Source organism: Notechis scutatus, chromosome 4, assembly GCF_049901735.1.
Source record: "Notechis scutatus isolate UNSWTSFEM ecotype Mainland chromosome 4, rNotScu1.2, whole genome shotgun sequence".
Taxonomy (NCBI): domain Eukaryota; kingdom Metazoa; phylum Chordata; class Lepidosauria; order Squamata; family Elapidae; genus Notechis; species Notechis scutatus.
In genome coordinates this window covers 118,418,744-118,490,832 of record NC_142012.1, presented here as the reverse complement: position 1 = coordinate 118,490,832, position 72,089 = coordinate 118,418,744, and the positions used below count along the sequence as shown (strand labels likewise).

The following is a 72,089-nucleotide window of genomic DNA, read 5'->3' as shown; positions in this document are numbered from 1 at the left end:
TCTAAACGGTCATGTGCAGGCTAGGGAAGTAAATCTGAAGATATGTGCAATGTTCTAATGTACAGACATTATAGTTAAATGTGTGGCAGAAAGTGGACTATGGGTGTGTTTTTCCAAACGCAGTGAGGTTGAATGTATATAGTTTTAGAAGAGCTCTGTGTGTGTGTGTGTGTGTGTGTGTGTGTGTACATACACATACAGTATATATAGTAGATAATGTATCTTTTTGTGTGCCTTTACACACACTATACTACTGTACATAATATGTATATGTATATGTAACACATGGCATATATACATAGGATTAAATAGTGTATTTTGATTGTTCAATAATAGTAAATAAATAGAGAGGGAAATTGTATCTCTTTGAGGCCAGTAAAGGCACCCCTTGATGTGAGTGATGTCAAATTAACCACGCCCACCGAGTCACATGACCACCAAGCCATGCCACACAGTCACATGATCAAGCCACGCCCACCCAGTCACATGACCACCAAGCCACACCCACCAAATAAGCCACGCCCACAGAACTGGTAGTTAAAAAATTTGAATCTCACCACTGCTATTAAGGCATATCTTGAGGCAGTAAATATTTGTGTCCACAAATAGCCATCTTGCACTCTTGTTTCAGATAAACCAAGCTCTTCTGGGCAAAGGGAACCAGATATCCACTTTCAAGGTCAGAAGAAGAATTTTCTGTCAGTCAGTCAGACATAAAACATGATTAGTTAAGTTAATTCTACTGGATCGTAAGGATATATTAACAAAATCTTACAAGTCTGAAAGTACAAGTCTCTGTCACCACTTTTAACCACCATATCAATTATAATGACTGCTAGGTTTCTTCCTCTGACCATTAAGCCACTGTGGGCTTTTCCACTCCCTTCTATGATTGTTTCCTAGATAGCATCTCTTCCCCTGATCCCTCGAGATTGTTCTCACATTGCATAATATTTTGAACTTTAAAACTGTACATGGCTTGGGGCTAGGTTGTCTGAGAGACTGCTTTTTGCCACTTTTATCTACCAGTACCATCAGGACTGGTAGGAGAGGCGTGCTGCAGGACTTATGTGAAAAGAGTCCCATCTGAAAGAGGTGAAGCTTTTTCTGCTGCAATTCTTGCTTTCTGGAAGATCATTCCTGCCAAGGTATGGTTAGCTCCAATCCTTGTGACTTCCTAGAAAGTCCTTTTTCAGAAAGCCAGGAGATCCCCTAGTAATGGGGAGTCCACACACTGACTGCATTATATGTAATATCTTCCTGCTCATGGTCTTATTTTAGCCATATTTATGATTTTAGTTGATTTTGCAGAATGTTTTAATTACTAGTTATATTGTATGCTGCCCAGAATCATTTCCTATAAGATAGGCAGTATTAAAAGTTTGACAAATAACGTTTTCTTCAGCAACATTTTCTGCAACCATTATTTAATTAATGCACCATCCGCAATATAATATTGCCCAGTTCAATTTAAACCCAGCTATTGCTGTTTAGTGAAATCAAGAACAAATATTCAACAGCCTAAGTATTGTTTAAAACCATCCCTCTTTGTGCCAAGGACTGTGCTCCCCTCTATCCAAGCACTCCTACCAGATCTTCTTCAGGGTTCTCTTTTGCTTTACAGGACCCCATCTCTGATGTCAACCCAACACCCCCTCTTCCTCCAATGAGATCATCTTCTTATGAGAAACAAAAAGTATTTGTTTAGTGATATGGTGGAACTGTGACCAGGGAGCCATTATTGATATGTATTTTACATATCATAAAAGAGCCGTGGTGGTGCAGTGGTTAGAATGCAGTACTGCAGGCTACTTCTTCTGACCACTGGCTGCCTGCAGTCGGCAGTTCAATTCTCATGAGGCTCAAGATAGACTCAGCCTTCCATCCTTCTGAGATGGGTAAAATGGGGGTAATATGCCGATTCTGTAAACCACTTAGAGAGGGCTGTAAAAGCATTGTGAAGTGATATATAAGTCTAAGTGCTAGTGCTACGTGGTTGATATGTATTTTACTGTAGATAAAAAGCCACTAAAGCTTTTGTTTTCTCTCTAAGAAACTTGTACTGTCATTTATTCTCCTACCATCTACATAGCATTGTAAGAAATATCAATATAAATGTGCAAAACAAAGTACTGTAAATTACAAAATTGCTACACCTATAACCTATAACATTGATTTTCTAAAGCTTTTATTACTGTAGCAAGATTGAAGTTGAATCCACCGATGTTGATTTAAAATGTTGATTGATGGCAGCTCAAATTTGAAAACACACTGGAGTGTGTTTCTACTCCAGCATACTTTTGTAACAGTAAATATTTAAAAAGAGCTTTTCCCCTTGCATCTATGAGTGACAATTTATTTTTATTTATTTGTTTTATTTGTTTTGTCAATTGCTTACAAGATAATAGGTATAAGTAAAAACGACTGATGAGCTGTATTCGAGTATTGGTCTAGAAAGTGTTTTGTATGCTCTAGTTAGTAGTATAATATTACCAGAGAAAAAGCTACGTAAGATTAGGTTAACAACTCTTAATGCCTTTTTGGCTATGTAGTTACAGTGGGCTCTAGCACTTAGATCATTAGAGATGAGTTTGGATCATCAACAAGGTCTTGACTATTCAGCCTGTATTTTATTTTCTGATTATTATTTTTTTGGCAATATGTAAGACAGAGCATTTGTTTGTTGAGATTTGAAGTTGCCATTTGTTTGACCATTCGATTCTTTTTGAAGGGTAGCAGTATTGTCTCTGATGTTGAACAGCTTCACATTGTCAGCGAAGAGGACGCAGTTGCTCTTAATATGATCACAGAGGTCATTTATGTAGACTATGAAGAGAGTTGGTCCTAGAACACTGCCTTGGGGGACACTACTGTTGACAAGTACAGAATTTGATAGGACACTCCCAATTTTGACCATTTGTTGTCTATTTGACAGGAATGCTTCTATCCAGTTATGCAGGTGTTTAGAGATACCATAAGATTTAGTTTTAGGAGTAGTTTGTAGTGTACCACTGAATCAAAGGCTTTACAGAAGTCTATGTAGATTGCGTCTATTGCTTTGCCCTGATCGGGTTGTGTAGTCCATATGTTTTTGCAGTGTAAGAGTTGCAGATTGCCGGATAGTTTTTTTCTGAAACCAAATTGTTTATTAGAGAATAGGTTGTTTGTCTCTAAGTGGAGGATAATGGATTGGTTAATAATTGATTCCATGACTTTACAGGTGACGCAGCATAAGGAGATTGGTCTGTAATTTTCAACTAGGGTGGGGTCTCCCTTTTTGAAGATGGGGATGACTGTGGTTTGTGACCATAGTTTTGGAGGAACTGGTCCTGAAAGATTTTTCAAAGATTATGCTTAGAGGTTCAGCTATGGCAGTAGATAGCTTTTTTAAGAAGTAGGCACATATTCCGTCCAGTCCAATAGATAGAGATGGTTTTAGATTGCGTAGTGTTTTTTCAACATCGTCTTCTGTAAAATTGATATGTATTAGATCAATTTTATTGTAGTTGTCTGTGGTTCAACTAGGAAATACTGGGCATGATCCATTGCTGTTTACAAATACTGAGCCAAAGAATGTGTTAAAGAGGTTGGCTTTAATGGTGTCATCATTGCAGTCTTTACCATTAGGTCCTTTCAGGGGTGGGATGGACCTTGAGTCTTTTAGTTTGTTGTTTACAAAATTGTAGAAAGCGTGGATGGAACTGGTGCGTAGAAGGTTTTCCTCTTGTTTAATGTGATAATTGGTACATTCAGTCTTTATCTGGTGGCATAAATTTTGTATCGGCTTTTGAAGTTAGCAACGTGACCAGATTTGTTTTTCCACCAAAACCAAAGTGGTCTCTTTTTGGATTGAAGCTTCCTTATTGTTATGGGTAATCTGTTTTTTCTGGTTTTTGGAGTTGTTATTGGTACATATAGTTTGATGACTCTTTTGATTTCAAGTAAAAATATGTTGTAATGGTCTTCAACAGTGTTGCATCCAGTGAATAGAAATTGCCAATCAAGGGATGAGAGATCGTTGTCTATAAGATCATAGTTCCCTTTTTTGAAGTTTTAATTGGGGATCACATCATTGTGTTGATTTTTGTGTGGACGTATGTTGAAACAAAAGTCAATCATATTGTGGTCACTGTTGGAAAAGGGTTCTTTAATTTGTATTCCGTAAATTGAATTCAAACTATTGCAGAAGATGAGAACAAGGCAGTTGTTAAGTCTAGAATTGTTGGTTACTAGTTGTTCCAGTCCCAGGTTTGTTACAGCTTTGTAGGAGGTTGCATGTATGGGTTCAGTTTTACATTCATTTAGGGTCCAGTTAATGTGAGGTAGATTGAAGTCACCAAGAAAGATAAAAGTGTGTGGGCAGGATGTTGCCCATGTTCATAATGAATTTAGCTCGTTTACATGTTCGATGTCATAATCAGGATCTCTGTAACATAGTAAGAATTGAAATGTGATATTTAAGGACAGTTCACAGACAATGGTCTCAGGAAGAGCAAGTTCTTGGGTAACTTGGATGTTTTTTAGATGTAAGGACTTTTTGTAGAATATAGCAACACCACCTCCTCTATGGATTTCACAATCTGATCAGTAAACATGATAGTCTCTTACTGTGGTAATAGAGTCAGGGAGAGATGCATTGAGCCATGTTTCACAGACAAATATGATGTTGAATTTAGCCATATTTAGTAAGAGGAGAAATTCAGGTATTTTATTCATAAGGCTTCTTGCATTGAGTAGATTGCATTTAAGGTCAGTTGTAGTTGGAATTGAGGTAGTTAGGGGCATGCATGCCTAGTTTTGAGTGATGGTGGGTTGGATGAGGTAGGGTTGGATGTGGAGTTGTGGGTTGTGTGACTTACTTTTGATACAATCTGCATGGTAGTCAATGTAGAGATCCTTCTCTCCATTGTCTAGATGTCTTTTGAGTTCATTGCGGAGTTCACGGGAGCAAATTCTTTGCAGTATGGATAAGTCTGGTCTTGAGAGAAGTTTTTTGTGGTTGGGATTGGTTTTTGCAATGACGTTTATTGTATGAATGAATATTTGTGAAATGAAAATTTGTTTATACAATTAATTTACAGTATCAGCAACATATCTTCTCTGAAATTTTAATGATGCTCCCTTTGTTTCTGTTACATCAGTCTTTTCGCACTTGTCTTTCAACCTGTTAATTAATGAAATCTCTCTTAGTGGGCTGATTGGCTGCATATGGAATTATGTCGTTTCCATATGATCTGGGAGGGAGAGGCAAAAGTGAAGAACAAAGCATGTATAGCCTTAAACTTACCATATCTTGACTCTCCTGTTCTGGTATTTCTAGCCTTCTTTCTACCCTATGTTTGTTCCTGCTCCTTTTTCTATTTCTGGACACACTCCAACTTTGTTCTGATTTGCCCATTTAGAATACTGTTTCAAGTTTCTTTTAGTCTGTGTAATGTTTTTCTTTCTCAGCTTTGACAGTTTTCATCATCATAGCCCTCACTTTTGCTGGCTCACAAAAAGCTCCCAATAGGGGACTATAAATATCAGAACTCTCCATTACCACTATACATCTACCACAGTAGTGCTATAAACTGCTAGGGAGTTTATGAATGATCAAACTAAATTCTAACAAAGTAATATTTTACTTATGAAAATACAGCATTGGATTTCTTCAAAATAATAATTTAAATATTTCTGAAACTGGAACAAGACATCTATAGCAGGTTTTCAGTAGGACTGACCTACTCATCTCCATTTTGATGGCTAAATCTATTTCTTTATACTGGCCCACATATTGACTCAGACTGTCCACCTATAATTGATTATAAGGCACTAGATTGACCTGACCAACCACATTGCCCTGGTTGCAAAATGTTATCCTGCAGTTTTTCAAGCATAATGTATTTCTGTCCTATTTTATCTGTGAATTAGGAAACTTTTGGGTCAAACAAATGCTTTTTCAGAAAAAGCAACATACTGCAGCCTATGCTTCAAGGTATAGTCTCTGCTTTCATTTGAGAGTAATTTTGCTTTGTCTCACCTCCCGCTTCCTGGGTTCATATTGTAACAACATGCTAGAATAATTGGGATAAATTATCTCCAAAATTGTTTATATACCAGCATTGCCAGCCATGGAGGTTGAAGAAAAAGGGAAGTTTGCCTCTATTATTGGGAAGTTTTTCATTTATATATATTTGTTAAAATCTATAGCAGGGGTGTCAAACTCAAGGCCCAGGGCCCAGATCTAACCTGTGGGGTACTTAGATCTGGCTCGTGGTGCTGCCCTGGAAACAGCAAAGGACCTGTCCACAGTGCCTCAGCCAGCAAAAATAGAGGTCAGGGATACTGCACAAGGCCCACCTGGGCTCTGGTTTTGGATGTGACAGCCTCCTGCAGCCCTCTGCCAGCAAAAATGGAGGCCCAAAAATGGAGTCTGTGTGGTCCATTTTCACTGGCAGAGGGCTGAAGGAAGCCATCACAATCAAAAACAGAGGAAGATTAAAAACAAGACAAGAATTACAGCAACAAAATATAAAGATAGATTGGTGGCCATACATGCAAATTCAGGTGAGATATCAGAAGGACAAAGAACAATTTGGTTTCTGAATGGAAAAGCATCAATTAGATAAAATTCTACAAGTAATGGAAAATGATTTCAAGAATATTTAACTTTCTACTAGATTTTAAAATGGAAGAAGAGGTGGTCAAAGAGACGATGATGGTATGGGCAAAAAATTTTGGCCACAATATAGACCTGGAAAATTGGGAGAGAATGTGGGGATCAAATTACAAATTACATCCACAGCATACAAGGAAAATCAATGCAAAATGTTCTACAGATGGCACCTTCCTCCCGCTAGATTGGCAAAAATCAGACCCAAATTGTTGGAAATGTGGAAAAGGAAAAGGCACTTATTTTCATACCTGGTGGACATGCCAGGAAGTGAAAAAATATTGGAATACAATTAGACAATGGATAGAAGAAATCACAAATCAGAAAACTGAATTTAATCCGGAAACTTTTTTATTAGGTATAATAACACAAAAATGCAATAAAACAGATAGATATATTATGTTACATATATTAACAGCTGCAAGAATTTCATATGCACAACTCTGGAAGGAAAAAAGGGTTCCACCAGAAGGCATGGTTATAAAAAGAATAATAGATTGTTTAGAGATAGACAGGCTAATGGTGAAAATAAAAGACAGAGAAGATTCAATTTACCATAGGGCCTGGGATGCCTGGGATGAGTGGTTTAGAAATAAAAAGAAAATAAAATGGCAAATTAGGAAAAGAATGAAAGAATATGTAAATATGTAAATATACCATGGAGAAGATTGAGATGTAAGGATAAAAGATATTGATTTATAGTAAGAGTAAGATGTAATGGTAAAGGAATAAGTAAATACATATACTGAAAAATGTGAGGAGATGAAAAAGATGTCTTGATGTTGATAACAATGTATAAAGTTTTATTTTATGTTTTTAAAATTTGGAAACTTAATAAAATTTATTTTTTAAAAAACAGAGTCTCAATGAGTGACACTGAGCTGGCCATGCCCATCCTGGCCATGCCCACCCAGCCTCCGAGATCAAAGACAATCCTGATGTGGCCCTCAATGAAATCGTGTTTGACACCCCTGATCTATAGAAATAGAATTCTTTAGAATTAGAATTCTTTATTGGCCAAGTGTGCTTGGATACACACACAAGGAATGTGTTTGTTTGACAGCCTTCAGGCTGATTATGGATTTTTTTCCAAAACAAGATATTGGTCCATTTGAAATAATAGTAAACAGGTACTAATTGGTTAGCAGTTCTTTGTACTTAATGAATTGCAAGAAGGGCAAAGATCAGCTGATGCTTCTCTACAAGTCTAGATTTGCAAACATAGACTAACTCAGTGATTCTTAAAATATGCACAGATTTGTAAATTGTCAAGGTAACTGATATCAATCTTGGTTATATTTTAAACTAGACTGATTGGAAGATGGAAAGTCTGGATGCTTAGAAAGAGTCTTCAACCTAATAGCATTCCCATATATACAACATGACCATAACATATGTAGAAATAGAAATGCTACCAATCTCCCAAAGTGCTCTGTGTGTGTGTGTGTGTGATTAATTCACTTTTTTTTCTTTGTCATTCAGAAAATGACAAAGAATTGGAAACAAACTTGCAATGGCTGGAAAATCTACAAGCTGACACTGAGTTGAAGAATTCTGATACAATAGATTAACAGGAAATAAGGCAGGGTTTTCTAACATTTGCTTTAGGTATTAGAGAATAAGTCTGGAACTTTTTCACGCTACACATCTATTTGGGTTCTGACCTCTCTCTTTTCCTCTTCCTTCCCTATCTTTGTATCTTTAGTTTTCTGGTTGTGCATAATTCAGCATTATTTATAAGAGTATTTTGACTCTCATGTACTTACAGTGCCTCTCTGTTGTTCCACAAAGCAGCTCTTGCTTCTCACCAAACCTGGGGAGAAAAAACCAACCCTGGATGTGCTATAACAGGGGTCTCCAACCTTTTGGACCTGAGGGACCATCAAATTCATAATTTTAAATCCCTCGGACCACTAATATGAATCTAGCATGCTGCTCACTAAAGTGCCTGGACTTCCACTGATGGAATGGGGTCCTTCAGGCACTTAGCTTGACTGCCTGTTTCTGCAACATTAAATACTCAGAGTCATTTGGACCAGTTTCCCACAGAAAACAAAACACCAGGATCTCTCATCTCTCTTTCTCCCTTTCTCTTTCTGTCTCTGTCTCTGTGTCTTGTCTCCCTCTCTCTCTCTCTCTGTCCTGGGGGGGGGAAGGAACTCTGAACTGGTGCTGGGTGGTTTCTCCCTCTTTCTCTCTCTCTCTCTCTCTGTGTGTGTGTGTGTGTGTTCTCTCTCTCTCTCTCTTTCCCGGGGGGAGGAAAGGAACCACTGGTGCTGGATGGTGGGAATCTTATGTCTGGAAGCCAATGAGCCACATGCTGAAGACCAGATGGCTCGCGGGGAGGTGGGGCAATCCTTCATTCTCCCTAGAAAACTCATGTCATGGCTGCTGCCTCCTGCTTCTGTGCATTGAGGAGGCCGAGCAGCAGCGGGAAGAGCACAGACCTCCTGAGCAGCAGGAAGCAGCTGCCAGCAATGACCTCAGGTGAAGATGTTGCAAGGGGGAGGTTCGACCTCTCCCTTCAGGAGCCGCACAGTGCTCACCGCCCCTCTGGCACCTCCTTCCCACTGGCCGTGTAAGCACTTCTGGCGAGGAGGAAGAGAACACAGTGGGAGGAGGCTTGGCATCTGCCAGAGGGATGGCAAGCATTTTGCAGCTCTGAGGAGAGGGGCATGGGAGATCGTGCCCTCCCCTCACAGGCCAGGGAACACCCGGGAAGGGCTCCGATGCTGTGATCTTCCCCATGCTACCCTCCCCATGCACATCAGTCCATCCACCACCACTATCACCCCTGTTGCAGACACGGGTGTGCTGCGGACCACCAAAAAAAATTTCACGGACCATCAGTTGGCAACCTCTGTGGTATAAGAATTCAATGAACTTTTTAAAATATTTGACTTTTTCAAAGTCTGAGAGAAAAACCAGTGTGATGTAGTGTTAGAACTCCAGGTTCAGGGCTACCACCAGTCATGAAAGTCCATGTTTCTCCAATCATTGTCTCTCAATCCAACCTATAGAAAAAAATGGAAAGAGAAAGTGCTATGTATATGCACTTCAAGCTTCTGAAGAATGTTGAGATATAAATCGAACAAATGAATAGCAACCCATTCAAAGGCTGTCAGAGGCCTCCTTCTTACAGAAATCATCACGTTATACAAATTGCCAGTCATTGTGAGTGTACAAGAGTATGATATATGTTTCTTCTTAATACATTTTCCTCATTACTGCTTACTGCCATTAGCAGCTTATAGCAATGCTGGACTGCAAATTTTTTAACAACCGGTTCTCTGGCTGGGTAGGCATTGCCACTTGGTCATGTGACCAGGTGGTTGATGTCACTCATCACACCCAGCCCCACCTCCCGGCCACTCGCCTCAAAGGAAGAGGTAAGATTCAGCTGGTTGGGGCTAATACCACCACTGGCTGGCCCTGCCCCTGCCCGTTTTTCGGCCTGTTTATGGCTGTTTTCAAGCTGTTTTGGGGGCCATTTTAGGTAGTTTTTCAGGCCATTTTTTGGCCCATAAAACAGGCCAAAAAATGGACAGAGGCAGGGCCAGCCAATGGGGGGATTTGCTGGTTCACCAAACTGCACCTAATCTTAACTACAGGTCTGCCAGAGGCAATGCAAACCACCATCAGCCCACCTCTGGCTCATAGATTCCTTTGGAGGAAAAAACACTCTGTAGCTCATCACTTCCACCAAAAAATTAACTCTAAAAAAATGAATAGAGGAGTCCTGTCAAAAGCTTTCAAACAGTCTTTGTTTCCAAATATGCTTTAAGCACTACAGAAAATAACAAATCCTATGTAAGTATGAGCCTTTCTAGGAGGAAAATATTAAGGCTCTTAATCTTGCTTTCTATCATTTGTTCCTCAGATTTTAGACTTGTCTCTTGTTACAAGGACTCACTCATCATACTTGGTCTGGTAGTTTAAATTGATGTTTTCCTTGAAATTGCAGTCAAACACTTTCTCATGTTTGCTACTTAAGAAAGAAAGATGTAGTGGATCCATAGTGTAAAAAATAAAAGTAAGAAAATCCCAGCATAATCTTAAAAAGCATCTCCCAAGGTCTTCACTCTTTAGAAAGACATTTTTCAATGAACACTTGTACTCTCAAACAGCTCTCTTCTTGGTGAAAGCTCAGATCACCATGAAGTTTTCAATTAAATTATCAGTCATTTTCAGGATTTTGTCATCTTGGACCCCAGTATAACTTATTCCATCTCTTGACAGTTAAATTCAGACAAGTAATAATCTAGGCCTATGTTGCCATACCAACATTGGCAGGAAAAACTGATTGATTCCACTAATATTCATCTATAAGTGCTACTTAACATAGCTGGAGAGAACAAATTCTCTGGTCATAAATATCTGAAATTTATTAGATAGTCCAAAAATGCCTGAAGATCAACTATGTATCAAATTTGGCAGATAATTAAATGGACAGAATCTTGAGCATATAAACTATATTATTCCTTTTGTTACAGCAAAACCAAAACAAATTTACATTTATTTTATCTTCAATTCCCTGAATCTTGCAGGGTTGAGCAGATTATTGCATAGTTTTGGATGGAACAATCAGAATCCAGGATTCCACTCTATGGATTCCAGAATCCCAGCTGAGTTGGTAAATTTGATTGGCCTAATTATTGTGAATGACTGGTCAGGGCCTTTGATAAATAAAGTTAATATTGTTTAATTCATCTCAATGTTTCCTAAGTGGGCAATTTGCTTGCACCATCGGGACAGAGAGCAGTAGTTTGATTGAGCAATAATAGATTACCATGGGAATGGACGGAATGAGAGAAAGCTATAAATATACTATTGGAATTCAGGTAATAGCACAGAACGTTTTCCCAAATTATTGTAGGAAGGCTTCTGTCATATTCTGTGTTATTGTTTATTAGTGGTATTTTAAAAGTGTCAGCATTAACAGCAACATTGTCATTCAAGTGGAAACTTTAAAATTATATCTAATTTGAGATGTTGCTTTCAGATGTCTACACGCTCTGAAGCATGATTACTAAATAATGTTTGAAGCATGCACATCCCTACTGCTACTGCTATTGCTACTGAAATGTACCATTGGCATTCTGCTATATGTATGAATTAATAGGGGGAGAAGAAGCATTTCAGGCATGTTAGCCCAGTCACCCATAAAAAGAATTATTCAATAGTTTTTGGCATAAGGACCAAGATAATCACACAAAAGCCATGGTGGCGCAGTGGTTAAAATGCAGTACTGCAGCCTAAGTCTCTGCTCACTCCAGGAGTTCAATCCTGACTGGCTCATGGTTGACTCAGCCTTCCTTCCTTCCGAGTTCAGTAAAATGAGGACTCAGACTGTTGGGGACAATATGCTGACTGAGCTAACTGTTTAGAGAGGGCTCTAAAGCACTTTGAAGTAGTATATAAGTCTAAGTGCTTTGCTATTGCTATATAAGTCTAAGTACTAATGCCAAATAGGCAGTGCTGTGAACATAGCATAAACAAAGAAGGTAAAATACCAGTATTCTGAAGGACCCAGATGCCATTATGGATCAAGCATCATAACATCATCGAGTTGAAAGAGACCTAAGAAGTCATCAAGCCCAACTCCCTACACACTGCAGAATTCACTATGCCATCCCTGCAAGATGACTGTCCATCATCTTTAGATAATGAGACAAAAAGAAAATACTAAAGGGTTCCTAACTTGTTAACATTTTTATCTTTCAAGCATCCATTTAAGCATCTTGGTGGAACCTGGTTTTCTAATATTTCTGATAATTATTTTAATATTCTTTTAAAACATATAAAAATGACTTACTTCTGAGGCCACAATCTTTATCAAAGAAAGGGGGAATGGAAAGATGTTTGCATCTGTGTGTTTATCTGCCACCTTGCTTTGGACAACGAAATGACATTCTGGATAAGGAACTCATTATTCAATGTGACAGTTGACAAATTTTTTGTTTGCCTTGCCAGCCAGGATATACCATACAGGATAAAGAGGAAAAAACACACTGCAGGCCAAATGCAGCAGTAACCTCCTGAAAAATGTACTCAGCTTAACTTTAACCAGGTTCATAATTATGTAACTCATTTTCAGGTGTAAATAATTCAGTGGGACTGAAAGGCACGATTCAGGAGTGAGAGACCTGTCCTTTTGCACCTCCTAATCATAAGATATGAGTCCATTAACCTTTGCAAATAGATATGGAGGGGAGAATCTCCCTCTGGGCCAACCATGCTTGCCCTTCATTCTATCTGACATTTGTTTTATTTTTAATCTAGGCATTTGTCTAATTAAAGAGATCGATTGGCAGCTTAATTTTCATATAAACTCTTTAACATCAGTGGGACTGCGTTCTGGAAACCAAAGTAAGATTTATTAAGGCAATAAAGCAGGCACTTCATAAAAATTTTAATGCCTACTCTGTTGTATCTTTTACATGGGTGGGAGACGAAAAGTGGATAAGGAAATCTCTTAAACAGAAAAAATAATAATAATAAAGCCCTATAGGATGCTCAAAGACTTTGCCGGCCTTGCAGCTTTATATATGTCTGCTTCCCCTTTTCCCTTGAGAATTCAGTAAGATTTCAAATTATGTGCCAGCTTTGCACCTTTTCATGAAAAGAGTGCAGTGGTACAAATTAATTAACTCATTTGCAAAGGCCTCAATGATGACAAAGAAGAAAGCAGATTAGATTCTCTCTCTTGTGCTGTATCATCTGTTTACAGCAATATATTAAATCAAAACCTGAAGAACTAAAGCATTTTTGGTCTGTGCTGCAGAAATAGCAAGAAAGCTTTAATTGACCCCTCAAGAAGCAGACACAAAAGACTTTTATTAGAAATATTGTGCCTTTTACACAGCAATATGGTTGTCTCTTCTAACCCTGAATAAAAAAAATGTTGTAGGCATCTTCATTATACTCTGTCCTGGTCCTTACCTAGGTCCTTAGTAAATAGAATAAACAATATCCTGTTGCACCCCATAAATTGCAATAATCCATGTTTATGAAAAAAAAATGTTTCATTGCCAAAGATAACTTCTAAATCCAAAGGTTTTTGTGAAATCACACTAATATATTCTGAGCCTCTTCTCTGTGATTAAACAACTGACTATAGCCTCACAAAAGAAAATTGTGTTGCAGTTCCCCTTTCACACCCATATTTTAATCTTTTTAAACAGTTGATGTTCTATAATGTACTTCAGGCACTTTTGTATGTGTGTGTTTGATTGGATTAGTTACAAAATGAGAAAAGATAGATTTTCATCATTAGTTCCAGAATCTTTAATTAACTAGTGAAGATATTTAAGCTGTATGAACATAACTTCTCATAGACAATACAATCTGTATGCTATCGTGTCATTGTCTGATTTTCAGGAACACTAGGTAAAATGGAAAGTCTAAATCAGTGTTTTTAAAACTTGATAACTTGAAGAAATGTGGACTTCAATTCCCAGAATTCCCCACCAACATGATGTTTTGGGAATTCTTCATCTGAAGTCCACACCTCTTAAAGTTGCCAAGTTTGAAAAACACATGTCTAGAGGAATGCTTTAAGTAACAGATATTACAATATATATCCAATTTTTAAAGATTTTTTTTAATCCTACCTTTATTATTTTTATACATAACTCAAGGCAGCGAACATTTTTAATACTCCTTCCTCCTTCTATTTTCCCTACAATAGCAACTCTGTGAAGTGAATTGGTCTGAAAGACAATGACTGGCCCAAAGTCACCAACTGGTTTTCATACCTAAAATGGGATTAGAATTCCCATTCTCCTGATTCCTAGTCTGGTGCCTTTAGCACTAGACCAAACTGTATCACTCCAAATATTAAAGAGGATATTTCATGACATTAATATTGATATCATGTTTTCTCCAATGCACAACATCTCTCCAAAGAAAAAAAAGCACCACCAACAAAGTTTCTCTTCTACAATGGTAAGGATTATAAATTTGCTACAGCTTTATGCTTAGGGCAAAATCATTCATTCTCATTAGAAAGAGATATTAATTATAACTGCTTATATCTAGTTTCAATCCCTATACTTTTCTAGAATTACTTCAGAAAGAATCTTTCTGAGTTTCTTATAAAAATAGAACATATTCTTATATAGCATTATAATTTGCCATAAATGTTAGGAAGGATAGGTCATGAAGCATTACTGTTTGATGATGACTTCCCTACTTTATGAGTTATGTTTTATTTTTTCTATTTTTCCCCCATGTCATTCCATTGATGTCCTTAAAATCACACATAAACCAACAGCAGATGAATCAATTCTCCTGCCCTTTCAGTTCAATCATCTTTTATCCCACAGACAGCTATACTTATCTCTTAAAAAACACATTTCTCCACACTTATCTTCATCAACATACCTGCCTTCAGTCAGTGAAAGATTGTAACAAAACTATTAAAAGCTAATGCAGAGTGGTGACAATTCTGCAGCTGAGGTCACAGAAGATGAAAGAATTAATACCAAGATAGCATCAAAGATTTGCTCAGATTTTTTTTAAAAAAAAATGCTTTTCAACCAAGAACTGAAAGAAAGCAAAAGAGCCAAAATAACAAAGCCCTGCCATGAAATTGATGGTCTTCTTCATAATTTCTTACTTAAATCACCAAATTTGTGTTAATTGTCAAGGCAGAATGAGTTGTTTTTAGAATCCATGGTTTGTTTTACTGATTTATTTGCTGAACAAATTTACATGGCTACACAACTTATGTACAGTGACTTAATGTACAATCCACAATGTAAAACTCATAAAACCCCACTCACTACCACTTCCTTTTTAATATTGGAGACAAATTTACAAAAGTCTAAGAAAATGCTTAGGGGAAAAAATTGATTGGATTTCTGTGTCAATCTCAAATGAGATTTTTCCATGTGTCAATTAACCATTACCACATATTCACTAAAGCTTCATCTGGGTGTATCAAAATATCTTTCTATGCAGTTGGTCAGCTACCTATCCAGTCTACACAGAAATCAAGTGATATATTTGTATAACAAAAAAAAGTTATTAATGGTAGTTTGATAAGGAAATATTAATGGTAGTTAGCTTAGGAAATAGAATGCCATAACATTGACTATTACTTAGTTCTGATCCTACATAGAAGAAGGAGCCTTGTGGAATGGATTGAATGTGACAAATTAGAGTCAACCATCCATCAGCGTTTCTCAATCTGCCATCCAGAGTACCTAATTTATTGCAGCAGCTTGTCAGCACTTTGGCTACTGGGTGTATTGGATACTTATTTGATTAGAAAACTTTTAGGATCATTTCCTAAAGTAAAATTGTTTTATAAAATAATGAATACATTTAATTTAAAGCAGAGATAAGCAGATCCAATTTTATTCTGATAATCTTTGTGGTAGTCTAATTGAAAGCGGTTTTAAATGTTTTAGCGTGTACAATTATAAAATGCAAAGGGAAGAATATCCTTTTCTTCTAATTTTTTAATTAAAAAAATGGTTGTTGTTTTTTCTTTTAAGATCTAAGATACCAGGTATATAAAAGTAGATATAGAATGAAAGGAAGAAGAAAAATATTAGTTTGCCTTCTGAAGTAACACTTGCTAATACAAAAATAGCATAAAACTGTTCAATTAAGAGTTTAAAATTCTAGCTTCACTTCTGTCTGTTGGTCTTAGCATTTATATGGTTTATGGCATCTTACAAAGTAATATATTCTAACTGTGGTGAACAACTGACATGACATATTTACCTCAGGCTGAAAAAGATAACAAGAGTCTGGACTTGTATGAATCGCATATCTTATGACATGGTAATAAATTTCAGCTTTTGGTGTTTTGAAAAATAAAAGTAGAAACAAATATAAAGAAAAAACAAAAGCCTCTTTCTGAAATAAAGCATGCTTTTCATTCTTTTTCCCTTTATTCTATTTTGCAATAAAACAAAATGGAGGTGATACCACCAAATGAAATTATAGTCAAGGTTTTTCAATAGTGATTATCACAACTGTGAGCAATCATGAAATTGCATTGTCTTCCAACTTAGATCCTTTTCAGTGCCAAGTACATGATGGGTAGAAATGTAAAATATCTACTAAACTTTAAATAATGCAAGGTTATTGCAAAATACAATAAATCATAGCAGAATACTTCATGTTTACTTTTAATAGTTATTATATTTAGCTTAGTCTAAGCGTTGGTATTAGTTCACAGAATAATATTTTTTTCTGTGATACTAGTTCTCCTACAACAGTTTGTGTCCAACATTATCAGCCATATGGGAAAAGTTTCAAATATAGCTTATCTGGAAGGCTTTTGGAATTTGACATATTTGTATTATTACATTTTGTTTTTATTATGAGCTATGTCTACAGTCTGTTTTGATTGTGTGACAGGAGAGAGAGAAGAGAGAGCAAGATTAGTTGAGTGCCTTAAAAGCTCCTAGAGATTCATGAAAATTATCAAGGTCACACTCCATGTCTCCCAAATAAGATAATCAATAACCATGGCAGTTTTGAAATTTGTTTATTTATTTATTAGTTTTTTATCTTGCCTTTATTACTTTATAAGTAACTAAAGTGGCAGGATAAAGCCAGTTAAAATGGATCTAAGCAATCTGAGTTATCCAAGTATTTTAGGTCACTATGAGATCCATATTTTGTCATAAAAAAGAGAAATGCTGTCTACTAAGAAATAATTGTCCAAAACAATGGGGTCCAAGAAGATATTTTTAAAAAACGATTCAACAATTTTTATGATAGATAGAAAGATAGAATTCTTTATTGGCTAAGTGTGATTGGACACACAAGGAATTTGTCTTGGTGTAAATGCTTTCAGAAAGAAAAGATACATTTGTCAAGAGTCAAGAATCATAAGGTACAACACTTAATAATAGTCATAGGGTACAATAAGCAATCAAATCATACTAGGAAACAGTCAATGTAAATCGTAAGGATACAACTGACAAAGTTGCAGTCATACAGTCACAAGTGGGACGGGATGGGCGATAAGAAGTGATGAGAAGATTAACAGTAATAGTAATGCAGACTTTGTAAATAGTTGGACAGTGTTGAGGGAATTATTTGTTTAGCAGAGTGATGGCGTTCAATAAAAAACTGTTCTTGTGTCTAGTTGTTGTGGTGTGCACTGCCTTATAGCATCGTTTTGAGGGTAGGAGTTGAAACAGTTTATGTCTGGGGTGTGAGGGGTCTGTAAATATTTTCACAGCCCTCTTTATCGAATCATTGGTATTCTTACTCTTGTACAGAGGCATTGAGCCCTGCCTGGTCCTGTATTATTATTAATCTCATCCACTAATTTTAGGTAACAATATGTAGCCTGGACATAAGTAGTGAGATCTTCAAATGTCTTTTTTACTTGTCAGGCTCAACAACTGAAAATGGATCAGACAGTTGCTTGGTGCCTGGTGTACTATTTAGAGCAAAACTGAACTATCATTACTACTCCAGTAGCAAAGAACTACTGAGTTTCATAGATGGCAGGTGTGCAGACAGTACAATGGATCTAGAAGAGCTATATATAGTTACCAACATGAGAGATGAGGAAAGTTTTGTTTTGTATTGTCAATTGTGACCTTTATAACAGATTGTTCCTATGATTTTAATCATAGAGGTGGAGCAAAATCTGAATATCGTATTTCACTGGTTTTTGACCTCAACAAAACACTTTTTTATTCATTTATCAAATTTGTATCTCACTCATTTCACTGTCTAAGTTACTCTGAATGGCTAATTAAGTTTTACCTACTTCCATATAACTTAATTGCATACCCACTCAATGCCCCCATAGATGAACTGCTTCCTTTGTATATGCTTAAAATTCAGATATTATTCTATTGAGTGAAATAAATGTAACATATGCGCATATCATATGTTGCACATATGTTTGTGTTTGTGTGTGTGTGTGTGTTTCCACTTTTGATCAGCAAATCTCAATCAAGATTAGGCAGACCTAGAGGTTATTCCAGTGAAATTATCTTAGCCTCAGTCATCCCTAAATGAATTCCATTACTCGTAGTTGAATCTGAAAGCATACATATTCATGCCAAATATGAAAGAGATCTTGTTATAAAGCTTTAATGTAGAATGTGGAGGGAATGGGGGATGAAGATGAATTTAGATTATTTTTGCCTCAACGGCTTTTGTTTTTTTAAGCAGATACTTGAAGAGTCATAGCAACTGATCCTCTGACAGATGGCAGTCTCCGTTGAAGTAAAATACTGAGGGGAAATCCAAGCTGTCTCACCAAATTAAGCTTTAACATGTTTTGTAGATGATGGAAATAGTTCAAATCGCAGCTAGGAGGTAGCGTTAATGGGGAGCGGATGTGTTCTTTTTAAAGATTTCAACATGAAGAGGTTTGCTTTAAAAAAAGATTTAAAATTGAAAGATCTGAATTTTGATTTTCTTCACACATACTTAGAATTTGTTTTACATGACCCAGTTTTAAAGGAAATGAAAACTTGGATAACTGTATATGAGATAGTGACTTTTTTTTATTCTTATGCTGGAGAAGCAGTACTAAAATTCCCCTATTATTTATCACTTAGAAAATGAATCTAATATTATCATAATTCTGGATAAATTAGTTATATCCCAAGAGTCTTGAAAATCAGCAAAGATGTACAGGAGACTATTATCCATTCTTTCAGAAGGATAATAATAATAGTTTAATAATGATGCCAGTCAATGATTTTATTATAAACATATCAAAGAACCTACTTCCAACCCAGTTCTTCATCCAGATATCCAAAAGTAGACGCAAAATCCAAAATGTCTTTTGAAAAGGATGTGGAGGAATTAGGTTCCAAAAAACTTACTTATGTAGCAAAAACATAGTAAGTTCAAAATTTAAGAAAAAAGTTAATGTTGTGCATTTCTGCTTTACTTTCTATATTTTCCAGCTGAATGATGTACCCAAATGTAAAGTATTCAGATTTTGAATAACCATTCTCTTATGTTATTTGAGAACCACGTGATATCATTTTTCTACCCAGCTCATTTCTCCCCAAAATATATATTGCAAAGTTCCACCAATAAAAGATTTTCCTTTCATTTTCCTACTTTCCCCAATTTGCTAACCTCCATATGGGTTGGAATATCAATCCCAAGGTAGGCAGAAGTTATCTGCTTTTGTGTTTGAACATAGTAGCTGTTTCTAACACCTATTAACAGTCATAATACCATGATTCTAATACCTTAACATCTGATACTATCGCATAAAAGGAGCAAAGACTTAATCACTGCTGCCCCAGATAGCAGGTTATGTCTTACAGTTTAATTATGAGTAGATTTCAGTGAACATTAGACACAGTATTTCCACAGTGAGAATACAGTAGTTCAATAATGAAACTAACGAGTACTTTCATACTTCTAATCTTCTGTTGGATATATTAGGGAATAGATAATTCATAGTGAAAATGAGTTGGATTATATTACCTACAAGGTCCATTCGGCATTATGATACTATGAACGCCATTAGTTATTATTTTATTTTTCACTTTTCCTAAGAAATCCTGAGAACTGAGACAGCAAAAGGATTTTTAACAGAAGTTTCTTGCCATTTTCATTAATGTATTGGTCTGGTACTACCTTTTCTTTAGACACAAACAAATGAAAGTGTTAGGGTTTGCATATCATTTTAAATAATTCTTTATTAACTATGGTTTACTGAGTGTACCATTATTGGTCAAAATTCATACATTATTGCAAGCCAAAATTGAACAAAAATACTGTAGCTTTGCAGGACTGTATGACCCTATTTTATTACTTCCTCTTGTCACTGCCATCAAAGTTTGTAATCTCTAGTAATTTGCCAGAGTTACTAGTGAGGTAGTACTTTACATAATATGTTCTCCTAGCAATGTTCCTATGCAATTCAGTTCTATGGGGGTGAAATAAAAAGGAAAAGTACATGTTCAGGCTTAACAATTAATAAAAGAGAAAATTTCACCAGCTTGAAAACAATGTCTTCTACAAACTAAATTACTAAAGACTATATTCTTATCTTCGTTTGCATTATCACTATTTATTGGGGGTTGGATTTGTAAATCAGACAAAGCAAGTTGCCATTTAGATATTCCCATTTTATGAGTTAAAAGAGTATTAAACAGTTCATAGGTATAGCCTAACCCTTTTCTTAAGATCATTACCGCAAATGAGATTTTTTTCCATTGGCTTGGAAATGGGTATTAATATGAAAATAATCCTAAAACGAACCCATATACCAACTAATGTATGTTATAATAAGTAATCAATAGCAAAAGAGGCATGGGGATGTAATTCCATCAATGTGATGCTTATTTGATTGAGATTGTCCATTTGACTGAGTTTGAATTTGTTTCTTCCCTATTGTTATCTTTTTGATGTAACTGTCTGGGATTTATTTACTGCAGACTTTGGGTTTCACTTCTAATCATTACATCCGTCACTCCAGGGGCATGAAAAGGCTCTTATAAGGAAGGTAAAACTGCTCATAGGCACTGAAGAGATAAAGATGCAAAGGAATGACTTAGAACTCTATAAATGAAAACAATAATTTATTTTATTTTATTTATTACTTTATTTTATTTTGTTTATTTTATTTTATTTTATTGAGGCTGAGCTTGTCTCATAGCTGGTGGGAATGTCTCATTACAGCTCTCATGCTGAGCAAACTAGCAGATTTTCAAACACACTTGATGGGCATTGCATGTAATGCTGTAGAAAAAGTACTGAATTTACAGCAAAGGAATGAAATGGACAATGATTTTTATTTTTATTCATTCTTTAAATGAAAGAAAAAAGAATGATTACTGTGTCTGATTCTCTTCTAGTGCTATCTTTGATTAAAAGACTTTTGCAGAAGGCTCATTTAGCAAAAGCCTTATTATACAAACACCAGCAAACAATTAACTTGATAAGATCTATCAAAAGCAAAGATAAACCGAACTGAACTCAAATCCCACTTGTTTTAAAACTCATTGTTTATGGTGAAACGCTTCCAAGATGAAATGTCTCCTAAACTTCTGAATAAAAGTTACATTGAGAATTATTTTAAAATTTCCTTTTATATGACTTTATAGTGCAGGCTAGTGTTCAGTTTTGATATACCCCACCACCAAGTTTTCTCTACATGTAGTGGACTACAACTGTCACAAATCTCAGATATATAATTATTCTTCAGATATAATTATGGGAGTTGCAGTTCCAGTACAACTGGAAATGCACCTAGTGGGGAAAAGCTGGGTTCAGCAGTCACAATGAATACAAAACACAAATATTTCATGCACCTGAATCCTGAAACATTTTGAGAGGCACCTCAAAATGAGAGAATAGTCTATAAAATGGCTTGACAGCATCTTCTGGATAGCCTGCTGCTAAGAAAGAAAGGAGTCCAAGAGAAAATGTAAACACGTAGTATACAGTACAACTCTATCAATGGAAAAATGACACTGTATTCAAAAATGACACACTGTATTCACTGACACTTATACTGTACAGTGTTATTCTTATTCGAGCTCATTCTGGAAATGGATTGCTTAGGATTTCATCTTGACAATACTAGCTCTACATTTTGATTCTCTCTTTTTAAAATTTTACTATTGTTTTTTATATTCATGCATTCTTGGATTGTGGAGGGTTTTTTGCTCCATGCCTTCTGTAAGTATAAAGATACTTTAAATATATTTTTAATAAATAAGACAGGTATTTCCTTTATACAGGGAACTTTAGGAGTGACAATTGTAGAGTGAAGATCGCTTTCATCCTGGCTGTCCTATCTGAACATAAAATTGAATATACTTCTGCATTCCTAAAATGTGTGGTATTATTTGCTTCTGTATCTTTCCCTACTCACTGATACATGCCGATATGTATATCAAAGTATGACAAAATTTTATGTATCAAATCTCTACATGTAAAATCTTGTAAGTTACTTTGTCTACTGAATGATACAAAAGTATAATTTTGAACATTTCTTTAAATTCACAGCTTAGTTCACATTTCAGCTATAGTTCTGATGATTTGTTTCTGTCTCAGTGTGATGTGTGAATTTATCCATTATATATCAGTTTTAGATCCTGAATTGCTGTTCTGTATAAGACACATCACTGTATGTTATAGTTTCCCTTAAATCAAGGCATGAAAACAAATCCAAAAAACCCCATTCTGAATGGGTATGCAATTAATATTTCATTAAGCAAGAATGAAAAATTAAGTGGATTGTGTCATGTCAATAAAGTGGTCCTCTTTATATATGGTTCCATGTATCTGTAGTTGACAAACAGATATATAAGCTAATTATACTGTGTATATCCTTGGTTTTGGCCTTGTGTCTTAGTGCTTTGAAGCATATGCAAAATAGCAAAATAGCTTTATGAATATATAATGTACCATATTTAAAAGATGGTGTTAGAACATCTGTACAATGTAGTTGCTTCTTGGTTATGGCATATGTTGCTTGGTCATGGACTACGTGTGACTTCCTTGTGGCAATTCTTCATCTTCAAAGTGATTTGGTTGGCTGATGATCATGGTTGATACTAATTTTTACATTCCACAGAGATCTTGATGGAAATGCCTCTTGACCATAATAGTACTTCTTGCCGACAACTTGCAGCTTGCTTGGTGACTCTTCAGTACTTTGATTGGCATAGTTTTCTTTCTTCTAAAACTCCTATCTACAGTGGTGATTCATCATCCTATTCCTACTAGGCTCAGAAAAAGCTCAGAAAAGAAAGGCTAAGAAAAAGCAAGAAAGAACAAGAGAAAAGAACTCTTGCTGGAATAGACCCTCACCTTAGTTTCTCTAGTTTCTTAGATTTCAATTGCTGGAAGAGACCTAGAGGATGTGAAAGAAAAAGGCAGGACTGGTTGCCACGGAAGCAGTTACAGCAGCTGGGATTATGTGAATGCCTTAGGGTTGCTAAGACTTCGTTTACATTGGGATGATAACAATCTAGATCTATCTGGATGCTGAGAATGAACAGTTGTAGGAGATCTAGTTGTGCTTCATCTGTGGCAGAGTAAAGCCCTTGTAGCAGTGGTGGTGGTGGGATTCAAAAACTTTTACCACTGGTTCAGTGGGTGTGACTTGGTGGGCACACTTTGCGTGCATGCAGAAGCATGCCAAAGACACACTTTGCACATGCGCAGAGGTGTTTGTGCAGGCGCAGAGGCATTCCAACTCACCTCCTGCAAGTCTGCACTCTCCCGGTCGCTTCAGCAGCTGCCACGCAGCACTCTTCTGTGCTGCGTAAAGCAGCTGCACTTCAAAAGCAGAAGATAAAGGTGAATATGGGAGCCTGAGCGGGAGGGTGGGCCCAACAGCAGTGCGATGGAGAGAACCGATTCGATCTCCACTGCTCATCACCATTACCAGCTCAGCAGAACCGGGCCGAACCAGTAGCATACCACCACTGCCTTATAGCACAGAGATTAGAATATAGTATTGCAAGCTAACTCTGCCCACAGTCTAGAGTTTGAATCTGCCAGGCTCAAGGTTGACTCAGCCTTCCATGCTTCCAAAGTTGGTAAAATGAGGACCCAGATTGTTGGGAACAATATGTTGACATTGTAAACCACCCAGAGAGTTCTGTGAAGCGCTATGGGGCAGTATATAAGTCTAAGTGCTATTGCTATTGCTATTTTAGAAAAAAAAAATTAACAAAAACTTACGAACTAGATCAAACCACAAGCTGAATAATCTGATGATCCTTTATTTCTTTTTCTCTGATTTTAAATAGAATATAACCAATATAACCAAAGTATAAAATATAACCAAATCCAATTGGGTGTCTTTCATAGTGTATTGTTTATCCCATCTCAGTCTCTAAGACGCCCCATTCTATGCAGCTACCAACTCCACCTTCCCTCAATTGTAAGCAGCATTTCTGCAATAGTTATCCCCTCCTCCTTGTGTTTGGCAGTGATCACTGCAGAAGTTACCCAATGCTCCACTCCCTTCCTTCATTTACAAAGTGATGGGTGGGAGAGCTGTAAAAAAAAAATCCAATTGATCTCCCCTTCAGTGTAAATGAACAATATTGAAGGATGGTTGCAGAATGTGAAGGTAACTGTCTATCTGGCAGGAAGTGGAGACAAGAGACAAAACAAAGCAAGAGAAACAAAGCAAGACTATCGGATAGAAGAGAAATTATTTCCAAGACACAAAGAATGTGTGCAAAGAATGTGTGCAAAATGGAAGGTTGTTTGGAAAAAGAAACAAGTCACCGAGAACTTATGGGGCTAGGATAAATATTCCTATAGACAAGTAGGCACAGAAAAAGAGGAAAAAGAAGGAATGAGAGATCTTCTTTTGTAGCCAGCAGTTGACATCTTAAAATACTCTCATGGAATATAGATAGATAGAAAACAGTGAGTCAGTCACTGGTAGAAGAGGGACACCTTGTGGTTTCCAAGAAAAAAATGAATTCAAACAGATACGTTGCTCCTAGAGTGAACAATATCTTTAAAGTAGAAACAGCAGCCTATTATTAACATGATTGTTATGCTAAATGTAGTTAACAGTATGGGTATGCTTTTTATTCATTTTTAAGAATGCTTAAGAATACTCTTTGCTTAAGACGAGTCTAAGAAGAGAGCCATGCAAACAGAACTATGAAATGTTCAACAGGTTTCAGTTTTGAGCTGATTATATGTGAGAAATTAAAAAATGTCCTAGGTTGAAATAATTGCAATAGTATTATTACTAAACAACTGCAATGTCAATATAATGTATAAACTGAATATGTGATTTCACTAATATTAAAATGAAAGGAAAATATGTGAAAATTAAATGTAACTTTCTATATTCTAGCTTGACTAACATTTTGCTATTCAGGTCTTTTGGGCATAAATTCAAATTATATTAATTTAGGGCAACCTATACTGGGGAAAAAAGGACTGGAAAAATCACAGAGATAAAATGGTCTGCCTTTTTTTGTACTTCCATAATAAAATCATCAAGCTTCTGCCTTTTAATAGCATGAATATGGTATTAAATATGTAATATCATTATAACATAGTGATGTTATAAGTATCATGTCATTATACAAATAACACAGTTTTATATGGTTTACAACATCAATCATGGTACCATGTCATGACACATGATATATGGTACAGAATCCACATCATTTGCATATTCATTATATCAGTACCCCCACTTGTTCTCTGCAGATATCAGTTTGCTAGACTTTCCAAAGAAAAGGCTGGTTCTAATGTTTCTACATTAAATGCATTTAGCATTTTCATTGGAACTATATTCCATGCTTCTTCAAACTTGAGAAGCTTAGCATATGCGAAAACAGTCTCCCAAACAAACTCTAATTGCTTTGGACCATATTAAAGCAAGCTTCCACATATGGTGGCATTGATAGAGAAATGGAAGTAAATGTACACTTCTTCACTCAAAAAAGAGGTTAGTTTAGCCTAAATACTCTTGAGTTCATTGTTGTTGTCCCCTTAACAATCAGAGTATTATCCTGATAACATGAACAAACTAGTGTTCTCTTTTTAATACCTTGTAATCAATTGCAATTAATTTGTAAACTGGTATACTTCTATCCTTTTCATTGTTTTCTTATAGATGCAATTCAAATTTTAATAGAGCTGTAGAGCAGCTCAAATCTGAATGAAAGATATTTTTTTTTCAATTGGCCCATTTTATGAATTGGGTTGGCATAATGTAACTCATTTTCAGCCAATGCTATTTCAGTTTTTTCTTTACCCGCTTCAGTTCCATTACCCAGATCTCAATGATGCCTGGCAAATCTGCCCTCCAACTTTGTTGTTCAGTTTGTTTCCAGCGAGAAAAGAATTGTAGATATAGCTATAGTGATTCCTTATTGTGTGTATATCATTGCCTGGTTTGGAATCAAACTTACTGGTGAATGAATATGTTGACTGGACTGTTACAGTACTCCATATATGATGGATTATGATGGATTATTGTTATTGTTAATATAACTGCCTAGGGTGATGCTTTACTCACAATCCCTGATCCATTATGACTATTTAAGAAAGTTGGCTGGTGAAAATTCTGTATACAATTAACTCTATTTTTCAGGATGAACTGCCAAAGATTTTAATGGGATATTGTTTTAAATGCACCAGTTACCACTCAATGTGGGATGCTAAGATTTAAACAGGCACTCTGCTGAGACCATTACACAAAGTACTAAATCAGTAATTCATCCTTCACAATTGGCTTTCATGAAAATGTTTCAAGCCTCAGGCACCATTAAACTTTTAATGGAGATATTAGCTTTATATGCTGACATACATAACACAGCTGTTTTGGCATCATTAGATGCAGAAAAATCATTAGAAGCAGATGGTAGATATCAAGTTTCTGGTGAAAATGATAAAGAACCTATAGAATTTTATTTCTTGGATTAAAATGTGTTATTACAATCCCTCTGTTTGTATAATTTGGAAAGGGAGTATTTCTCCTGGAATTAAAATGCAGCATGGAACACATCAAGCATGTATTTGAATTATTTTTCACTTGTTTTATTATTTCATTTGATGCTGGAATTCTGATACTATCCTAGGAATGCATGGACATTGTTACTATCTATATAAGAGACCACTTAAATAATTCTCAGAAAAGATTCTCTAAATTCATTTAGACTGTACAGTTTCAATGGGTATACAGTTTCCTGAAATAAGTCTAATATTATGTCCATTGGAAAAAACGTATCTAAGGATACAGATAATTACCAGGATATTTAGTGTCCAAAATACATGATACAATTCCTAGAAAACATCCTGCTAATTAAGCTGTATTAACCGAAATTAAAGGAACATTAAGAGATGGACAAAAATAACCATAGGTTTGTGGTGAAAAATAAACAGTTTATGATGTAAATGAACATTGTATCAAAATTAATATATATTTTGACCCCAAAATTAAGGATGGTGCCATTTTTTAAAAATACATTGATAAGCTATCATTTTTAATGGAAATAACCTATGGCTTTCAAGAGACAAAGTTAGGTTTAATTTTCCTAACTTAATTGTAAAGAATATCATATGTGTTAATTTCAGTAATGTATTAAAACAAAAAAGACATAATTCACCATTATGAGTTCAACTGAAGAGTTATTACTTGGTATCCTTAAAATGCTGGCAAGTTTTTAGTCCCAAATATAGTAGGAATTTACTACTATAATTTACAATAGCAACCTTTATTATTTTGGCACTGAACACAAGTTGATACACTAAAGCGCATTAAAAGGAAATTAATATTTGAATTTAACACGCATGAACAATTGATACTAAGGAATAATCTTGATTTTTAAAAAGTTGCAAAATTTGGGTGGAGGACTGAAAATAGGAGTAGTAATCTCAGTCAAGTTTTAAATAATGATAACTTAAAATATTTGAACCATTATCAAAGGTTATAACTTAATAAAGCTAAATGTTAAATTGGAATGTATTAGTATTGATAGCATTTGTCACTGACCTCTGAGATTCTGACAGCATTGGGCATATTTGTGAAGTCTTTAATAAGACCAAATTGACAGTTTGTTACTATCAAAATTTTAAAAAACTTCTTTTCTAATGTTCTGTTTTATTTTTCATTTTTGTCTATATTTTCCTTTTTTCAGTTAGTTTTCTTAGGTTTGTCCTTATATGCTATGAATTGTAATATCTTTGTAAAACTCAACAAAACTTTAAAAGGCAAGAACGAGAATAAAGATTGCATTGCAAAACAAATATATGAAATAATAATGAAGGGTGAAGCAGAAGACAAATACTGAGAAAATTATGGTTGGATGGAATTGAAGATGTCCTAAAATGAAAAAAAAAAAAAAAACATTTAAATAACAAAACACAATGTGTGAACCATGTTTGGTAAAAATAAAGATAGTTTGTGAGCATAGAAAGATACAAAGAGGTATTATGAATGTTTTATTATTAGCTAGATTTAGCCATGTTTCTTATTTCTTTTTTATCTCTTGACTTTAATTTTTATGGCTTAAAATTTCTTCCTCTTTTTCTTCTCTTTGAGTAATATTGCTTATGCCAAAAGTGCATTTTCAGTCCTAGCAACTTGAATATTTAAATTCTTGTATTAAATTTGTTTCTAAGTCATTAAAATAGCAAGTTAATTAAAATGTCAAAGAAGAGTTCCTTCCATTTCCTTTGAAATTTTCTAATGCATTTCCCTCTTACTGCTATTGTAATTTCAGCTATAACTGGAAATTTCAAAGATGTTGCACTTATTTAAAACTCTTCTCTGCTTATCAAAATGATTGGCCGTTTCTGGTCTCTGAGATACAGTACATGTAAGGTATTGCCACTGTGGAATAACCAATTCTTCTGACATGGAAATTACCCTATTTTTTACATTAAAAAGAATGACTCAAATCTATGGAAAGAAGTAGAAACTGTACATTTACAGATACAGTAAGGTGGGGATAACTTTTACCTCCAACCAAACCCTGGATTGAAATGCCCTGCATTTTGTTCACTTCTGTTTCCCCTCATAGGGATGTTTCCAACAAGAATTATTGTTATCATCAGTCTAATTATATCTTTCATACAATATGATTGAACTCCTCTAAGCAAGATATATTTACTCAGGTAACATTTGTTGCTTTCATACTCTAAAACAACTTCAGATTCTGTCATTCTCCTGTCTTGAAAAGTGATGCTTAATAAATCAATGTAGTCCCTTGCCAAACCGCTACAATGCCTTTCTGCTTAACATCATTCATATGCTATTTAATGATCCACTGGTAACATTAAGATGATCACCCAGAACAGGACTGGGACAAGATAAAGCAGAAATGACAGGCAGATTAGTCCCATTTCTGGTTTTGATTAATTATTGTGACTCAAGCATTTGCCCACATAGTCTTTGTCTGTAGCCTTGCTTTAAGACAGTGCTTGCTTTGTTCAGGTATATTGTCATATTGCCTAGTGAAGCTGAAAAAAGGGTCTTTGCTTCAAGGATTTCTGCAAAGTATCCCTTTGAAGCTGTCCCAGTGGAACAATATGCCGTCTTAGGTTGTGTTTTTCACAGCCTTGACTGATACTTCTAACAAGCAGAAGAGGTTTTGTACAGAGAAGAGGAGAGGAGAGGAGAGGAGAGGAGAGGAGGGAGAGAAGGGAAGGGAAGGGAAGGAAGGAAGGAAGGGAAGGGAAGGGAAGAAGGGAAGGAAGAAGAGAAGAGAGAGAGAGAGAAGAGAAGAGAAGAGAAGAAGAGAAGAGAAGAGAAGAGAAGAGAAAGAAAGAAGAGGAATTCTTTATTGGCCAAGTGTAATTGGACACACAAGGAATTTGTCTGGTGCCCTCAGTGTATATAAAGAAAAAATAAAATACATTCATCAAGAATCATAAGGTACAACACTTAGTGATAGTCACAGGTTACTAATAAGCAATCAAATCATACTAGGAAACAAATAAAACAATCTAAATTGTAAAGATACAAACAATACAGTTATAGTCATAAGTGGGAAGAGATAGGTACTAGGAAGGATGAAAAGAATAATAGTAATACAGTCTTACTAAATAATTTGACAGTGTTGTTTAGTAGAGTGATGGCATTCAGGGGAAAACTGTCCTTGGGTCTAGTTGTTCTGGTGTGCAGTGCCGTATAGAGTCGTTTTGAGGATAGAAATTGAAACAATTTATATGAGGGATCTGTAGATATTTTCACAGACCTCTTTTTGAATCATGCAGTATACAGGTCCTAAATGGAAGGCAGGTTGGTAGCAATTGCTTTTTCTGCAGTTTTAATTATCGGTTGAAGTCTTTCTGTTTTGTTTGGTTGCAGACCCAAACCAGACAGTTATAGAGGTGCAGATGATAGATTCAATAGTTCCTCTAGAACTAAATCAGCATCTCTTTGGGCAGTTTGAGCTTTCTGAGTTGGCGCAGAAAGAACATTCTTTGTTGTGCTTTTTTGATAACATTTTTGATGTTAGGTGTCCATTTTAAGTCCTGAGATATGATAGAAACTAGAAACTTGAAGGTATCTACTGTTGATACTGTGTTTTCTAGTATTGTAAGAGGTGGTAGTATAGGAGGGTTTCTCCTAAAATCTACCATTTCTACGGTTTTGAGTGTATTTTGTTCTGGTTGCACAAGGCTAGCTGTTCAACCTCCTGTCTGTATGCAGATTCATTGTTGTCTCGAATGAGGCCAAGCACTGTTGTATCATCTGCAAACTTCAGTACTTTAACAGAGGGACTGTTGAGATGCAGTCATTGGTATATAAAGTATATTGATATGCATATTTGCTGTGCATACACAGATGGCATTTTTTAAAGTGGAAATAGCGGAAGCATCAGAAGAAGCTTGTGCATATACTCAGACTATGTGCAAAAAGACTACTTGGCCCATCACTAGTGCTATCAGGCTGTCAGATGATGTAAAACAATTCAACAACACATTCACATGCATGCATTCCCTCCATGCTTACTAGTCACATTGCTTCAATGATGTAAGATGCTTTTTTTGAAGTAACTACTGCCAACTTCACAAAATGCTTGATTAGTGCATCAAGCTGTGAAGATCTCTCAGAGCTTCATTAGTCATTTGCTTTTACAGCTTACCTTTTTCAGTGGAGCACTGAAGAAAATGTGGAAAAATTTTCCCCAACAACATGAGTTCTTTTGAGAAAAGTAGGAAAGCAGCACGAGCAAAAAATGAAATCTCCCTTTAATGGTGCTTTTCTGCTGTTAATGTGTGCCAGATTTTTCACCATCCTTTTTTGCAATAGCATATATTTGATACATTAGGGTAAAGAGCTCTTTTGTGAGCTTTAAAATTTATATTGCTGCTTGTTGGCTCCCCTCATTTTGTATTATTTATTTATTAAATTGGTTTGCCACTCATCTCATTACACAGCAATTCATGCTTTGCTTTGAATGCACCGTGATTGGAATCACATCAGGGAATGTCATTCTGGCCACTGAAACCAAACCACTGCTTGGTAATCCAAAGTATCCCTTCCTCTAACAGTTGGTTGGTTAGTGAAGGGAATCTAGTAAAGGTCTAGTGAATGGCAATTTATCATTTCTAAGAATTAGTACCACTACTTGTTAGCAATTTTTTCCGATGAGTTAAAATGGACCTACATAGAAATATTTAAAAAACACTATGCAGAATAAAATCAAGACATGTTCTCCATTATTCATATTCTACACCCTTGATGGATCTTTTTCTTTTGTAATAACAATTTGGAAAGTAGGGTATACTCCTGTTGATGAAGCCTAAAACTGCACTTGCATTTTGTTTTGTTTTTCTAGTCAGATCACACTGCGACTATCACTTGGTTTTAAATCAGGGGTCTTCAAACTTGACACCTTTAAGACTTGTGAACTTCAATTCCCAGAATTCCTCCTCCAGTCATGTTGAGTCCACAAGTCTTAAACTTGCCAAGTTTGAAGACCCTTGTTTTAAATCAACTACTAGCATACTGCATTCTCTTTCCCCAAACTGCATTAATCTGTGTACAATGTGGCAGTTGAAATATTTTATATGCTTCTTGAAGAACTATTTTTCTTACAATTGTGTCTTAGATGTCTCTTAAACTTCAAATACTCCATGTTAGCATTCCTATACATCACCACATTAACAAACTTGAATTATTTAGAATTTGTTTTTTTAATTAATTGATACACTTGAATGTTAACACATTCCTCCACAGAAAAGTGTGCTTTAAAATATGCACAAATTGTACTTCCCCAATCTATGACACATAAAGTGGGATAACTTTCATCATTTCCAATATACCCAAAAGAAATAGGCAATCTGAGATCTCTCTCTGGAACTATTTCTGCAGATCCAGGATGTTCTTAGTGCAGAGAGTTGCATATAGAGTAGCCCCAAAGTAACATGTACTAAGTTTTGCCCCATTCCTTTCTCATGCTTGAAGAAAAGCATAGTCTACTTTAATCAAAGGGATTTAACATTCTATTAACTTCAAGGCTATCACAAAAAAATTGGACTAAACTTTTCAATAGTTAACACCTGTAGATCCTTGGAGCTCTTTGCAGTCTAAAAAATAAAACCCATAAAGAATTTGTTCAGACATTCAAAAGATCCTTACATTTGTTGATACTGTGTTTACTTATTACACACATTTACATAGTCATGACAAAATTTTGTTGTGTTATGTTGCATGCTTCAGCAAGGTGGGTATTGTTATCTGTGTCCAAGAGTTTCAGAATGTTTAATGTACTAAGAAAAAAGAAAAAGAAAACATACCACCCTTGGCATTACTCAGTTGCAAATCTCCCCATTTATTATTTGGATCTGCTGAAAATAAATTACTGAGAGTTGTTGAGGTGGCATGAAGCTATCGAGACATATTCTGCTGAGGCTTCAGTCCTAAGTGTCTTGCAATAAAAACTCCTGAATGCAATGGACATAGTTTAGATAAGACAGGCATAAGGATACAGCCTGCATGCACTGGATCATGTATGATCTGTGATGAATACTCCAGAAATGCAGTGTATTGTTTGGCACTTCCTTTACTGAAAGATAAATATGCAGTGACTAGTTGCCTAATTGAGGTGTGAGATGCAGCAAAGCCAGGTGCTAAAATCTTTCAGGAATAGTTATGAGAAATTCTATTCTTCAGGAAACCTAAACCTATGCAGACACTGATTTCAGCAGATATGTGTACCTTTGATGCAATACCATTCCTCCTTAACATTTGAGAAAATTGCCAAGTGTCAACTCACATTATGGCAGGTTTTCTTACTTCCATTGTTTATCCAAGCAGATTGATCAATTTGATCCAGAGATTAGTTTCACAGCCATGTGTTCTTTCCCACTAACCCATCTCATTGTTTTAAGACACAGATTTCACAGCTCTGAATTTAATTTTGTTCATTATCAAAAAGAAAAAAAACAGAGACAACATCACAGGGGAATAAATCCTTTCACCCTCTATCTTGCCCATTGGTTCCTCTTCTATTTCTCTTGATTATTATTCTTTTTAAAAAACCATGCCTTCCCCCAAATCATTACCGTAAAGACAAAGCAGTCCTGAACATGTATTTTTAAAAAGGAACTACATCCAAAAATAGAAATACACAATTAGTGTGCTTGAGAGATTGGCTCTGTTTCTCTAATGAGCCACTGAAGGGCTCCATGCCTTCCTTGTTGTTCAAGTTCTAGCCCAATCACTTCTCTGCATTTTCTGTGGTAGTCATTCAGCCAGTCACACTAAAAGGAGAGAAAAAGAAAGAAATTGTCTAAAAGAAAGATTAAAAAATGGCAAGCATGATAAAGGGAAAGGATTTCTTCCTCATCAAAGGTTTGGGTGAAAAACTGGCTCTTCATAGCCCTTCTAAACCAGGGGTTTCCAACCTTGGTGACCTTGCCTGGTGGACTTCAACTCCAAGAATTCTGGAGTTGAAGTCCACTTGGCTTAAAATCACCAAGGTTGGAGACCTCTGTTCTAAACAACAGTAGAGGGGGAGGAGGCATACAAATCTAGGAAGCAACCTTGTTTCAGAGGACAGGCGCAACTACATAGAGAATTGTGGAGCAGGATATAATGTTAAGAAATCTGACAGAAATGTGAGACCTCATTGCATGACACATGATTTTGTCATCTATTTGTCCACAGAGGTGTGTGTGCATTTGTTAGATTCCATTTATGACAATCTATTATAGTAATAAATATTTTATCAGATCCCATAAAGTAAATGCATAATTTATATACAATATATAGAAGGCAGACTTATTTATTTTGAGTTTGACTTTTAAACTTTCCAGTGTATGCTATGAATTAAATAGGGATTGTTCAAGCTCCTAATTACCCAGCCTTACTTTCAAAAATTATGCTTACTTTCAAAAATTATTCAAAAATTATTAGAAGCATCTGCACAATTTGCTGTTGTTTTGTTCATTGGGTGCCCAATGCTCCCAGTAGTAGTAGTAATAGTAGGCTTTTTGAGAGAGGAATCAAGATATATTTCATTATTAAAGATTTTTATACTTTTGCAAGAAGCTTATCATCACTCTCTTTAATTTAGGTCCTGATTACATGCTTAGGAAATCCAGGTCATTATAGTGATATAAATGGAGCACATAATAATATTGTTTAGTTTAGCAAGGAATTGCATTCTTTTCTACTACATTACAATTCATAGCTTTCACCTTGCTAAAGTTTCAGTGCTATTGGCAAACTTTCTGTGGCTGTTATTCATACGTAAATCTACTCACACTGCATCAGCCACACCCCAAAGATGACTGCAGTTCCTTATTAACTCTCCAACTTCTTCCTGCCCTTTAGTAAGTATTAACAGCATTTTTCTAGTTGTCTGGCTCCTCCTTGGTATTGTCATTTTGATTTAATTTCAAAGTTCAGAATAAAAGCTTCCAAATAAACCACAATCCATTTAATACCCATCTTACCTCTCTTTGAGTCAGTAAGTGAACAAGTATCATTTTAGTTTGGATTGGGACCAGAGTCAATGGTTCAAATGTCAAACTCCCTCTGTTACTGAAGTTATACTGTGAAGAAGAAAAGGCTACTTAGTCATATTTCTCTTCACTTAAAGAGGAACAAATATATGTATGCATAATTGCCAGACAGTTTTGCTCTGTTCTAAAGAAATACACTTTAAAACAAACTTTAACAAGGTTCCCCACTTGTTAAAAAAATTCCCAACCAAGGAATCTAGCATGAAAGTTTGTAGGCATAGTGAAATGAATATTTCTGTTCTGATCAAATGTAAAATGTACGGGTTTTGTCAGCAATTGGGTAAGATGAATAGTCAAACTCTGAATCGGTCAGCATACCATGTTATGTTATCCTGACCAATTGTCATGTTAGGGTGCTCTCATAAAATGGTTATCATGCCAGTTTCAAAACCAGTTTTTTTATTACTTGCTTCAGTCTCAGCTCAGCTTACTTTGCATGTTCTTAATGCATGAGACTATAAATAGCCACCATTTTTATCTCCTAAGCAAACCTATGTAATGGGTGCCAATTTCCCATTTATTTTCTTAAAATAAAAAGAATCAAACTTAACAGGCATCAAAGGAGATGTTCAAATCCAATTGGTGTCCAAAGTCCTCATGCTGTGCATCCCAGAGGGAAGAATGCATGAAAAATAGGATACATTTCAAAACCATGTTGTGTTCTGAGCCATATGCTGGAAACTATATACTGTTACATTAAAGTAGTGCCCCCCCCCCCCCAAAAAAAAACCCTTTAGGGCATTAGGGACTGGTTCTGTGGAGAGAATTTTTTCCGGGGGCCAGAGGGGGCGGGGTTTTGTGTGCTTCCTGCATCCCATGAATGGAGCTTCACTTGTTTGCGCAGCCTGGTTTCTGACATGCCACATACTGATGTTGGTCAATGGATCAGAGGTTGGGGACCCCTGCATTAGAGGGCTTATTTATTTTGGATTAAACTTCTAAATACATCAGCAGGGAAGCATGCACATAAGAATCATGTCATGGAGATGTTGAAGAATCAGTCACCTTTGTTTTAGCTGGAACAACAATGACAACATTTTCAATTCGGATCCCAAAAGAGCCATCTTCATAATAACCAGGTTCTGTAGAGATATAATTAAGGGGAAAAACATTTAGAATAAAACTCTCAAAAATAAAAGCAAAACTCTCACAAGTAAGAAATATTGGTCAGTATTGGCCAAGTATTGGCCAACAGCTCCTCAAATTTCATATAGTCAATTTTTAAAAAGTGTGCTATGTTTAAGTGAATACAGGATCACATCCTGCCTTAATGCATACAAGATGGGTAAATAAAACATTGTAGCGGTAAACGTCTGTGACCTAATCTAAGAAAACATCTTTGAGAGGACACTTGTTGGAAACTGAATAATTGACCTTACAGAACTATTTTAGTGATTATTGAGATATAGTGTGTGCAAAAAGTCTGAATACTTGAAGATACTTTAAAAATACAAAATAGTCTGATAATCGCATTATTCATGTTTATTTTTTGAGGAAATACCATTGCATTCTCGTCCTACCCTATAAAATATGTGGAACCAAACAATATGTAAAGGTTAAACATTCTTATACAAATATTCCAAAAGTTAAAAAAAAAAAAGCAAAATACATTTGCCCAAAGAGATCTATATGTGTTTTCATATAACAATCAACAGGGATAAGTTACCATCAGAAACAATCATTCCAGCTTCCAGAGGTTCATCTGCAAATGTTTTGTAGCTAATGCCACATGGACCTTCGTGGACATTGAGAAAGGCACCAACTCCATGACCTGTACCATGCAAGTAATCTAAGCCTTGATCCCACAATGCAGAGCGAGCAAAGGAATCCAGGAGATGACCTATATATCAAAACAGAAGTTACCAAGATACAAATATAACAACTCCAAACTATCCCTTTTTTTTAATTATATTTTTATGCTATAATCAAGAAGAGTGTAATAGGAAATGGTTTGGGAAACATTTTGTTTCTCCTCTGGGACCTGCTGATCTGGCCGTTATGTCTACTGATTTTTCCATAAATTAATTATCTAAAGTAATTAGTGATGATTTTTTCCTATGTTAATTACCTGAACAGAAAATATTTTTTTATACTCTGAATTTAATATCAGAGATGAAAGATGGCCATACCATGTCACCAATTATTTCTAATTTAAAGAATTGAATTTGGAAAACTTGCCAGAATAATCCAGAGGAGAAATTAAATATGGTGGAATTCTTAGAAGTTCCAATCCTACAATAGGAATTGGCCATTGGTACAAAATAACAAAGACAAAAGTTTACTTCATTAAATTGTGAACTCTAAAATACTGAAAGTACAACACACAATGTACACACCAGCTAAAAGCTTCCATAACAATCTGGTGAGATGTTATTGTTTATAAACCCTAGTTCACATTTTAATGCAGTCAATTAATTCTGGCATAGAAAAAATATTGTTTATGGCTTAATACAATGAGTGCATCATCAGATTCAACAGGGGACCCAATGTCACCAAGTGAATCATTGACAGCTGAGCCACTCAAAACCATTCAGGATTTTAACTAAACTCTACTAACACAGTCTACACTTTCAGTCTCTTAGACCCAATGCCCTAAATATCTCCTTCCAGATCCAATTAATGAAAATGACATCACTACAGCTGCTGATGATCACTTTAATAGACAACACTGAATTTTTTTAAAAAAATCCTAACCTTTGGTTCCATTAGGAAATATGGCTGCACTGACTGCTATGTGGCCCTTCAGGACATAGGTAAAACACTCCTGCAAAGAAAGAAAACACAGTAAACAAAGCAAATAAAAACAAATGTCTAATCATTTGTGGCCCGGACCATTTAGATACTGGTCTGATATCATTCTGGACTGATATCTGTCAATATATTTCAAGTTGCAGTTACTTTTGAAAGATAATAAAGAGCAGTATAATCCACAAATTTCTTTACAACTAATAGGGATGGAGGCTGTAGGCTAAAAGATCCAGCTTTCATATAATCAGTCTTTACATGGACTTACCATAAATGTTCTCCTTGGCTCTGTTATATATTTGTATTAAGAATTTCTGTCATTGACCGGAAGAAAGTTATTAAGCTATACTAGTACTTCTAAATTTTAGAGATGTGAAGAATGATGCATCGATTTATGAAGTGGGTGACTAATGCCAATGTATCTTTCAGTGAATTGAGGATGCAGAGAGAATGAATGAGGTACATATTGCAAAGGAGGAAGGGGGAAACCAAGGTAGTTATGATTAGTTGGAGTTGATGAGTTCCTCAAAGAGAAATTGAAAGTTTAAGGTGCTATATAGATGAGGAGAAAACAAGGATAAGGAGAAAGCAAGTCGCTAAAAAGATACAGAGCTATAATAAATTAAGTGTGTATAAACTAGTTTTAGATGTATTTCTTCTTGTTACCTTCCTTCAACTTTCTTTACTGACTATGTACTCTTTTTCTTGATTTGTATAATGTTGCTTACACCAAAAGAATAGCATTTTATGTATTAACTTAAAAATAAAAAAACAGGATAGGATTTTTTAATTAGAAAAACGAAGCCCTATATAACTTGCTGCATGTCTTCAAAGTAGGTGCAAAAATAATTGGCTTAATAACTATTGGAAAGGAGGAAAAAACTGGAAACAAGTTAATTTATGTAGATTTTGTTTTTGGATCATTATTTTTCCCCAACACTAAAGTTATATTGTTGAAAAAATAGAATTTTCTCTTCATCTTCAGTTATTTGTCCAAAGATTTGAGTTAACTTCAAAAGAAATCATGGACCAATTGCATTGACAAGATCAATAAAATGAAACTGATCAAAATAAAAAGTAAATTGTAATGACCTATGGATAAAAACTATGTACAGCTTATATTCAGTGATGCTGCAGAAGATAGGATAATAAACACACCAGCTGGGCAACACAATAACTGGGGATCTATGAATCTACTACTGACATAGTCACCCAATCAACTGGGCTGTTTGAAAAAAGGTACAGTACACTTTGAGGATACATGGTATATGAACTAGCTAGCGATAGGAAGACTTGGGAGTGCACAAGATGCCATCTTAATTCTATTGAGTTACTTGTTTGCTGTTTTCCTAGTTTAATGGTTTCTATTCTCATACATCTTTCAAAGAATCGTTCCTTCCTTGTGGAACCTGGCGTCCATGAGGGTGGGTGGCCTTGGATCCTAAGGTTGGATATCTTACCTATAACATTTAAGGGACAATTCATATAATCAGATTTGATTTTCAGATAGTTCCCTGCATTAAATGAATGCAATGTAGCAAATGATGTAGCCTAGAATGTTTACTAATTAAAAGCTGCTGGAGAGAGGCAATTAGGGGGAAAAATATTTTGTATACCTTCTCATACATTGATGGGGTACCAAAATGCATAGTCCTTGTCACATCTGTAGTTCCATCCCTTCAAAAGAAAAAGAACAAAAAGAACTTCTAAAAAAGATGTTTCCAATATTATAAGATTAAAAACCAGGTTCAAACTCTAATAACTAATAACACAGTGAAGGAAGAATGTATTTTGTGAATGTTTAATAGAATGAATAAGATTCCGTAAGAATAGCCACTGTTTGCCCTGATCACTTATAAGAGGCCTTTTCATTACTGAGAAGTAGTGCTATACAATGAAATTATTTCATAGACACTCAAAGACCACTGACTCTCCTTCAGCATTTTAGAGTTTGAATAAGATTATTCATAAAAGAACTCTGTGCAAAAGCTCTGGAAACTAAAATATAGCAATTGTCTACCAAACGGCAGAATGAACAAATAATCAATAGATACTGTCTTGCTGATATCATGCTTATTTTTTCTACTTTGCATTACTATTATTAACTCTATATGTTTTTTTTTCATATGGCTATGTTCTGAAGCATAATAATTGGGCTTTGTTACCTGTCATGCACCTGGTTCAGGCAACATGCTAAACTGTATAACAGGCATTACAGACAACAAAGAATGGGTTTTTGAAATATACTAAGCAAAAACAAACAAATAGCATTAGGGCTTAGCATAATATGCAAATCTAGTCAATATACTTGAATTATTTTGATTTATAATTTGGAATCTGCCTGGCAGACCTTCAAGGCAGCATAAAATGTAAACACGAAAGGTGGAATAGCAAGATAGAAAAAATGAACTGCAGCAGTATTGATTTTTAACACATATTAGCATATGTTCTTCAAACTCCTAAATTACAACGTTTCTTCAAAATTCTGAGATGCCCTACAGGTTCACAAATATTTCAGCTACAAGATGATACTGAAAAATGTTTGAAATTAATTTTAAACACATTTTAAAAATTAAATACTACAACTTCCAAAAATTTGGTTTCCTCCCCCTATAAATTGGTATGCTCAAAAGCTCCTTCTCAGTAGTTTGACAGGATACTAGAGCAAAAGAAAAAAAAGAAAAAAGAAAGGAAATTCTATTCTAACCAATCTATTGCATAGCCCTTTGGCCTTTCTGGCATTGGCATCTCTCCTGCTCTCTGCCTATGGAACATTTCTGTCTGGAAAGCTGTCAGCATGTTTTTGTTGTTAGCCCAAAGCTGTTCAGAATGTTTAGCAGCAAAAGACTTGGCTTCAAAAAGTACTGAATGGTCTAAGTTCTTCCTAGTTCTGCAACGCACACAAGGATGTCTCTTTATGTAAGACTATAACAGTATTTCAGAATAGTTACACAATTTGGCACTTAAGAAAGTAAAAGATATACAGTAAATTGCCTTATATTGAACCAATCAACATTGGAGAAACAAATCATGTTAACAAAGCATAAAGTGGGTGGGAAACTTAGGGGTCTGTGCTTTTATATCAAATCAAATCAATCAGAGATAAGTCCTACACATTTAGGTTGAGATCTACTTAAATGTGTAGGACTTATCTCTGATTGATTTGATTTGATTAAGTTTATTAATTGCACTTGATTCCATTTCAAAAATCAACTACTCAAATACAAAAGTTTAAAGGAATTCCACCAAATTCAATTTGGAAATTTAATCAAAATTATCAGTCCGGTTTCGCCAGGCTTCAGAGGCGGCGGGGTTTCGCGATCTCTGCGATCCCCGCCGCGCTAGCCGTTCTTGGTTCCTCCGACCCAGACGGGTCTGGAGGATAAGGTTGCCCCGTAGAGGCAACCGAAGACAGGGAGGATCCGGACAGGGGGTTGGGGTGTTCGCAGATCCCTTCCCCACCCGGCACAACCTCCTTTTCTCAAGTCGGTCCAGCGGCGGTCAGCAATGGCCGCCACAAAGAAGCCAGCAGCCGGACAAGATCGTGCTGGAGGAAGAAGGAGAAAGTTTTGAAGCGAAAGTTTTTTGGCTGAACTGGGACTAGAAGATACATTTAATACCCTGAAATCTAAGATTTGGTTTTTGTTTTTTTGTTTTTGAAAGATACTTTGTTTCCAGAAGAGATTTGCAAGCGGCGAGTGAAAGTGTTTAAAGTGAAAGTTTACTCTCCTTCCACATGGAATTAACAAATGAATACTGAAACTCCTACTATTTTACAAAAGGTAAAAATTTAAAGCTTCTTGTTATAAATGGGAAGGGAGAGGACAAAAGGAAAATTTATATTAAGATTTTGTTGAAGGAGATGCCTGGAAGATTTTGGAGATTGGAAGTTACTGTAATAAGAATTTAAAATACAGATTGGCTTTTTTTTTCTCCCTTTGCAACTGATATTAACCCAGGAAGAAGGGAAGAACTTTGTGCTTTGTTTGGATTGTTTGATGACTTTGGGACTTTGGGAATTGTTTTAAGCTTGGAAATATCTTTGGCTGTTTTAAGAAGAAGAAGAAGAGGATTTACAATGACTTTATCTGCTGATGAACTGAGAGAGAAATATGGCAAAATAAAGAAAGACGATGTGGGAGAAATTTTTTGCTTTTTAGAAATGGCGCTTGCTACTTATCAGCAAATACAACAAATGATGGAAGAAGAAGAAGAAGAAGCCATCTTTAACGAACCCACAGAGTTGATTAAGAAAGGAAGGAGAAAGAGAGGGGGGAAAAAGGATATAAGGCTTAAAAAATATCTAAGAAAGTGAAAAATAAGATGCAAAATCAATACAAGGCTAGAAAGCAAAAGGAAAGAGAAATACAACAGAGAGGGGAAGTTAAGGGGGGTAAAAAGACCAGATGGGATAAGACAGGGAGGAAGAAGGGGGGGAAAGGCCACAAGGGTATGAAACAAGATGCGAAAAAGAAATTGTTTTTTAGGGATAAAGGGTAATATAATTTTGTTTTAAAAGGATTCTGCAAGGTACATAAGATAGTATTGTAGTATTTGTATTAGAAATAGAAAATTATAATTTTATAAGACTTGAGTAAACACTAAAATATTAAAGGTTTAATAATGGTAGAATTTAAGATTTAATAAAATATTAAAAGGAAGGTTTAAAATACTTAGTTTAAATATAGATTTTAATTGACTATTGTGTGGGTGTTAGTATGAATATATTATTGTAATATTTGTTTTTGAAATAGATAATTGGAATGTTATGAGATTTAATGTTTAATTATATATTTAATTATGTTATGGATTTACTATTTTCTTTTTGTAAGTAGTATGTACTAAGCAGAATCAGATAGGGAACTTGGTGTTACCTTAAATGTTAATTTAGAGGTGCGATGGAAAGGCATCATACTTTGATTTGTGATTTCAGGAGAAAGTCTTTTATTTTATTATGGGGAATGAGATAAATAGACAATTGGAAAAGAATGGACAAAGGATAGAAATATAATGATTTAAATTAAGATAATAAACAAAATAGAATTAAGAAGAGTGGAAAGAGGGGAGAAGTTATAAAGAAGACACAGAATGGTAATTAAGATAGGTAATGGTATATAAGATGAATATGAATTTAATTGAAGTCCATACAAAGAGAGGTAATCCGGGGCCAAGCTACTTTTTTGAAAAAGAAGTTTTACTTTATGTGTTTTGTGTGTGTATGTTTATGTGAGATTTAATAAAACCTTGGAGGAAAGCGGGAGGAGAATAATTGCAAACAAGACAGAGGGAAATATGAATAGGATGACTAAATTTAAAGAGAAGAAATGAGAGTGTTAAAAGATATTTAAGTAGAAATGGGATATATTAAAATCACACTGTATAAAATAATGTATTATCTGCCTTGTAAAAATTTATAAGGGAAAGAGGTTTAATGTCTACAAGGTTTATGTTTTGTTTGTCTTTAAAAACTAATAAAATTTGTTTCAAAAAAAAAAAAAATTATCAGTCCAGATTCAAAAATTATGAGCAACTTAATAAGATTCCAAAGCCAGAAGAATCTAAGTACAATTCTGATCATCTATAGTGGTAGGGATGTGTATAACAATCACCAATACCCAACAAAGTAGAAAGCAAATATTAAATTTCTTCAGAATGTATTGGGTTTTGGCAAATAATAAAAAAGAAGTGGATGCAAAAACAAAGTCTGTATCCAGTGGGAGAAATTTTCAAAGTTCAGCTAATACTACTGTTTTATCTACTTGCTGGATTATTCCTAGAAATAATACAATTTTTCCTTAGTCTTTATTTAGAAGATTGGCCTTGTAAAAATAATCCTTTCATCTGTATAATTCCTCAGAAGCTTTTACTAATGTGGTATGTGCTGAACAGCAGTTCTAAGATTACAATCCACAAATCCAATGCAGATTCTGAGGACTGTTACCAACCTATTTGGCAAGTAAGATGTTAGGAAGGCTGTTTTATAGGTTATACACACTTCAGCAGAAAATGTGTGGACTTAAATTATTTCAGTCCACTTACGACTTCATCAACATTGATGGACATTAGACTGAAGTAAGAATTTTTTCCAAGTTGGCTATATTCAGAGTTCCAGGCACTCTATCCTACTCCCGTTATGACTTGACCTGAAGTCCTTCCATTAACTTTGCAACCTCAGCTAGTTCAGTTCGGCTGTCCTTATAGCTTGGAAAATATTACGGATGGCTAACTCGTTGTTCTCCAGTGGCTGCTTCTCTTTGTAAATCTGAAGGAACCAATAATTAGACTGTCTGAGAAGAGAAAGACCCCATTATATGTCTTATCAAAGAACATTCACATTCAAAGGCCCGCTAAGAATGTTGGCAAGCAAACATGCCAAAATTCTGAACAAACAATTTTCTCCTGAAGAACAGGTCAGGTCTGCAATATTCTTCAAACTTGAGTAAAACAGGTTTAATCTTTATTAAATCTTTCCAAAATACTCAGAATCAGAATAGAGCTGGAAGGGACCTTGGAGGTCTTCTAGTCCAGCCCCCTGCTCAAGCAGGAGATCCAATACCATTTCAGACAAGTGACTGTCCAATCTCTTCTTAAAAACCTCCAGTGATGAAGTACCCACAATGTCTGAAAGCAAGCTAAGAGAGTAGGCTACAATTCAAGTCATCCCCAGCTCATTCTGTCATGAGCTCAGTAAGCAGCCTTGGGAATGTTGTTTTCTTACCATCTCAATTTCCCATATGCAGTAACAAAAAGATTGCTTTTTGCAGGATTACTGCTAGAAGACTGATGTTAAATACACTGAATGCTGAAATGCTACAAAAACATTCTGAGCCATAGTGGCACAGTGGTTAGAATGCAGGATTGCCAGCTAATTCTGCCGACTGCCAGCAGTTTGATCCTGACAGGCTCAAGGCTGACTCAGCCTTCCATCTTTCTGAGGTCAGTAAAATGTGGACCTAGATTGTTGGCACAATATGCTGACTGTAAATGGCTTAGAGTGAGCTATAAATCACTGTGAAGTGGTATATAAGTAAGTGCTAGTGCTATTCTAGCCTTTAATACATCCTTAACAAATTTATATTTCTCCATCAAACTAATGTCATTGAAACTTGGTTAGGTTAGGTTAGGTTAGGTTAGGTTAGGTTAGGTTAGGTTAGGTTAGGTTATGAATTAAGGTCCTCTGAATTACAACATCTAGACATGAAGCAAATCCTATTTCAAACTTGATCCATCATAAGGAAAACAAAGGTAACATAAAAACAAATTTTAATTTAATAAGGCTGCCATAAACTTCAATAAAAATTTATCCTGTCTGCGAAGTTTGATTATGTCTTTCATTAAAATATGTCAGCTGTTTCTCTTCCATTTATCGCCTCATTCTACCTCTTAAACATCCCTTAAGCTAAACTTAAGCAAATAATGTTATTCTGATGTTTTGCACACTACAATGTTTTATTATTCTTATTTGTAGGAAACATATGTTCAGAAAAAAATAGTCTCTGAAATTGCATCAATTTAGCAACATTCTAGTAATGGCAAACATCAACATTTGCATTCTGACAAAAACTATACTAAAATATTAATTGCCCAGCCATTGGAATTCAAGTCCAGCATCTATACAAAGAAGAAGTCATAATGGAATAGAAGATTAAATAAATGAATTGCTCATCCCCCCCAAAAAAAAAAACAAAAACCTTTCCCAACCCTTGTCAGAATAACAATAATTGGACATTATTTTTTCACTATGTTTCTTTAGAACAAATCTGAGATTATTTAAAGAGTTAATGCAGATCAGAAAAGGGACTTAATATTGTAACAGGTTTATTGGCTTGAAATAGAAACATAAGCTGTAGGAATAATAACCCACTTACTTGTATTGAGCACCAGAATCCAAGAGATAGATCTCATTCAAGGACAAAGTTCTATTTGTTTCAGGGGAAGGCCTATTCAATAATAACAATACAAATTTAATATTTCAACATCCTGTTTCAGGAATACGGTTTGTGAAAGTTATTGCTTAAATTATACAGTTAGATGATTAACTTGCTTAATAATAACACATTTGGTTGGTCTGTTACATATAATATCAGTAGCCTGGGTATCTATAAAGTTCATGTATAACCAAGACCTGGATGGCTTGGAGGGGCTGTTCTCTCTCAGAAACCTGAGCTCAGAAATCCAAAGCTCAGGGCAGAGCTGGTACAGTAGCTACTATCATCCAGTACACACCTGTTTCCTTGAGGAAGAAATTTTTCCTGCTGATGTTAAATAAGATAGTGGTTAATATCATCCTCAAGAAGCCATCACTGAACTTAACCACACTGGAAACTTCTATCCTGTCTCCAACTTTTTCTTTTGGGGAAAGATAGTTGATAAAATGGTTGCCCTACAGCATCAGGGGACCCTGGAAGAAGGAATTTATCTGAACTCCCTTTAGTCAGGTTTCAGAACTTTCTTATTAAACAGCATTGACTGCTCTTGTGAATAACGTCTAGCCGAAGCAGGATGGGTCTGGTACATCTATCCTGTTCTCCTTGATCTCTTCCCTATCAAAGTTCAGTTGTAGACAACCAAATGAGGTTATGGATGCTGAGGGGGCCAAAAGGGAAACTGCAGGCTTTAGGTCAACTCTTAACAAGACTGAGTGGCATTGAATTTGAAGGTCCTTAGATCTGGTGATTCTTCACTTGCTCCACCCAAATGGAAAAGGTCACAGTTTGGGATTCCTCCTTGACTTATTCTTACAGGAACGCATGGAATGTGTCTAGGAGAGTTTTATAATTCTTCTTTGGCACTAATTACATCATTTTCTGAACTAAGAGGCACTAGTCAATCAATCACAGCTTGGTCACCTCCTAAATAAATTTGTCTGTTTCCCAAGTAAACTGAACAAGAAATACAATCAAGTGACCTAATTCCATTTTATTCTCAGGCTACAATAAAGAGAATCTTACATCTTAAAATTCAAATCTCCTGCCATCATTTTTAACAGTTTTAATATTAAGGCATATCCTTTTAAAGCAGGGCTGTCAAACTCGCAGCTTAAGGGCCGGATGCGTCATACACTGGCCATGTCCATGCCCAGTTTAGCGAAAGGGGAGGAAAGTTCAGTTATGTCACATACGCCACCATGATGATGCGAGTCATCATCATACGCCGCCACGATGATGCGAGTGTGACATCCATGTTTCAAAGTTTCTTTCTTTGCCCATTGAGCATTGAGAACTCCTTATCTTTTTATCTGATAAGTTCCTAGACAGTGTCTTTTCCCCTTGTCCCTCAAAGACATTCCCACATATCATTACAGAATTATTGCAAGGCTGTCCACATATGGCTGCTCTTGAACAACATCTGGAAGCTTTAGCTGATCCAGAATGCAATGGTGTGGGCAGCTATGGACTCACTTTGATGTATTCATATTATACCTCCTGCACTGCACTGCACTACACTGCACTGCACTGACTCCCAATATGCTTTTGGGTCAACTCAAGGTAGTATTATCATCTACATAGTCTTTTGCAGCCTGAAGCAAGATTATTAGTGCGATGTTTGTTTGTTTGTAAAATTTATTACCTACACGGTAACGCTCCCTGATCATTTCTACCTATCCCCTTCGATCAGAAGGAAAGATATTCTGCAGGTTTCTTCTACTGGAAGAATATAATCTTGTGGAACCAAAAAGTGAGATTCTTCTGTCAAGGCACTTGTCCTTCAGAACATCTTATCTCCCAAGATTAGATTAGCCTTGACTCTGTCAGCCTCCCAAAGAGCTTTAAAGATTTGGAATTGTTCCCAGACACTGGATTAAGGCTAGCTGGACCCTTGTGGGATGTTCATAGTTTATCAGATGTGGGGGTTTTTTATCTCAGCACTTATTATAGATTTTCTATATTTTTTATTTAGTTATTATTTTGTATAGTGTTTTTATATGTTGTTAAGCTACCCAGAGTCGCTATGATGAGATGGAAGATGGAAGGCTATAAACATCAACATAAATATTGGCAATTTAATTCCTTGGATTGAACTATCATGTAATGCATTGTATTTATATACTTTCAAAAAAATAGGTAAATGTGGAGTAAGCTGCCTAGATATGGCAACTCCTTTTCCTTCATCATTAACCATCATTTAAATCAATTTTAGTTTCTATTCTAAAGCAAGCACTCTGACCAAAATTCAGTTGTTCACCAAAGCTATTTTTAAATCTTCTTTTAAAAGGGCAAATTCTAAGTCATGCAGTCCTTGGCAACAGGGATAAGCCTTTCCTCACATTTTGGACATCTATAGCAACAATCACAAGCATTCCATTTTAACAGTTTCTCAGTAATAATTATGAACACACAAATAGGCAGCACAGAAAGCAATCTTAGAGCTGGCTTCTACTTCTGGCTGATCGTGGCACTGGTCACATTCTTCTTTGTTGCTTCTCCCACACACAGGTATAAAGAAAACTCAAGACAGTATGAAGATTCTAATTCTCTAATACCTATGTAAATTAAATTGCCAGAAGTCTAAAATAATTCTATCACCAATGGAGATTATCATTTCAGGTCTAAGAAGTGACATATTTGATGAATTGAAATGCAAAGAAAAGGTTTGCTCATCACAATTCAGTTATAGTAATCAATTTATCCCTTAATTTGAATTAAGCTGTTAGATAGCATCATGCTAAATGTCTTTTTGGTTATATAATCAACAGTTAAGTGTAAGACTTTTATTGCTCTTACTTGTAGTGAATGATAGCACCATTTGGGCCTGTACTTGAAATGGTAGCAAAGCTCAAGTCAACAAAGTTCTCTTGCTGCCTGAAAAAGACATACATTTCATTAAGAAAAACCAAATCACTGGAAAAGGCTGATTCTTCCTAGCCATATTTCCTTCAACTGCCTCTTCTGCACTCTATTTGCCTATTCTTTTTTGCTCTTTTGTCATTCCCACTTAGCTGGGTGAGATTTGAAATGCTAAGGACTATTATAGGGAGAAGGTACGCAACTCTGAATACTAAGAAACAAAGGCCAACCAAAGTCTTCATCTTTCACTGCTCCAGTTCAGTGAAGTGATGTGGAATCTTGGAGATGTGGAACTGAACCACTTAGTTATGCAAGCCAGGACTTGTTCAGTTTATTCTAGAACAATGGTTCTCAACCTGTGGTCCATGAATCCCTGGGAGGGACTATGATGTCTTCACAGACGGTCTGCAAAGGATTGAAGAAATGTTATGATTTAAATCTTGAGTTAAGCCTTGGGGTCTGTGGCCACAAAAGGTATTTAAAGCGGATCCATGGTGAAGAAAAGTTTGAGAACCACTGCTCTAGATTAATGATAGGTAGGAAATCAACCAAAGTGTGGAAAACTGAAAGGGAAGGGGAATTAGGTGCTAGACTAATGGTCCCTTTAGGGTCTCCCTCCACTAACAACATTTAAGTGTTAGCTGGAGTGCTTCAGAATAGGTTATATATCCAAGTTTATTAATTTTGTCTTAAAAGTAGAGTTGAGTTTACAATCCTCAAAACACTGTAATTTCTAAAATAAAAATGGCTAAAATTTTGAAAGACCACCAAATGGTACAATATATCTGCTCTCACATGAAAGCTTAAGAGATTTCATGACTTATTTTTAAAAGAACACTTGCATTTTTTGGCATATGCAAATGTTTTCATTTTTAGCAAGTGAAATCATCTAACAGTCCCTGCCATCTCTACAGTTTGCTGAACCCATGACATCCCACGTTACTCTTTTTTCTTACCTACGAAATTCCTCTGCTTTATCTGATGCTATGATTTCCGTAATGTTGCCTTTGGGAACCTGGCAAGCATCAGACAAATTTGTATTAAATCAATAAAATAGCATATCCTCAATCATACTTTTTAAAAATTTTCTGCATACCTAATTTTTTTCCTTTTTTTTTAGAATTTTATTTTTATTTTTACTATATAAAGAAAGAGCAACAGTTTCAATGTCTATATGAACAGAGTATTTTCCAGTCACAATCAATTTGAGCAATAGTCATCATCATAACAGTAACAATGTTCATTAGCAGTAATCATATAATAGTATTTTCACAACATAACATTAATACTTGTCAGTACTAAATCATATGAATAATTAACATATCAAAATATACTCTCATAGTAAAATTAATCCTTCTCTTATCATTTTAAATGTTCTAACTTCTGTTTCTGTGCATACCTACATTTTTTCTAACATGCCATGGTTACCAGACTTTGGTATTTTCTCAACTCTTAACATCTACATAGCTGGATATAAAGACTAGAAGTGTCACCCAGCAGTTAAGAGTGAGGTAGCATCAATTTGCAGGTGATACCCAGTACCTTCACTCTGTGCCAAGTGGAAGATGACAGAACACACAATGCCTGAAGACCTTCAGGATATGAATGGGAAGAAACAGGCACAGCCTCAACCCAAACAAGACAGAATGGCTACTTATTAAGAAGCTTACTGATTGCAGGATAATAGGTTGTGCTCCCCCAGAGAATGAAGGCCCATAATTTGATGGCCATTCTGGACTCATATTACACGAAAGGCCTGCATAGTTCAAGGTTGGCTATATTTTTCCTAGATCCATGATGCTGTTATGCTATTCATTTAAGTGTTCACTCCAAGTAATGCCCCTCTCATAACAAAAGTCCGTAAAACTGTACCTCCTTCTCCAGCCAATTAAATAGTTCACACAATGCAACAGCATCTTTAATCTGTCATTAAAAGAAGAAACAAAACAGTTAAAAGCGTAGAAGAATTTGGAAGAATCGATCCAGTGGTTAACATATATGTTTCAGCAGTCAATTGCAATGAAAGCAATTCTTCTCATTATTTCAGCTTTTTGCACAGAAGGATGTTGCTTTAGGAAATTGGGAATATCACTTACATGAGCTTTCCTCATGCCTTCAGCTTCCGTCATATTCTTTACAGCTTTTGCTATGCAGATGGGAGTGTAGGGGGTGAGGTAGCGGTGATCCTGAAACATGGACAAAACGAAAAAAAGCAGAGTTTGATCAGGCCTCTAAGTACTTAATGGTTCAGGTGTGGCATGGCATGGTCACTGCAATAAGCTACATTTTCTTCAATATCATATATGTGCTTGGATCATAATCTGGTAATTTATTCATTCCCAGACTCTATCTGTTTTGCAAATCCTTCTTGACCAGAACTCAGAGCATTAAAATGCTAAAAGATAAGAAACAAAAGATGGAGCTATTAAAGTATTTTGGCTCATTTTTCTCCCATGTGTGAGAGACAGCAGAATAAGCAGCAATATTGTAAACAGCAGAATAAGCAGCAATATTAAGGCTTGAAATTGAGGGACATAATCTGGGAATAAATATTTAACCAAAAATTTAAATCCCCTAGGTCAGAAAAACTGCATAATAGATTGCTGAAGAAATTTCCTAATGGCCTTGCCAAACCTTTATGTATCATCTGCAGAGAATACTAGATAACTGGGTGGCAACTAGAAGAAAACAAATTTTGTCCCTATATTCAATGAGGGGAAAAGGAAACTCTAAGGTACACCAGCATGGATTAATCAAGGAAGACTACCAGATCAGTCTTATCTCATTCTTTTCTTCAAAAAGTAAGGCAACTTTGTTGAACATCTAAATATAAATTCATTTCAGGAAGGCATTAAATACAGTTGTCCATGATGTTCTGATTAGCAAACTAGTTAAATGTGTCACTTAATTAACTGTAAGGATTGAAATTAAGAATAAACAGGTTCACACCTTGATCACATAACATTTTTTGTATTAGTGACTTAATGAAAAAGTGGAGGGGATGCTTCTTCTATCTGCAGATGATAACAGTTGGGTAAAACAGATGAGGGAAATCAAAATGATCTTCATAGATTAAAGAAAAGGGCTGAAGTTAAGAAAAAGACATTTAAGCGAGACAAATGCAAAAGTCCTGATTTAAGAAATCAAGTGCACCAAGAATACGGAACTTGATTAGTGTATTTGTAAAAAGGGTTTTGGAAGACTCATTGTAAACTGAAAATGAGTCAGTGGTAAGATATGGCAACAAAAACATACAAATGCAATTTTAGACTGCTGAGTTTCCTTCTTATCAGAATTGTAAAATAAATATTTGATTTCTACAGCCTGATCCAAGACTCTCTCTGTGCCTCTCTCTTTCTCTCTGTCTCTCTCATTCTCTCTCGCTGTCTGTATGAATGTATGTATGTCTCTCTCTCTCTCTCTCCCTCCCTCCCTCTCCCTCAGATGCATCTACCTGTTTTTTTTCTAATCCAACACACTTCTTGAATAAATTCTTTTAACATACTAGTCATTTCATCCATCCAGAAAGCATTAGCAGCTTCCAAGATCTTGGCTTCAGACATAAATTGCCTGTTAGCATGTACACACCTTGGGGATGGCCTGAATTAGAGCATAGCTGGCTTTATCACTGAGCCAAATTTTCTCATGTGGAGACAGAGTCTCACAAATTGATTTCATAACATTTAGGATGGAATCGTATGGCAGCACTTGAATGTGCAATTCGGGGTCCTGAGCAGAATCCAGAAACAGATGCTCTCTCACATGTGTGTCTACTAAGCGATTGCCATCAATAAACAACCTAAAAGAGAAGAGTGGGGAAAAAAGCAAAAGATGACCTTTCTGGGATAACCTGCACCTTTAATAAAGGGGAGACAACTGTGTTTTTACATTTACAGTATGTAGGGTAACTGGGAAAGATTTAAAGAGCTTGATATCATTTATTGATAAATTACTACAATGTCTTTAAGATAATACTTCTCAGAAAAGTAAATTTAAGCAATATTACATAGGGATGATATCTAAATCAGATTCTATTCAGGGTACAGTTTACTGTTATTCAAACTCTGATACAATACATAACATTCTGTTCAATTCTCCCTAAAGCACTTTTTAAACTCAAATAACAATATAATGCCATCTGGTAATTTTAATACAATGTTTCTACATAAACAATGTATGACTAAAAAGTGATGAAATCTATCAGTTGCTGGATAATAGCAACAGCACTTAGACTTATATACCATTTCAGAATGTTTTACAGCCCTCTCTAAGTGGTTTACAGTGTCAGCATATTTTCCCCAACAATATGGGTCCTCATTTCATCAACCTCAGAAGGATGGAAGGCTGAGTCAACCTTGAGCCAGTTAGGATCAAACTCCTGGCACTGGGCAGAGTTTCCCTGCATTCTAACCACTGCACCACCATGGCTCATAATGTTACCGTTAATGAAATCTAAGACAAACATGAAGCAGAAATTATCACAGGAAATCAATCAAGAGCTTCAAAAAATAAAATAAAATTGCTTCATGGGCTTTTAACGCATCATATATTACAGCCATTAATGCTGATTTGGAAATACATATACTTAATACAAATACTTTATTTTTAAAGATTTTATGTACATTAAAAATATGGCCCAGTATTAGTAAAACTAGTACGAAAATTCTTACTAGTAAGTTCTTCTTACCTGATAGTGTCTATCCCTATGATAGCATAAGCAAAGAATACTGGATTGTATTCCACATCAGACCCTCTAAGATTAAACAGCCCTGTATCACAATAAAAAGACAATGTTATAGCCTTGATTAACATTCAACCAACCTTTTAACCAACATCCTGATCCAGATAAAATTTCTGGATTCTTTCAGGGCTTCTGCCACAAGATGGCACTGTTAGGCTGCACTCCTTCTTTCAAAGTTGTGTTTGGTACAGAAAACCAAACATTTAGAATCAAAAGACAACAAATTTAGTTTTGACCTGGCCTTCGTTCTGGATCCTGATTTATAGCAGCCCACCCAAAGCCTGACCACAGCTTTAGCCCTAGAAAAGTCACTGAAGATTTGGTTTAGGCAGACAAGCAGCTTTGCAGTTAGCACTATGCATGACTCTAGAGTCTTGGAAGAGTGGCAGCTCCAAGAAAGTACCCATTATCTTCAAGAGCTAGGGCTCACCTTCTGCTGAGTTGCTTAACATTACTGGGAACTACCAGCCTCCTTTTATTCATTGTTAATGGTATTGATCAACCAATTCCTCTGATCTCTGCATTTCAAAAGGACTGCTACTGAACAGCTAGATTTTCATACTGCACTAAATCACAGTGTGGTTCTTTAGATCTGGGATGATGATGTTATGAAAAGTCAGCTGTGTGATTTATAAAGCTTGGCTTTAGACTCACTGTATTTTATAAGTCCAGCCTATTATGGGTTTTTTTCAACAAGCTGCGATTAGGCAAGCCATGGCATAAGAAAAAAAGGGAGTAATAGTCCGGACATATTGCTGGACATATTTTCACTGCCAATACCCAGAAATCACTCACTAAAGCAATAAAATAATGTTGAATGGCTCACACTGATACTCACAAGCCACATCATCCAAAGCTGTCACAACAAACCAGAGAGCCTTCCTCTCAGTCATTTTGCCCCGCAGAGCTGTAATCTTTTCTCTCCAACTGATCCCTGCAACAGACAATTGAAGTTAGAACTTCATGAAGCTGGAATTTAGACATGTGCACAACGAACAACTTCTTGCTGCAAATGGGCAGCATTAACTCTATTTCAGACCTATTTCTATGAGTTAGCAAATATTAAAGTCACAATAGTGGTTTTGAAATCTCATGCTGCCCCATTCCATTTCCTGTGCCTTTGGTCAAGATAGAATTTAAAAAGGAGCCTGCTGACCTGTTGCCTGCCAAGATGTTGGCTAAAATAAAAATCAGAAAATTTGGAAGGTTTCATGTTGGAAAACCATGTTCAGTGCTGTATCCACAAACATGTTTGGATTCCTCTTACCTGTGAAGCTAAGATCTAGCGTCATCAAAGGCTTACAAGGTCGTGGTGGCCGATCTGCCCATATGGCATCAATCAAATTAGCTTTGACTGGCACAAGAACATGGCCAGCACATTTCAGAACTTTGTTCATTCTCTTCCACTGGTCTGAAAGATGCAGAGAGAAACAATGTGTTACATATAATGCATTCCTGATATGCATATACATAATTTCCATGTAACACTACTGTTGCGCAAACTGCATTGGTTGCTAGTTTTCTTTTGGGTCCAATTCAAGGTATCAGTTATCACCTGTAAAGCCCTCCATGGCATAAAACCAGGCTACCTGAGGAACCATCTCAAACCAATGGGATTGGTCCACCCTACTTCCTTCAGCAGATAGGGCATGCTGCAGACCCCCATCCTGCCAGTTAACTGTGCTTTGCTATCCATCATCCAAAAGAAAAGTTAGTAATACTTTATAGAGTGCCCAGATTGTTGGGGGCAATATGCTGACTCTGTAAACCACTTAGAGAGTGCTGTAAAGCACTGTGAAACAGTATATAAGTCTATGTTGTATTTCTATTACTATATTACTAACTGCACACTGAACAACGTTGATTGGTGAATAGTAGATCAGGGTAAGGTGGGAAAATTTAATCCTTTACACTAAGTTGAAAGCACTGGGTCCAACTCACCAGCAGGAATAATAGAAGGATCCACTCCAACTTTGGAACCTTGAGGTAGCACGCTTACAAGCCAGTCCTCTTGAGTAGGAGTGTCTTTCAATCCTAAGGAAAGGAAACCCCAAGAGACAAGAGTGCAAACGTTAAAGCAAGACCAGTTCAAAAGAAGATGAACTGGATAGGATAATCACCTTGCTTCCTACATGGAAATCATTGCATTCTCTTGGATGGGCAAAAGAAGTCTGAGAAAGTAAAACGCAAGCCCTATTTCTGTAACATTCACATGAACTAGCAGTGTCAACATTCTGTTTAAAATAGTATGATGATGAATATTAATTTTACTTACTTTATTCTGATTTCTGCCTGCAGGCTACTCAGCATGGCAAAATCAAGAATTACACGGTGTCAACTAACAACAAATGCAACTCGTTAATTAAATAACTTATGTTTATATAATGTATAGTACTGTTTCAGACAAAGCAGGTATTCATGAGATTAGGCTTAAGGCCTTCATTGTTGTAGCATGTCAGAGAATAACTTTACAAAAAGCAGGTAGAACTAAAAAAGTCTAATTTCACTTACATGAATTTTATGACTTAAATAGAATGTGTTCTATCCTTAATAATTATTCCCTTTTGTATATTACAGATTAGTTTGATGGCATGCCAATAGAGGTTTCTCAACATGACCCTGTTGGCCACTACTTAGCTAAAATAATTTTTCTGGGTAAGATGAAATAAAACCTTAGTTTGGGTTCACACATACCCATCTTCATGAGTATCCAGTTAGAATCCATTTGTTGAGATCCCTGAAGGAAATAGCGTCCATCTGTCCACATAGCGGCATGTTGCTCTGTTATAATGGCAGTTCCTGTCAGAAAGAAGAAAAGACAGCAGAACTGAAACTACAGAGACACTGGCAGACATTGGTCTCAGTTAATAAATCCAAGAAAAGAAAATATTAATCAGATGTTAACATCTCAAGGCCAGATGGAGTTTTGGAGTTCTCGCTGAAAAAACTTCTCTTTGCCTGCTAAGCCAAACCACTGATGACACTAATAATGAATGTCCTTTGGTATTAAAAAAGAAATCATTTTTTGGTAAATCAATGGAACGTTAGGTATATGAAAAAGAAATGCTGATCCTGTAAACCAAAGTTCTTTGTGTCAAGGCAGAAGAAAAGGCTGGAAATAAAAGATAATTAAATGTATCTGAATGGTCACTGGAGATCAAACCATTAAAATATGTCACTTCAGCAAGTAAGGGAAAATGCCAATTGGAGCATTGTGAGAGGCAATTTCCTCTATGATTAAAGGGTGGGGAATCTATTGGATGATTTGCTTTCTTATAATTATAGAGGTCCACCAGAGCTATATATACTGACTTGTTAATTTGTTGATCTTATTTTGCTTAGCAGGCAAACGGAAAGCCATAGAAAAGGTGACTTGACAACGTTAGCACTGCATGTTAATCAGTGGCACAGCTTGAAACTAAACCCAGATCTTAAGACTACAGTGCAATGCTTGAAGCCACAGGAAATGTTGCTAAACAGAACATGCTGTTCTGATGCAAGACTCACTCTCTTACACACACATGCACACAAATAGAGGGAGGGAGGGAGAGAGGGAGACAGAGGGAGGGAGGGAGACAGAGGGAGGGAGGGAGAATTAGTGTTCAATGCTCAGTGATTTCAGATGCAGAAAATGTTCTTTAGGGAAACTAAACTTGGCTAACTGATATTGTTTACTGCAAATCCCTGAGTACAAGTATCCTATTTTCATAGGCCTTGGACAGAGAAAAAGGAAAGCTGCAAGTACTCTATGAAATAGCTAACAGGATTTTTGTTTTTTTGGAGAGTCATCTAAGGGTCAGCAAAAGCTCATTACTACTCTGATATTACATCACCAGTCCAGCTGGTGTGTACACTGAAAGGGGAAGCAACAATTCAAACCTTTCAAATCTTTTTCTGCCCAGCATGTAAACTGCAAAACCAAACAGTTCTTCAGAAATGAGCTAGTCATACATACATACAAATGATTATCAATAGTGTTGTAATTTCACGTCCCCAATATACGCAGGGGAAAGGGGGAAGGAAAGTCTCTAACTATTTCTAAGGCTGCAGTCTGATGTGTACTTACCCATTCTGGATAGACATGGATAGAACTGCACAATCTCATTCACTTTTATTTAGAAGTAATCTCAGTTAGGGATTACTTTGAATAGATATACATAGAATTTTATTTGAACACAAGAAAAAAAGAAAGCAGGATTGTTGGGGATGCATATGAATGTGGCCTGAAAGATTTGAGTGTAATCTATCCAGATATGCAATGGGTGCACAATCTAAAGTCCAGAAGTGACATGGAAAAAAAGAGTGGTCTGGAAAGATTAGAAAATGTGATCTGTTTCTTTTCTAGTTACATGTTTTCTATTAGGAATCAAAAAGAAAAAAGAAATGATTTTGTGCGTGGGTAGAAACAAAGAAAATAGGTGGTCCTACAGACAATCCTATTTATAGGATGTCCATCGTGAAAAGTCAGAAGTGAATAAACTCCCCATCTTTCAGCTTGGTCTTGTCTACAGCCTGTTCATCATTGGCCCATGGCCTTAACAGATTATCTATTATATGTGGTCCACAAAAATGTTGAAAAGTAGCAATATATCATCATATTCTTCAAGCAGGAAGTTCACATGTGGTATTCAAGAATGTTCTCTTAATCACTGAACGTGGAATTAATACATCAAAGTCTCTGAAAGAACTTTAAATAGTCAACTTGTATGGATAATTCTCTATGATCAGCTGATGTTTTATTGTATTAAAAATAAAATAAAAAATAAAGAAACTATCAGATTTGATGGACAACAACATTTTCCCAGTGAGGACAGGGATTGCCAAATGTTAAAAACAGATGACTAGAATGTCCATTTAATGCATCTGATGTATCTATATCATTCCACACATAACTAAATAATACCTCAGTGCATACCAGTGGCAGCATAAATACCATTTATGTATTTTATTCTATTCCATTGAGTATAGAACAGTTTATGCAGAGAGCATATTAACTTTTGATTTTTTTTCTTTTTAGTCATTTTATCTGGGATGCATGTTCTTTTTTTAATTCCAAGTGATATTTTGGGGACCGTATTCTACAGGTGTCTGTCTGAACATCTATATGTAAAAGCAGACAAAGGAAAGAAAAGAAAAATACAGGAGTTTAGCTTGTCTCTATAATTTAGTGAGAAAAACAAAGGGCCCCATTAAAGGCCCCATTCATAGAAAGAGAGATTTGGCATTGGATGCTACAGAGATACCAACTTTAATAGGCTGGACACAATTCTAGAAACTTACCTGCAGAACCATTAAATCCACAAATGAATTCCCTACGGCAGTCACAAGGTGCAATGTATTCACTCTAAGGAAGATAAAATAAAAAGCAAAACCAATGATGATCAAAGGGATGCAAAGTAATAGAAACTACATATAAATTAGCCTTGCTTTCCTGCTGTTTTTCTTTCAGTCTTGAAATACGCAGAGAAAGATATTATCAGATGTCTTTGTATCGTTAAGAATACCAAAAAGAATACAGTGGATCTATCTCAAGCTTTCCTTCTTCTTTCAATGTCAATTAAGTAGCATTACAATTGATACTTATATGGTAATTAATCTTAACTATGATGATCTAAAACATATTTATATCATTTTTAAAAAGTTATTTCTACTAACAGGGATTAAGATGTAGAGTTTCTTAGGTTGCTAGTCCTGGGAAACCTTTCCCTTGACAAGGGATCTGGAGTGGCCCCAGGGTTCATTGCTGCCATGATAACCATAAACCAGATCCACCCTACTGCACTTTGCTTTCCATTGAAGAAGTGTTTGTCTACAAGAACTATGTAACTGTATGCAAGCCTCTAAAAGCTTGAATACCAATTATGTGATACTTGACAATGCCAAGTAAGCTTCAAATTGAAAAGTTTTTATCAAAAGACTGCCTCACTGAAATTATATCTTGTTGATGATCACCGATATCACAGCACAAATTACAATTGGAAACTCTGTTTGTTGCAGTCTATTTGGTGAAACAGCAACAGTTTTTTCTATTGTCTGGATTACTTTAGTGTTTTGTTTTGTTTTTCTGAATGGCAGTTCTCAAGCAGAAGACAATCCAATACCTGATGAGCATCTCCTGAGGGCACAATGTAGGCTTGAATGGGTTCAGAAACATATTTGGAATTTTTCATCACTTGCCGAAGCTGCTTCAGCAGTTCTGTAGTCATTTTCGGAAGCATGGTCCTATTAGAAAAACAACAAGTTAAGAGCCCTGTTGATTTTGTACTGAAGGTTTAAAATTCCAGAAAATTATCAAGTAGAATTTTTCAATTGATATCACTTGAATCTATATTTATAGCCTTTCCCAACCTTGCACAGTGCAGATCTGTTGAAATAGCAGCCTATTGAATTACCATTCATTGTAATCTTGACTTGCCTTTGAAAATACTTTGTGCGTGCACACATGCCTTTGTGTCAACCTTGACTCCAGGTGCCAGCTGTTTTGAAAAGTCCCTGCAGTTTTCCTGGCAAGATTTCAGAAGTAGTTTGGCATTGCCTTTTTCATGGGGCTGAGGGAGGATGACTGGCCCAAAGTTACTCATCTGGCTTTGCGTCTAAGAAAAGATTAGAACTCAGAGTTTCCCAGTTTATAGAGTGGTGTCTTAACCACTAAACCAAACTCTCTATGAAAAGACTAGTGGACAAGAGAGAAAGAGAGCTCTTAGAAACACATTCTATATATTTGGGGAACAATAGAAAAGGCCATCAGCCTTCTACAATTAGTAGAATTCTTTGAGTTTTAGTCTTCCACTAAATGCCCAGTCACAGAAACACTGGAGTGGTTCATCATGGATCAAAGCTGGTTGCACAATTACTTCCTTGATAAACTCTCACAGATCTTACGTTAATCATCTTGAATTATTTGGCAGTGGATAATTGAAAGAGGGCAGCCTGGAAGAAGCTGTATATAAGGAAACATTTGGAATTTAAAAGCAGCAGGTGCTTTGAGACATAAGAGAAGGGCAAGGACACAGAACAGGAAGGAAATAATTCACAAGCTGCTGCTGTTTTCAGTCGTAGGGAAAGTTCTGAGAACCATCACCTCTTCCATGTTACTACATTTCCTTGCCATGAATAAATTGCAGGCTCTACAATTGTTCAAGGATTGTTTTCTATAGTAAGGGTGAATACTTGTTTGTTCTGAAAGTTTGAATCTAGTAATGTTAGCCATATTACGTTACACAATTTTGTCCAAATTCAAGGAAGCATATATTAGTAGTTAATGTGCTGGACAAGAACCAGGGAGACTCAAGTTTCAATCTGCATTCAAAATTTAGCAGGTAATCTTGGGATAGATTCTTAGACTGATTTCTTAGACTAATGTACCTCAAAAAATTATTGACCCTCTGGCATACACTAGTCCTGGAGCTGATCAGTAGTTCCAATCTTGAATGGGCAAATGGTAGGTAGATAGACAGACAACAGTCTGTCTTAGACAGCAAGCAGACAAGAAGGGAGGCAGGCAGATAGGAAGATACATAGATAGGCAGGCAGGCCAGCTGACCATTATTTTGGACATAGCAGTACGTCATTCATAGGCAGCACTGAAATGATACACTCCATATTATATGCACCTAATATTATACCACACAATCCTACTTAGTACTTTATATTACAGAGTTTTACAATAAACTATTTCCCATAACCCCATCTAGATATTTGAGACCTAATCCTAGAGGGAAAAAATAAAACAGAAAAAACAATGAAGTTGCATTATCGCTTGCCATCTCTGTTTTCTCACAGACAAAACAAGAGTTAAGAACTAGCTCTTTGAAATGATTTTTTTTCAGACTTTTCAGGCATCAGGTATACCTTTTGTTCAAACAAGCCTTATGTGACCATCATTCTTTTCACCATATGGCTATGTTGCATATAAGAGTATGGTGCACGGTATTTTCAGCCTTCAACTGATCAACAATGCTGGAAAATTGTTCCTTATAAGACTACTTTAATTAATGTTCTGCTTTGTCCTCACACAATTCTGGCAGATAATTATATATTTGGAGGCTCTAACATCAGCTGTGCATTCTCAAATGACTCTATTTCCTAAATGGCATAGATTTCACTGGACAATCAAATCAAATGTTTGCTACATTAAATGCTATTGACATATTTTAAGATTAACTGAGGATTGTATCTGAACAATTAATTTGGCAGGTGCTTGATACTCATTCAAAAAGCAGAAGACAGGGAAATCTGACATATACAGCAAAGTACTCACACACTAATTGTTGCTGAATAAACTTCTTCAAAGTCACTGTGTTTCACTTAGCATGGTGCATTAACTAGAAGGCGTTTTTCCTAATTCAACCATTTTTTTATCAAATCAAGGTAATTATAAGACAATATTTCTATCCCTTGGAGAACTATGATGTGGTAAAGTAGGTTTGCAAATTGTGAGAGTGTGTTACACTAATAATGCAAAAAAGAAACTGCCAGACAAAATTCATTCTTCTTTGGTAAAGGAAGGTAGAAAAGTCTGAGTTAGCATCTTGCATTTTCATCAAGTTTTTCCAAATTCACTGGTAACCACCATAAATCCTTTTTTCCTGCATTCTCTTTCAGGATTATATTTGTTATCCCTACAGAAGTTATGGTACCTCAACACACATTAGATCAACTGAAGTAATTGCTGTTCGACAGAAAGTTCACTGTTGATAAATCTGATTGCATATCCCCACTCCAATATGTACCACGGCCACTGATCAACTAATGAAGCAGAAACTGCCACTAGCAGGCAAGAATCAATTTGAAACATGGCATCTACTACACTGTAACCAAGCTTTTTGTAACACACTGACAATAATGACTGAAATACAATTTAAAAATTGAGCTACTAGATTTTGCTGATATGAGAATCTAATCCCCATCTTAGAATAATACTTTAATTTAGTAACGTTGTGAAAAATATGAAAGCAAATAAGCTAGAAATAAGACTAATGTTTCAGTAGCCTTCAGATACCTAGTATAATTCTAACCAGTTTTCCTTCTAATTATATATTCTTTTTTCTCAAATTAGTTTACTTTAGAACCACACTTTATAACCATTCTACTCCTAGATTCCTATTTATATGAAATAGGTGCATGACATAAAAGAAAGAAAACCACAGCTTCTTTCCTTCCTTCCTTCCTTCGTTACTTACTTAGTTATTTAATATTATTTTACATCTTCAAAAATTTATTCCTGTTCCTGTTTATATTCCTTGGGCTTGTAAGGCATTCTCTCATTTTTCTGCCAAATGAAACAAGCACAATGTTTCCAATAGATAGTTAGTTCCATTTTGGGAAGGAAGGAAGGAAGGGAGGGAGGGAGGGAGGGAGGGAAGGAAGGGGAAGGGAAGAACTTAACTTTCTTTTATGTCATGCAGCTACTACCTAATCTGCATCTTTAAAGGATCACATTGATTTCAAACGATGTATCTCCAAGGCCTCTGCCATAATACTATTAAACTTCAAAAGGGCTGTCCTTTTTACTCCCTTTCCACTTCTTTGGGGTGAGTCTCTAAACCAAACTGCTATATTCTGAAGAATACAGATGATCTCCTCATTTCATACTATACACATTGCAGGCAGTACATTTGATATTAAAGTAACAAGCAATAACACAAACAATAAAGTCAAACAAAAATGAAATTAAGAATTTGTGTCTCTATAAAATAAACCTTGGAAAGCATTATACAACATCATCTATATGGTCCATATTTTACCTGTCCCAGGTAGTTATCCTTCCAAAACCCAAATTTCCCAGCCTTGGATAGTGAAATCACTTCTGTGTTCTGTTCTTGCTCTTCATTAACTCAGCAATGCCTGACAAAGCAAAGGGCAAAACTTCAAAGGTAAGCAGACTTTGGCCACAATAACCTCTTTCTTTTCATAATGGATAATTGCAGATAATGACTGTTGCAAAAATAGACTGTACCAGTTCACAATAGCAGAACAGAAGGCAGCGTGACATTGGGAGGGAGAGGAGGAGTAGGTTGGACTTCAGTCTAGATTATTCAGCCAGAAATCCCAAGCTCATGTCAAACTCTTAACATATTTCACAGGATTAGATTGTTCAGAACACAATAACCATATGAACTCCACTCAGTTGCCCGAAGCTATAGGCATATACACCAGCCTCGGGTCAACTTGGATCAATTTGTCATAATTCCAACTAACAAATCAGAAGGGTAGCATGCCAAAAGCCTAAAACTCATATAGAAAAAAAGAAAACAAATTTGAAAGAACCATGTGTATTCTATAGGAAGACACTGTGAGCTATTCAGAAGTAGAAAAAAAGATAAAGAAAAGTACTTATTCATTAACTTTTGTTCCAGGAACAAGTACCACTTAATGCCCTTGATATGCTACTAACTAGTAGGAGGAATTCCATAAAAGGAGTATTTTTTTTCCAGGGCTCCCACTTGAACTCATGCCTCTCATTGCTACTGCAACTATATGAGACAGGAACATTCTTTTTTTCCCCTTCTAGTACAACCCCTGCTTTCTTTATTGCAGCTCAATCCGTCATCTCCCCAAGGAATTTGGCACAACCTACCACCTAATACTTGCAGCCTCCTGAGAAGTTTCCTTAATTTGAGCACTTCCTACACAATAATTTCATATTTCTTTGTGAGTGTCCGCTTTGCTCCCCTTGGAAGGGGGATAATGAGGAAGAAGATGATAAAAAGGTCACCAGTAGATTAAAGGGAAGAGAGGGCACTGGAGGATACTTGTCATTCCAGCCACCACCTTATTTCATCTCTATTTTTATTATATCCTTGCTCACTTTTGTAGTGAAATAAAAAGTTTTCACAGTGAAGCCAAAGTGGGCGGGGGGGACTCCAATTGCTTCTGAATTAAAAAGTGATAGTGACAAAGTAAATGGCACTTTGCTTTGAAGAAAGAAGAGCTTCCACCAATGGAAAACCACTGACCTTAAAACCTCAGAGAAAATGTGGCAATTATGGATTTGCAGTGGTGCCTCTGAGGCTGGAATGGGATAATTTACCAGAGCCAACTCGCTACAGCCAACTTGCCATGGCCAACTCACCATGGCTAACTTGCTGAGGGATAATTCACCACTGCTAACTCGACACGGGCCAATTTAACAAATACAATTTAATTTTATTTAAAATAAAATTCATGTTATTTTTTGTCATTCACATTTCATTCTGTCCTTCCTTTTGCATCCTTTCTTTAATGATTCTATTCCATCATTTCTTGCTATTAGTGTAACTCTTGTCCTGCAGCAAATTGTCCCACAGCGAATTGGCTGTGGCGAGCTGTCCTGAGGCAAGTTTGCTAAGACAAGTTGACTGTGATGAGTTGGCCATGGTGAGTTGGCTGTGGAGTTGTCATAGACCCCTCTGAGGCAGCACCTCAACAAAAGATAAGCAACTTAGCTACTGAAGATTTTGTCAAGACAAGCAATATGATTGGAATAGAATAGTGAAGCACCAAACCTAGATATGTACACCAATTTCGCATGGAAGGTGCTTTAGTCTAGTGTCTGAAGTACTGTGCTGCATGAGTTTGTTAATTGAATATAATTCCAACACAGCTTTTCTATATCAAGCAGTATATGAAATATAAGTAAATTAAGTTAACAAGATCATACATTCAGTTAAATCGTAAGATATGTCAACATTATTAATCATCCAAAACCTATTCTCTTTGATTTGCCAGTTCGTGTCCAAAAACTAATGCTTGAAAGGTAAGCGGCAAAACAAGAGAATTATTTAAGTCTTCAGTCACTGAATCTTGTCTTGTTTTCGCTTCAAAATTTTATTTAAAATGCCATTAGAAAGATGAACTCTTTGTTATATATGGAAAATAATAAAATGAGAGAAATACCAACTGTACTTTAGAAAGAACTGTCATTTACCATAATCCTTTCAGAAGCACAATTAAAACCAATGAAGAGCCCCAAAGCTATGAATATTTCGTCAGAAATATTGGATTTCAAATGTTTGTTCTTAGGGCGCCCACTATTTATCTTTTATATTGGAAAGTTAAGGGTTTGCATTGACTAATTAGTCATTTAAACATGACGGGGTCATGTTTGTTTAGAGTTTGGGATTGAAGAAAAGAAAACGTAATTAATGCTAGAGCAGATGATTTTTTTAGTTGTGTTTCAAGTGCTAGACTAGAAACCAGAAGACTATGAGTTCTACCTCTCCCTTAGGCTTGAGAGTCGGGTGGGTGACTTTTGGCCAGTTACCCTTTGTCAGACCAAGCCATCTCACATGGTTTTGGTGTGACGTTTATTATTTGTTTAAGGTCCTGTTTTGTTTTGTTTATTTTGTTGTTTATTATATCATTTTAGTGTTAGCTATCCGATGAATTTAGTAGTTTTTATCTGTTTTTCATGATTTTCTAGTTTGGTATGCTACCCAGAGTCCACTGGAGCGGGGAAGTTAATAAATTTAATTATATTCATCACAATCAGATAGATGTTTAGAGTGGGTTTGGTATTTTTATCTACCTATTGAGTTCTCCCAAGGACTTGGAACAGACAAATCTTGTTGGACTGCGTTACAGGTATTGTCGCAGGATGCAAGTTGTTCCTAGAAAGTGTATAACTGATTATTGCAACACCATCAGATAGTACAGTAGAAGACAAAGAATAACCCAAAATAAGAAGAACCCAAAATATCAAAGTTTGAAAAACAAATTAAATATGCCATCTAGAAACTCTGTGCATTGACAAAATTTTCATCTGTCGATTACAAAAGGCTAGCTGCTTGGATCCACATATATATTAAACCAATGTATTATAAAATACTACATTCTTAGGAAGAACTTGATTTGTACGGAAGCAAATGCCAGCTAAAGAACTAGCAGCTGTGACTGTACATTGTTGTGTGTATAATAAATAATATCCCAGGTCCTTGGGAAGGACTCGATAGGTGGCTAAAAATGCCATATCCAGTCTAAACATCTGGCTGACTGTGTAACCTTCCATAATAATAGGTGAGTTATATCCTTACTTAAAAAGGTAGGATATAATACAAGTAGTCCTTATGACCACAATTGAGACTAGAATTTTTGTTGCCAAGTGATGCAGTGGTTAAATGAGTCACTTGCCCAATAATATTACCTTTTTTGTTGCAATCTTTAAGTAAATCAAGTAGTCATTAAGTGAATCCAGTTTCCCCTATTGACTTTGCTTGTGAGAAGCCTCCTGGAAAAGTTGTAAATGGTGATCATGTGACCCTGGGATACTACAACCATCATCAATACAGTCGATTGCCATTTTGATCATGTGATCGCAGGGATGCTGCAACAGTCATAAGTGTGAGAACTGATCGTAAGTCACTTCTTTCATTGTTATTGTAACTTCTAAAAGATGGTTGTAACTCAGGGACTACCTGTAATATTAATAAGATTTAACAACTGTTGATAAGAAAAAGTCTGGAAAGGGATATGGCAATACCTGGAGGCAGCAGAATAGAAAAGAAAGAACTGAAGAAAATCATAAACTATGAAGAGCTGTAAATAAAGTAGAATGCCTTTTGCAAAACAAAGCAAAGATAATACCAAAAGGAATAGGTGCCTTGAGTGCAATCTCAAAACATCTGGAGCATCATCTGAACACCACTGACACTAAAAAATCACCATCAGTCAATTGCAAAATGCAGTTTTAGTTGGAACACCTCACATCCTGTGATGTTAGCTTTAAAAACCACCAGACAACATCTGTCACTCCCAGGTCCTTGGGGAAAGGCTTGATAGGTGGATAAAAATGCCAAATCCTAACATCTGACTGTGTGACCAACCCTAACAATAATAACACACACATGAAATCTTTTATAAAAAGCTAATTATTTCTGGGTTTTTTCAAACATAGTGAAATAGTGGAATTAATCGGTGGAACGACCTACCTCCAGAAGTTATGCTCCAACACTGGAGGTTTTTAAGAAGAGATCGGACAACCACTTGTCTGAAATGGTATAGGGTTTCCTTCTTGACCAGGGCATTCGACTAGAAGACCTCCAAAGTCTCTTCTAACTCTGTTATTCAATTATTATGTTACTAGTCTGATAGTACTGGTACCAACATATTTGGTACTTTTACCTATTATTTATACTTAACAGTGGATTCACTTTCCTAACAAATCAGTAGTGGATAAAGAACATCTCATATTTAGCCCTGACTCTAACAAAAATGTCAAAGACTGCTTCCCATAACTTGGTTCATATATCACACCAACCTGCCCAAACCTGAGGCCCACAAAGTTTTGCAAAATCTTTGCAAATGCTGACACCAAACTGAAGGCTTAGATATATGAAGAATTATATTTATCAAATCTAAGTGATCTGATCCAAATTAAATTTGGATTAAATCATAGATATGTTTCTTCTACTCATTTATCTTGGTTCTGTTTTTTTGCATGGGCCAAAAATAGTGGGGTGGGGGAATAATGAAACCTGTATCATAATGATACAAAAAAATACAATTTACCTCCTTGCATCAGATGTCAGGATGCAAGGACATATTGGCAATTTTGGACCATGGTGTGCATGTGTAAACTTTCTGATATAATGTCTATGGAGTTTCTCAGTCATCGAGGTCATGGTTGTCCCAAAGGTGGTTTTACAAGATGAGCTTCAAGAAGCTTCTTGGATAAGTAGCAAAACGTCTTCAAAGAAAAACCAGAAAGTCCAGTTGCCACTTGAAAAAGCACTTTTTTGACATAACAAAGTTATGAGGCAAGCCTCCTGGAACACAACTTGAAGTGTAAATTTTCCTTCAGCCTAGAAAGTACTCTGGGCCTTCACCACAATCCAAGTTGTGTAAACAACAGTGGCTAGGTTCATTCTTTCAACTAAATCAAAATTGCATCTTTGAACAGTTGACATTCAAAGGAAGCCTTTTTTGGAAGCTGAAGCTGGCCAGCAACATGCAAAGTACTTGGGAAATTCATTTTTCCATGAGATAGGTTCAATCAAAAATGCTAGTTAAGCAGGTAAAGCCCCCCTTGAAGTTTCTGAAATTTATTTTTGAATGAATACACACAGAATTAGAGAAAGCTATTCACACGTGTGCATTTATGGATGTCTTGGAAGAAATGTAGACACTAAATTGATTAAAACGCTTCCGGTTTTCTGGGAATTCCTGACATCTTAGCTATTCTGCTCCAGTCGCTCCAAATTAGCTTCATTTATATAACCCCTGCACTCCCATCTGGTTTATCATTGTTCGAGCCTCATTCCCAGGTTGCCAGGAAGCCCGCCGTGTGCTTCTTCGCCAGCTCACGAACGATTCCCATCCCGATTGGGAAAACAGTATCGCTCCCGCCTCAACCTCTGAATTTCTCACCTGATAACTTTGCAGGAAGGGGGCTCTCATGTCAGCGGTTCCGGAAACTGCCAATGCACTACTGACGTCTCGGACCTCGTGAACACCGGAGGGAGGAGCGACGATTCTCAGCGCTCGCCGTCTTTCTTCCCTTCCTCGGCTGGAGGCGTTCCCGTTGTTCCCATTGAAGTTTTCCCCGGGAGGACTGGCTCCTCCAGCGGAACGTTAGCATCCACCCGCTTCGTTCGCTTCTCCTGCAGAGCTGAGCCCCTTTCTTTGTTTTTGTTTTTAATCTTTTAAGAAAGCTGAGGAATTATGTGTTCACAAAGCGAGCGATCCCGGATGATCAGATGGAATCCGGAAGACAGAATCAAAAGCCAGCTACATTTCAGCTGGATGTGTTGTGCGAACGTAGCCTTGGTAATTTTTAAAAGCAAAGCTTTTACTACTCACTACAGCTTGGTCAACAAAGCAGGACTATATGAACCACCATAGCATGTTGTGTTAATCCGCCCATATTTCCGCCTAATGTGTTCAGTAGGCAGAGATTTAAATGGCGGTGCATTTCTTTTTACTGTCTCCCATGCTGTAGTCTATCTGTTATACTAAATTGGCAAGGTAGAGTACTCCCGGAAGGCACTCAACGGAGTGTCTTCCAAATATATTGGATCAGACCTCCCACCATCCACACATTTATTTTCCCAACAAATTATCTCCAGCTAGCATAGGATTTCTTCTGTAGTCTTAAAAAAATCTGGGAAACATCAGATTGCTGTAATATTTCTGAAGCTGTGCCTCTCATATAATTTTCTTTGGTTCTGTTTTTTTTTTTTTTAAGATAAATGTATATTTTGAGAGGCAAAGCATTCGTATTGTTCAATTAGTCATTCCAAGTATGGCTAATTCAACTTTATTTGAACAATAATATAATCAGTTTCCTGGTTTCTAACCTGGCACTTTAACCACTAGACTGAACTGGCTCTTTCCTACAAAGCCATCAAGTGCTCAGTTACTCAAGCTCTAATATCTATCATCTGGACTACTGCAATGCACTCTACATGGGGCTACCCTTGGAATCGATTCAGAAGCTTCAGCTAGTGCAAAGTGTGGCAACTAGAGCAGATTTTGGGGCCCATATTGCATTTCTGCTCTGCAAACTTCAGAGCTACCAGTCTGCCTCCCAGGTGGTGGTTATGGCTTTCAAAGCTCTTAATAGCTACTTGATGAACTATCTCATCCCACGGACAAGCCCATCCTTGTGCTGGCAGAGAGGGCCTTCTCTGGATCTCATCAGTCAAAGAACTCCAACTATCGGGTTCCAGAAGAAAAGGCTTCTCGCTTGCAGCACCCGCCCTTGGGTTAAGAAATGCCTCCACCCTTCTATCCTTCTTCAAGAGCCTGAAGACCTGGCTCTGCTGGTTGGCCTGGACACCAAATGGGAGCACACCATGCTGAAGGTGGCTACTGGATTCATGGCAGACTCCACTCCCTTTGCTTTGTGCTTTTCACCTGTCCATCTTTTTGTTATTGATGTATTCTCATTTTTTAAAATTCTATTTTAATTTTTTGTTCATACTTCATTTTTTCCTTCGTATTTTTGTAAGCCACCCAAAGTATCCCTGCAGTGAGAAAGTCAACAAATTTTACAAATAAATAAACAATCAAGAAGCTCAATATTGTAAATATGCTAGATAATGTCTCAAAGGCTTTTGCGTTTTGCTAATACACTAAAGTATTTTACATTTAGTGTATGTTTGTGATGTGTGAATTGCACAGATTTTGCCGTCAAAGAATTGATTGTTTTCTCTTTGTTGCTATATAGTCGTTTCTTAGATTACTATAACCCAGATAACATTCTAAACTGAGTTTTGTTATAATTGGCATGATTGCAAAGCGTGCCTAGCCAAGCATGATCCTATCTTTCTACTGTTTTTGGTATGGGGGGGGGAGAGGATTTTTCTTTCTACTGGAATGCTTTGTTGGAAACTGCCTGGTTGGGGTGTTTTTGAGCTGGAGGTATCAGGGGGGATCTGTTTGTGCCCAGGTGTTTGCCTGGCTTGTGGTGTGGAGATTTTTTTGTTTGTGAGTGCAGGCTTCCAAATGATTGACAGCCTGGTGGAATGAATAGAAGAGATGAAACCCCAGCCACAGAATCATCAGAGAAGCCATAGAGATTGAAAAAAGACCAGAAAGCATGAACAGAAGAGATGATTCCACCAGACTGTCAATCATTTGGAAGCCTGCACTCACAAACAAAAAAATCTCCACACCACAAGCCAGGCAAACACCTGGGCACAAACAGATTCGTATACTCCTTGGTTTTCTAACTCGATTCTGTCTTTAGGGTTTCTTAGGATGGTGGATATTTTTCTGTTTGTGCAGAATGCTGTTTTAATGTTGTGTTTTTGGAGGATCTTGCTGATTTTGTCTGTAGTGCCTTTTATATATGGGAGGAGGGCTTTGCCGTTCTATTGTTCTCTGTCTTGGATTTTGGTTGGGGTTTCTTTTTGGATTACGTGGGTAATCTTCTTTCTTTGGAATCCATTGGCTGTTAGTACGTTAGTGAGATTGTGTAGTTTGGTTTTTAGGTGTTGTTCATCGGCTAAGCATTTTGTTCTGGAGATGAGTGTCTCGGCTATGGAATTGATATGTTCTGGGTGGTGGTGTGAGAGTGCGTGTAGATAGCGGTTTGTATATGTTTTCTTCTGGTAGATGGTGTGTCCTAGGGAGCCATTGGATTTTTTGTATACTAAGACATCTAGGAAGGGAAGTTGATTGTTAGCTTCTGTTGCCATGGTGAATTGTATTTTGGAGTGTAGGCTGTTGAGGTGTGTGAGGAAGTTGTTCAGTTTTTCTTTCCCATGTGGCCAGATTATGAAGATGTCATCTACATATCTGAGCCAGAGTTTGGGTTTGTGATCATATTTTTCTAGAGCTTGTGTTTCAAAGTGTTCCATGTAGAGGTTTGCGATGACAGGTGAGAGGGATGATCCCATGGGCGCTCCTTCTATTTGTTTGTATTTTTGTCCATTGTAGGTGAAGTATGTATTGGATAGGCAGTGGTTGGTCAGATCTAGGATGTGCTTGGGGGGGTTGTATTTGTTTTGGATGGCTGTCAAGGCTTCTTTTATAGGCACTTGGGTGAAGAGGGATATGACATCGAAGCTCACTAGTAGGTCGCTGGGCTGTAAGTTTTGTTTCTTTATGATCTCAATGAACTGGAATGAGTTTCTTACGTGTGAGTTGATGGATTCTGCATAGGGCTGCAGTTGTTTGGCAAGAAATTTGGCTAGGTTTTGTAGAGGTAAGCCTATGGAGCTGACTATTGGTCTAAGTGGGGTTCCTTCTTTTTGTATCTTGGGGAGACCATAAAGCTTAGGGCATCTGGATGATTTCT

At 36.3% G+C, this 72,089-nt stretch overlaps 1 protein-coding gene across 4 annotated transcripts; it reads right to left on the bottom strand.

The window, feature by feature from the left end:
* Window positions 1–32,878: 32,878 nt before the first annotated feature.
* Window positions 32,879–69,109, bottom strand: XPNPEP1 (X-prolyl aminopeptidase 1). Of its 4 annotated transcripts, XM_087964585.1 has the most exons (22): window positions 68,714–69,109; window positions 65,877–65,958; window positions 63,115–63,214; window positions 59,470–59,590; window positions 58,649–58,712; window positions 56,063–56,167; window positions 55,310–55,402; window positions 54,636–54,779; window positions 54,207–54,302; window positions 53,315–53,396; window positions 52,216–52,426; window positions 50,724–50,813; window positions 50,500–50,550; window positions 49,584–49,642; window positions 48,565–48,642; window positions 45,709–45,780; window positions 39,457–39,517; window positions 37,790–37,859; window positions 36,762–36,935; window positions 36,101–36,177; window positions 35,027–35,125; window positions 32,879–33,829 (listed from the first exon to the last, which is right to left on the bottom strand). In XM_087964585.1, exons 4-22 carry the CDS (start codon window positions 59,584–59,586, stop codon window positions 33,701–33,703), a joined length of 1,872 nt encoding a protein of 623 aa, XP_087820711.1. In that variant the 5' UTR covers window positions 59,587–59,590; window positions 63,115–63,214; window positions 65,877–65,958; window positions 68,714–69,109; the 3' UTR covers window positions 32,879–33,700. The 4 variants fall into 4 exon arrangements, with proteins under 4 accessions (XP_087820711.1, XP_026539863.1, XP_087820710.1 ...); XM_026684078.2 differs by lacking the exon at window positions 65,877–65,958 and having other exon boundaries at window positions 68,714–68,852; XM_087964584.1 differs by lacking the exons at window positions 65,877–65,958; window positions 68,714–69,109 and adding an exon at window positions 67,276–67,384.
* Between the last annotated feature and the right edge of the window lie 2,980 nt (window positions 69,110–72,089).

What these genes read in the sequence shown, in the direction of transcription:
- XPNPEP1 (XM_087964585.1), bottom strand. Translation starts at nt 59,586, where the DNA reads ATGCTTCCGAAAATGACTACAGAACTGCTGAAGCAGCTTCGGCAAGTG. An exon ending in AAGGCATGAGGAAAGCTCAT is followed by an intron (nt 50,551 to 50,723) that starts GTAAGTGATATT and finishes TTTTAATGACAG; the next exon opens with ATTAAAGATGCTGTTGCATT. An exon ending in CCCCATCAATGTATGAGAAG is followed by an intron (nt 37,860 to 39,456) that starts GTATACAAAATA and finishes CTTTCTTTGCAG; the next exon opens with GAGTGTTTTACCTATGTCCT.